This window comes from Boleophthalmus pectinirostris, unplaced genomic scaffold (assembly GCF_026225935.1).
Source record: "Boleophthalmus pectinirostris isolate CB_2022bp ecotype Guang Dong unplaced genomic scaffold, ASM2622593v1 HiC_scaffold_19, whole genome shotgun sequence".
Classification (NCBI taxonomy): domain Eukaryota; kingdom Metazoa; phylum Chordata; class Actinopteri; order Gobiiformes; family Gobiidae; genus Boleophthalmus; species Boleophthalmus pectinirostris.
The window spans coordinates 40381283-40453371 of record NW_026571140.1 but is presented as its reverse complement, the minus strand read 5'-3'; the positions used below and the strand labels follow the sequence as shown (position 1 = coordinate 40453371).

Here is a 72089-nt window from a genome sequence, read left to right as displayed (position 1 = left end):
AAAGGTTTTCATTCCGCACTCTTCTCTCTAATTTATGTATTTAATGTCTCTCTATCTTTTTATTTTTATTTTAATCTTTAATTTTATGATAATTATTTGTGTTTCAGTTTGTTTTTATTGTGATTTTAATGTTTTTCTTATTCTGTAAAACACTTTGAATTACTTTGTGTACGAATTGCGCTTTACAAATAAACTTGCCTTGTCTTGCTTATAAAAACACTTATTCTGACTGAGCGGGGTCGCCTCTCCACAGATCTGACCTCTAACTTGCTCTGGTTTGGTCTCCATCTGAAAATAGAAAGGTTTAATATCACACTGTGAATTTTTACAGACAAAGTGACAACATGTACATGAAAAAAAAAAAAAAAAACATTTACGGGGCCAGAAAAGTTACGCGATGCAGCTTTATATGTATGGACAGGGTGTTTGTTGTCTTTATGTCATTAAACCACTTGGGTCCACTCATATTTTCCACTCGAGGTGCAGCTGATCCCGCAGTATGTAAACAACCTTTCCCTTTGGGGCCAGAGGAGCTTTCGCGCTTTTGTTCTGTTGAGCCAGAACCAGAACCGTTTCTTTTCCTGTGGCACGTAGCGGGGAGGAGGAGCCGCTTCCTTCGGGCTGGACCTGCTCGTTTCCCGGCGCAGTGTCACCGTGAATCAGCCGTGTCAGAGCCGCCCTGTCACGCGAACCACGGTATAAAAGCACAAAGACGCACGGAGAGGCACGGAGCGGCGCGCACCATGGGTATGTACAGCTTTTACCCACGCACTTCTGCACTCGATGAACTTAGCACGGATTTGGCTTAGCATTTAGTCGTGTGCGTAACTGTGCGAAGTACTTATTGCACTTTGTACCTTTGCGTGAGAAGTGATCCGGTTTCATTTACGCGCAGAGCAGAACTGTACTTGTAGCTCGTAGAAGGTGGCCGGATGTCCCTAGTTACCCCCGGACCAGTGGCGGAGGGAGCAGTTTGGGGGCCCAAGGCGAACTTGAGTCTGGGGCCCACACTATAATGCATTTTTTATATCGACATGTATTTATTGTCTGTTTTTCCCCGTTCTTGAGACATGCACATCTGTATTTATTATTTATTTGAATTATGGTGGATTGAAAACTTGTCTTGTTAGTCAGGAAGCCGTCGACATAAGATTGATTTTGATACCGATTTAACCAGGGTATACGCGAATAACAAAATGTTTTAGTATGACTAGTATGATAGTAGAAGTAGTAGTAGTTTATTTGGTTATTTTGCAGCACTACAAAACAAAATAAAACAAAACATAGACTACAGTTTCATAGATCATGACTGAAAATATCAATTAAAAATTTACTTTTTACTGCAAGTTTATTGAAAATCTGATTTGAAAAAGCTAATATTTAATATATGTGTGTGGTTTTAAGGATCTTAGCGTGAATAAAAGGTCATTCTGACGTGTTAAACATGCATATATTTCAGTTATTCGGCCCTCGACCGGCCCTCTGCTTCATCTGTGTTTAGAGATGTGGCTCTTGATGATAAAAGTTTGGACAACCCAGTTTAGCTACAAAGCTGCACTATTATACGGTCTGTGTGTGTGCACAACCTGCACTTATAGTCTCTAAAATATTTAACATGAACCATCTCCAATGCAACAGAAACACAGAACAGACTCACCATCAGCAGAACATCCCTCTGTCGCAGAAAGAACACTTATCGTCCATTGAGTCGTGTCCTTTGGTCCATAGAAGCTGAACCGCATCAGCACACAAGGAGCGAGCTGTTTTTATCAGCGCTTTATAGTTTATGCAAATGAGTCATGTGGTTTTAAGTTTTGTTTCTGTAAAATGTAAACAAATGTGGCTAAAAGAAACGAAGCTAAAATGCTGCCAAATTGGAGAAGTACTAGTATTTTCTTTTTTTTAGACCAACTCACTCGCGGCCGGACTTGTCTTGTCTCGGTCTCTCTTATGAGCGTCACGTGACGACAGAACGAAACTAATCAAACGTCATTTAAAAGAAACTTTATAGACACTATTAGTTTTAAATTCTGACAGATTAAACTGAAAATACAACCACACATTCATTTGTGCTGAGCAAACAAATGTATGTATCAATAAACTATAATAATATATTAGGTCCTTATGCACTGCAGATTATTTTAATGACGGTAATGAAACTGATAGTGTTGCTACTTTTTGATGCCGTGGGATACTGTAATAATTTATTACCACCCAACCCTACTTCTAGATAACAAGAACTGACAGTAGTTTTATTTGTGCAATTACATTTTTGTTTACATAATTTTTCAATACAATTTAAATTATTTTATTGTCATTGTCATATAAAATAACAACAAAATTACATTCATATGATCATACAGACGAGTCTGATTCATCTGACTGTTTCACTTCGTGGAAACCTTCTGACCTTACAGCATTAGGATTCCTTCGCTCGACGGTAGGCGGGTACTTTTTTAATTTAACCGATCGCTTCTATTTGGTCATGACGTATGTAATGCGCCGCTAACGGGGCTAACTGGTATATTAAGCTTTTTCCAAATCCCGTAGGAAGAAGGACAATAATGTCTTTCCTCTTGATAAAATTCACCAAACATTCTTTTTGTTCTGGCTTTAAATCCTCGATCTCGGGAATCATTGACAACACAGAATGTATGACTCTTCGCTGATTGGCTGGTGCCCGAACTCGCACTTCCAGGGTTTTGAGAACTGTCTGGTGTATTCCGAGAGAGAAATTAAATTGAGCGGAGGCACTAGGTGAAACCAGCCTGACTACACACAGACTGCATAGTATTTTAAAAGTGAATATTAGTGTAGAGCACCGAACCATGTAAACATTACACCCACTATGTAAACATTAGAATACAGAACTAGTAACACCAGCGCCGCAGCAAAGGGCACGTCAACAAATCACAACAAAACAACTAAAAGAACTGGGACATCAAGGACAGATGTGTATTTAAATGTCCTGTTGCAGTCATTACAGTACAGTACATCCATTACATATGATTATTATTATTTTTCTCATGATTATTTTGTAAAAGTAAAATACTCTCATGTAATGTCATAATGCCTAAAGGTAGCGCCGCCTCTGCCAGGGACAGTCCCAGTTTTGAGTCCTGTGTCCCTTTCTCAGCAGATTTATCCAAAACTAGTGATTTGTCCCAGTTTTATACAAAATGTCCCTGTTTTGGAGAAGGATCCAGCTGCAGCCTCAGTGTTTCTGTCATGATACAAGAACACCCATTGTGCGTTCCTGGTAGCGGAGTTTCACAAGGGATACTGAATATAACATGATTTGCCCGGGAATTTGTTCATATGGCCGTGGAGCAGCTTTGACTGTCGATGTTGTGTAGCTTTGTCTTCAATTAATCAAAACAATACCTTGAGAAACAGACATTCTGACTGTGAGCGGGGTCACATCTCCACAGATCTGACCTGTAACTTGGTCTGGTTTGGTCTCCATGCAAAAAATAATGTTTAATACCATACTGTATCATAACATTCCAGACAAAACAATAGCATCTTTCCTGGAATGTACCACAGTAGGGCATTAAATTCGGGTAATTATTTAATTATAGGTGTGTTTTTATATAATGATGCATTCTACTGTAAGTGGGCACACCTCTCCACAGATATGACCTGGCTTGGCTTGGGGTTTGTCTCCATGGAGATGGATAAGTTTAACGTCATACTGTGAAAAATTCCAGTCAAAGTAACAACGTCTCCGTGGTGAACCTTTTAGTATTTGGTGAAACAATTATCTGCTGTATTTTTCGGACTAGAAGTCGCTCTGGAGTATAAGTCACGCCAGACAAAAAATGCATAATGAAGAAGAAAAAAACATATATAAGTTGCATTTTTGAGGGAAATTTATTTTATAAAATCAGAGACCAGGAACCGACATTTCCTGTTGAAAGTCAAGTTGTAGTAAAAACAATAGAAGAGAGAACAACAGACTGTTAACGTCACATATGAACAGATCTTCAGATAAACTATAACATAAACAACAGAACAGAACAAGTTTAACAAACTCTCCATCTCACTCCAAATCACTAAATCCATTCAATTCTTCATCCTCGGTGTCACTTCTGAGCAACTCCTCGACCTCCGGAGGTAAACAGAGCGACGCTTCCTCTTCTGTGTCGCTGTCGTCAGACTCAGCATCAGTTCCAGTTAGAATTATTCTGGGTCTTTCTGAATCCCGACAGGATGGTTTCGGTGTCACTGAAGTCCAGACTTTGTCCATCCATCCAGTGACTTCAGGAAAGTTTCATGGTTCATCCTCCCGGTGTCACAAGTTTCTCTCTCTCTCCAAACTTTCTTTCTGCTGCTCGATTATCATTTTCAGCTGTAGATTTCACGACTTGCAGCAGGACAGAGGCTCTTTCTGCAGGAGACATGTGCAGTAGAGTGAAGTGACAGTGGTGCAGGAGGAACAGGAGCAGCAGATACTGACACACAAGACTAGAACCTCTCCACGCTTTATGGTGAAAAAATTAATATATAAGTCACACCGGAGTATAAGTCGCGGGAAACACCCAAACCATGAAAAAAAATGCCACTTATAGTCCAAAAAATACGGTAATCCAGTAAAAGTAGCTTATTTGAGTAATTATCTGCGAGTAACATCAGATTTATTTGTGTTTTTGTTGTAAGTTCAAAACAGTAATGCTCATAATCTGGCAGCAAATTATCAAAGGACGTTCAAATCATTTCATATCGTAAAGCTTTTGTCCTTTGTCGACTTTGAAAGCAACTGTGTCTGAAAACTATTAAGAGAAGTACAGTTTCTTTGAGAAGTTACTCAGGTAAAAGTAACTCGGTACTACGCCTCAGGTCATAGATAAGTGTCTGTCTGTGTGTAAATTACACTTTGTGAGCTGCGGATCAGGTTACACGTTTCATTACACTTTCAGAAAGAACCGTCTTATGTAACGTCGCCCAGAGACGGCTTACAATCCAAATACTAAAGCTCCGACATGACACAAAATCGAGCTGTTACCTCCTCGAAAACATACCCAGACTTCTGTTTTGTTTCACTCACACGTGTTTTATTCGTCTGTCTGAATGCTCGGTTCCACCTTGTGATGTCATGTAGTGCTAGTTTCCAAGTGAGCAGCTCTTTTTTACGTTTAGTTCAGTAGAGATTTGCAACTCCGGGGCTGAAATTAGCCAAATGATTCTACTGAAAGTGTAAAATTAATTTAATTTTGATCACGATTTCAATTTGTGTGTCAAACGATCTTCAAACTCACAAAATCGAGTTGAAATTATTTAGCTTAACAATGTTTATTTTGGGTTATTTTTTATATAATTAGTGTTTATTTTGGATACATTTATGTTTTTCTTTGTCTTATTTCATGTTCAAAGTATATTTTTTATTCATTTTACGTTTTATACATCGGAAAGCTGCTCTAAGGTTCATATTTGTAGACTATATTTATTTTCAGTTTGAAAGTTCTGCATAAATTATCAATAACAAAGTGTTTTTTGAGAGAGAGAAATGCTGAATAAATGCGTTTGAATAATCATGATTTCAATATTGATCAAAATAATCGTGATATTGATTTTTCCGTAATCGAGCAGCTCTAATTGATGCATTTCTTGTATTACCACGTGACATCACAAAGTGGACCAGAGTGTTTTTCGTTTGAGAAGAACTCAGCCTAAGCCCCATTTACACATACACGGGTATTTTTAAACACGGAGACATTTCCCTTTGTTTGTTCCCGTCTTTTACGTGCAAACGGCAAATTTGGCTCTGAAAAGGAATCTTTCTAAAAACTCCCGCGAGAGTGAAGATTCTGGAAAACTACAGTTTCACATTTGCGTGTAAAGTGAAATAAACAGATTCTTAGGAGCTGACGACCAGTGTTTACCTTTTACTCTGATGATGATGGAGCATTCAGAGCAGCAGTCGCATTTCTTCAGCATTTGCACACACAGCTGATGTTTCGTAACCATGACCAGAGACGAACGAGCTCAGAGTTCAGCAATTTTGCCACTTCTCTAACAGATCTGTGGAGAGGCAAGCCCGCTCACTAATGCACATTTTTCAAGGTATCTGTGAGAAATACTTACAGCTGTAATGAAGTAAATGCTACAGGTTTCAGTTTAATCCAGAGGTGTTACGACGACGCTCGATGGAGGATTTATGTGGGTCGATGTAAACGAAAACTTTTTTGAAAACAATGCTGTGTGCACCGTGTTATTTTGGAAAACTCCATCCATTTTCTTCCACTTATCCGGAGCCGGGTCGCGGGGGCAGCAGTCTAAGCAGGGACTCCCAGACTTCCCTCACCCCAGACATGTCCTCCAGCTCCTCTGGGTGGACCCCAAGGTGTTCCCAGGCCAGCCCAGGGACATAGTCCCTCCAATGTGTCCTGGGTCTTCATCGGGGCCTCCTCCCAGTGGGACATGAACACCTCCTAAGGGAGACGTTCAGGAACAGATGCCCGAGCCTCAGCTGCTCCTCTCGACGTGGAGGAGCAGCGGCTCTACTCCGAGCTCCTCCCGTGTGACTGAGCTCCTCACCCTATCTCTAAGGGAGCACCCAGCCACCCTGCGGAGGAAACTCATTTCTCCGCTTGTATCTGCGATCTCGTCCTTTCGGTCATTACCCAGAGCTCATGACCGTAGATGAGGGGAGGAACAAAGGTTGAAATTCTAGATAGAAATTCTCCTCCACAAATAATGACATTCAGTCCAGAAAACAGCGCTGTTAATCCAGTTTGAGTCATTCTTTAAAAGTAAAAAGGCCAGAGTAGTTCCTCACGTGTGTCTGTTGCACGGATCGAGGTGAAGCTGCAGATTAACGACAGTGACTCTACTTCCTGTGAACTTTATCTCCAATCTTTTATACTTTAAAAATCATGTATCTGAAGTTTTGCACCACGTTTCACAAATAATAATAACACAGTTTTGTCTCTAGAGCTCTGATTTTTGAACACTTAAGAGTCTCAGAGCGAGTGGTTTTACTGTAGACAGGAAACAGCTGACACGGTCGCGCTCACAACTTTATATCCTGTGGTCCGCAGACAGATCCCGCTGCAGTGTTTGCGATCGGAGATTTTAAGTCTCGTGAGATTCTCCTCGTGTCTGTGGTGTGTGCTGTTTAAAAATCGTTTAAGACCGGAAAATCCTGTATTGTGTGGCGGCTTTTAAACATGTGTGACTGAAACAAAACACAACTCCAGGTCTGTTTGTGATGAGGAAATGACATTATAACATAGACCAGAAAATACTGTAATATGAGACTTTTAATCCAAATGTAAAGCTTAAACTAGTTTGAAGTTAATCCAATGAAATGAAACTAATACATCTGTTCAAATTAACAACAAAAAGAGTTTTTGTGTTTTAGTTGTGTCATTTATTTATTTTATTGTAGGCAGTTTCGTTGCAGTTTTGTTTATTGTTCTTCAAATGTAACTCTGAGATCTCTTCATGCACTTTGACTACTTGTTTTGATTCATTTTTATTTTATTTAAATTTATTTAGTGTTTCCGTGGTAACAGTAATGGTCCTGTTCCCTGTTTGTTGCAGGATGCATCAACAGCGTGAAACCTGTAGGTCAGTGCGAGAGTGTTTTGTTTGAGTGACAAGTTGGATCCTTTGATTTCTTTTTTTAGACCTGGTTAAGATCTTTTTTATTCCCTTTTTATTCCTGGTTTAGACTTGGTTTAGTCCTGGTTTGGTCCATTTTTATACCTGGTTTAGTCCTGGTTTTGTCCTTGTTTAGTCTTGGTTTAGTCCTGTTTTAGACTTGGTTTAGACCTGGTTTAGACCTGATTTAGGCCTTGTTTAGTCCTGTTTTTGACTTGGTTTAGATCTGATTTAGTCTTGGTTTAGTCCTGGTTTAGTCCTAGTTTAGACCAGGATTAGTCCTGGTTTAGACCTGTTTTAGACCCAGTTTATTCCTGGTTTAGTCCATTTTTATACCTGGTTTAGTCCTGTTGTAGACCTGGTTCAGACCTGGTTTAGACCTGATTCAGACCCATTTAAGACCCATTTTAAACCTGGTTTAGATCTGGTTTAGTCCTGTTTTAGACTTGGTTTAGTTCCTGGTTCAGCCCTGGTTCATTCCCTGATTTAGTCCTGTTTTAGACCTGGTTTAGACCTGGTTCAGTCCTGGTTCAGTCCTGGTTCAGTCCTGGTTTAGACCTGGTTTAGTCCTGGTTTAGACCTGGTTTAGTCCTGGTTTAGTCCTAGTTTAGACCTGATTTAGTCCTCAGTTAGTCCTGGTTTTCTGCTTGTTTTCTCCTGTTTTTTTAAGGTTTGGTTCGTGTGTTGATGCTTCGAATACTAAATCTTCGTTACCAAACCTGTTTTGTTTGGTTCAGCAGAGGAACAGATCTCATGGCCGTTTGATTTAACATCTCCAGATCTCGTCCCATCCCTTTTTTTTCTGTCGCTCAAAAACACAGTCGTCCTCTCCACAGATCTGACCTGTCGTAGCCTGTAGCTGTCTCCCTTGAGATCGATGGTTTAATCTCTGCTGTGGAACATTCTAGACAAAACAATAAAAAGCAAAAACAAACAAAAACAATGACATGCAGAAAAGTTGGATATAATTAGACGTTTAAAGCAGAACTATTCTTCACAATGGACGGGTCAATGAATAACTACCACACCTTTAATAATAATATATATTTTTTTATTTATTTAAGGTGTGACCAAGCATTCCAAGCTTTCCAAAAGTTGCAGCAGGAAATTGTGATCATTTGGGCTCATTCAGCAGGAAACAAAAGGGCAAAACCGAGAGAAAAAAGTCTGAAGTCAACTTTTTACTGGTAAAGGGTCCGTGGAGATGTTACTGCTTTGTCTAGAAAGTTCCATGGAATGACATTAAACACGACTGTCTAGCAGGGATGTAACAATAACCGAAATATCGTGATATCGTATCATCAAAGTTCTCACAATAATATCATGGACCATCACAATATATCGAATTACAAGTGTCTTTGCTTAAATGAAGAGTTATGGTGCAGCAACAGCTAAAAAAAAAAAGACAGAGGGAACTACATAGACCATGATGCTTTGCTCCATTTCAGTGCAGATGACAAGAGGAAATAACAGTTCTAACACTTTTAAGTCTTAGTTTTTTTGGGTTAAATCTTGTCAGTAGGGGTATAACGATATCCAAGTCTATACGATACGATACGTACATACGATATGATATGATATGACAGACGATACACATACGATATGATATTGTCATGGTATGAACCTCACGGTACGATATTTATTGCGATATCGATATGGTGGTTAGATTCTCGACGATTGTGATATTTTGTGGAGGTGTGCTACTTTTTCCTCTTAAAATGTCTTGACAAGACTTAATCTTAATCTTAAAGAAGTAAGATCATGCTCTGTGTCAGGAGAGTCAAACTCAAATTCACAGAGGCCGAAATTTAAAACTGGGACTAAGTCGTGGGCCAAACTAAATATTTATTGAAAAATTTCAACGACATCTGCATGTTTTTTTCTCTTCTTTCGAGATATGTAATTTTAAACTTTTTCTTATTAAAATAAATGTTTAATAATAGTTTTGCTTAAAGATTGAATCCAGAACAAGCAGAATATAAAATAATAACAAAATCGTAAATAAATAATGTCTCTATAATCTATCTGTAGCCGGTGGACAGTTCTAATACATATTTGAAATGATCTCGCTGTTATTTCTTTTTGTAGTCTGCACTGAAATGGAGCAAAGGATCATGGTCTATGTAGTTCCCTCTGTCTTTTTTTTTAGCAGTTGCTGCACCATAACTCTTCATTTAAGCAAAAAGACATTTGTAATTCGATATGTTGAGATGGTCCACAATATTATTCCTACTTGTCAAAGCATTTTAAGAGGAAAAAGTAGTATATTAACAGTTTTGTTTAGCCTCCACAAAATATCGCAGTAAATATCGTACCATGAGATGTATATCGTGAAAATATCGTACCGAGAGATTTGGATATTGTTACATCCATAATCGTGAGCCTCCCCAACATATCGCAATAAATATCGTACCGCGAGGTTCATACCGTGACGATATCGTATCATGAGACTTGGATTATACCACTACTATCTAGAACAGGGGTGTCAAACTCATTTTGGTTCAGGGGCCGTATCCAACCTACTTTGATCCCAAAGGGGCCGGATCAGAAAACTCATGTCATATAAACCCCAAAAATCAATAAGTTCAAATATTTGTGCAGAGAAACACAAATCTATTACAGAAATCTTTTTTAATTGATGAACTCTTTTCTTATTATAAGTTTATAAAATTATGAACAACCTGAAACTTTAAGAAAAATTCAATTTCAACACAAAGTTTTAACATGAACTTGTTTGCAAACAGGAATAAGTCAATTTTTCTTGTAAAATCCTGCACTCGGCTCCACTTTTCTCATGTTGGACATTTTTCTGATGAGGGTGTCACGGTCAACAGTCAAAACGATCGTCCTTTAAGAGCGTTTGGAAAGAGACAAGTCTTCATTTGTGCTGCTCTGGTGGGAGGGGCCACGTACAGAGACGCTGCTGCTGTGATAAACACCACAGAAAATTACCAAATATTTTAATAGAAATATAATTCAAATATTTTAGTAGAAAATCACCCAAGGGCCACATTAAAAGTCTTGGAGGGCCGGATCTGGCCCCCGGGCCTTATGTTTGACACCTGTGATCTAGAATTGATTCATTGTGGGTGTTTCTGTTGCTCTCTGTCGTTCTCTCCACAGATCTGACCTGTAGTAGCCTGTAGCTGTCTTGCCTTGAGATCGATGGTTTAATCTTGACTGTGGAAAATTCTAGACAAAACAACAAAAAGCTAAAACAATGACATGCGGCAAATTTCGACATAATTGAACCTTTAAAGCAGATCAGTTCTGCACAATGGGCTTTTCAGAGCAGAGGTCACTGTCACAGCCGGACAATAAAATGAAAAATTGACTGAGCACCGCACCTTTAATAAGGATCTGCACATATGTCATCTTTGTCATATCAAAACGGTTTTTATTTAAGGTATGACCAAGCAGAATTTTTCAAAAGTTGCAGCAGAAAACTTTGGTCATTTGGGCTCATTTAGTAAGAAACCCGAACCATTTGGCCCAGAGCCGTGGTACATTAGAGTGATTCATGTTTGGGTCTTTATAGTTCTTGCTGCTCTGTACTTACTTCAGTCTCCAGTTTTATTTTCTGAAGTGGAGATACATGTTGGATTCGGCAGCGTCGTGTCGTCATTTTTGTACAAATGAACCAAAACCTCCTCTGAATCCGTGTGTCATTCGTTCATTCGTTTTTCAAAATAAAACCAAAAATAAGAAAATGAAAAAGCAACAGTTTTCTTCATTATTTGTCTCCAAAACCAAAATGAAAAAACAGATAATTATTAGTTTTTTCAGTTTTCGATTTTGTGTTTAAATGAAAAATGGAAAAAACATTTAACAGACGTTTCCCGTTAACATGACGTAAACTGCGTTGCTGGACTGAACCAGGACTAAAACAGGACTAAACCATTTTCAGTCCTGGTCTGGTTCCAGTCTCAGTCCTGGTCTCAGTCCTGCTCTGGTCCTGGTCTGGTTCCAGTCTCAGTCCCGGTCTGGTCCCGGTCTCAGTTCTGGTCCTAGTCCCTGACTTAGTCCTGGTCTTGTTCCGGTCTAAGTCCCGGTCTCAGTCCTGGTCTCAGTCCCAGTCTCATTCCTGGTCCTGGTCCCTGTCGTAGTCCTGGTTTTATCCCGGTCTAAGTCCTGGTCTAAGTCCTGGTCTCAATCCCGGTCTCAGTCACGGTCTCAGTCCTGGTCTCAGTCCCAGTCTCATTCCTGGTCCTGGTCCCTGACTTAGTCCTGGACTTATCCCGGTCTAAGTCCTGATCTCAGTCCCGGTCTCAGTCCCCTGGTCGGTCTCAGTCTGGTCTCAGTCCTGGTCTAAGTCCGGGTCTCAGTCCCGTTCTGGTTCTGGTCTGGTCCCGGACCTGGTTCAGTCCTGGTTCAGTCCATTATCTGTTTTTTCTATTTTTCATTTAAACACAAAATCGAAAACTGAAAAAACAAACGAGTGATACACGGATTCCTCTGCTCTAGTGTCTAGTGTTTTATCCAACTGAAAGCAGAAAGAGCCTCCGTCCTGTGTTTGCGACGTCATCGTTTTCCAAAAGCTTCCAAAAGTTTCCAAACGTTGGCTTGTCCACACGACAACGCAACGACGGCATTCTCACATTTCTCCACTCTGGAACCGTTCTCACAAAACACCGTTTTCACCTGAAACACCGGCTCCGTGTGGACGAAAGGCCAAAACTAATACAAATTTCACCATTTCAACCAAAAAACGTTGCCGTGTGGACAGGCCCTCAGTGTTTTGGAGGATTTCAGTAGATTTCAGACTCTCTGGGGGCGGGGCTTGGTGTATCGATCAGGTTTGAGTGGATGTTCGGCTACTGAAGTTTTTTTTTTTTTAATATTGTGGTCTTACGGCCACACAAAAATGCCACAAAATATACAAGTGTACAAATGCCACATTTAAACCCCCTCCTCCCCATTCCCAAACCCCAATTCAACCTCCCCACACCCACCCCCCCCCTTAACAGACGCTGAAAAGAAAAAGGAAAAAATAAATAAATAATAATAATAATAATAATAATGATAATAATATTGACCAGAAAATAATAATAAAAATAAAATAACATAATTACATGAATATATACAAATGACATACATTTACATACATACACATAAACGCACACACTCAAACACTCACCCATAACAAATACATTCAAAAATATATAAATAAATTAAGAAAAAATAATAATAAATAATAATAATAATAATAATAATAATAATAAATGTATAAATTACATATTTAAATATATGTGTACAGGTGTCCATATTTTCCAGAACATATCTTGTTTGCCATTTCGTTCATAAGTCAGTTTTTCCAAGGGAATGGTTGATGATAACGGCTACTGAAGTTTGAGGCGTTTCTTCTCGTCATTTACACACTCACCTGCGTTTAACACATACGGCTCATTAAGACGAAATCTCACTCTCTAATGTTCGTTTAGCATCATTATGTAATTTATCACACGGCGAGAAACTGTTTTAGTGCCGACAAAAGCGCGAGTTAATGCTGTAACTTCATCTTCACCGCACAGAGAGCAGCACTTTCTGCACTCAGGCGGCGCGGGTCCAGATTCGATTCCAATTTTAGTGTCGATTATCGAGTTAGTGAATGAATAATGTTTGAAACTGTGAAGCGACTTTGAGTGCCTGGAAAAACTCTCTGGATATCAAAAGCAGGATGGATCTGTGGATCATTCGTTCATTCATTTTTCAAAATAAAACCAAAAATAAGAAAACGAAAAAACTTGCTTCATTATTTGTCTCCAAAAGCAAAATGAAAAAACAGATAATGATTTGTTTTTTCAGTTTTCGATTTTGTGTTTAAATGAAGAATGGAAAAAACACATTTAACAATTTTTGCGCCACATACGGACTGAATCACGACTGCTCCCAGGACTAAAACAGTTCTAAACCAAGTCTAAACCAGTCTCAGTCCTGGTCTGGTCCTGGTCTCAGTCCTAAAACTGGATTAAACCAGGACAAAACCAGAACTGAACCAGGACTAAACCAGGACTGAACCAGGAGTGTCGGGACAGGCCCAAAGGTGCACCCGCGTAGACTGTCGGGTGATCAGGAAACCGGATTCTGTTTTGGTCCTGGTTTAGTCCTGGTTTAGACCTGGTTTAGTCCTGTTTTGGTCCTGGTTTATTCCTGGTTTAGACTTGGTTTAGTTCTGTTTTACTCTTGGTTTAGTCCTGGTTTAGACCTGGTTTAGTCCTGTTTTAGTCTTGGTTTATTCCTGGTTTAGACCTGTTTTAGTCCTTGTTTAGACCTGGTTTAGTCCTGTTTTAGTCCTGGTTTAGACCTGGTTTAGTCCTGGTTTAGACCTGGTTTAGTCCTGTTTTAGACCTGGTTTAGTCCTGTTTTAGTCTTGGTTTAGTCCTGTTTTTAGACCTGGTTTAGTCCTGTTTTAGTCCTGGTTTAGTCATGTTTTTAGTCTTAGTTTAGTCCTGTTTTAGTCCTGGTTTAGACCTGGTTTAGTCCTGGTTTAGACCTGGTTTAGTCCTTGTTTAGACCTGGTTTAGTCCTGTTTTAGTCCTGGTTTAGACCTGGTTTAGTCCTGTTTTAGTCCTGGTTTAGTCCTGGTTTAGTCCTGTTTTAGTCCTGGTTTTAGTCCTGGTTTAGTCCTGTTTTAGTCCTGGTTTAGACCTGGTTTAGTCCTGTTTTAGTCCTGGTTTAGTCCTGTTTTAGTCCTGGTTTAGACCTGGTTTAGTCCTGGTTTAGTCCTGTTTTAGTCCTGTTTAGTCCTGTTTTAGACCTGGTTTAGTCCTGGTTTAGTCCTGGTTTAGTCCTGGTTTAGACCTGGTTTAGTCCTGTTTTAGTCCTGGTTTAGTCCGGCATCATTTAAGTAACGTAAACAGGAAACGGCCGTTATCCGTTTTTTCCATTTTTCATTTAAACACAAAATTGAAAACTGAAAAAACAAATCAATATCGTTTTGTTTTTTTGTTTTTTTCACAAATAATGAAGAAATTAGCAGTTTTTTTTTCTTTCATTTTCTTATTTTTGGTTTTATTTTCAAAAGCGAACGAACGAACGATCCACAGATTCAGATGTTTTCTCAGATTTGTCTGTTACGTTGAGGCTCATATTTTTCCGCACCATTACTTTCTAAAGTCTGTAACAATGAGCAGAGATTATGTAAAGGAGTAAAAAGCTCTTCATACCAGTCCAACATGTCGGACCAGTTTCCTCTGTTACTATACTCCATGGATATCATCACAAACGTATAATCCATAGTAAAGATCACAAATTAAAGCTTCATTGTGTAACTTTGCGAGTGCAGGGTGTGTCACTTTCTCGTTTGAACGCACATGTCGTTGAATGTTTCACAGTTTGACGTTAAACAGCTTCACCTTAACTTTATTCAATTACAGGTGGTTTTATTTGGCTTTCTGACTGTGAGCGGGGGTCGCCTCTCCACAGATCTGACCTGTAACTTGGTCTGGTTTGGTCTCCATGAAGATAGAAAGGCTTAATGCCACACTGTGAAACATTCCAGACAAAGCAATACCGCCAGAAAAGTTACACAATGCACCTTTAAAGAGGGGAGATTGTGTAAAATCGATTTCTTTTTAAGCTTTTTTTTAATCTGTACTTTCTACTCCATTAGATTTTTTAATAGGACTGAAAAGTAAAAGTACCCAGGTTTTCTGGGGTCCCTTTAATACAAGAGCCCCCCAGGAGGTCTATCAGGACCAAAAACAAAACTAAAACAAAACACTACTCACACCAGTCCATCTTTCCCACAATCAGGGAATAATTTAGCTCATAAAAAGAAAAATAGATCTTTATTTAATTGTACACCGTATCTATACACATCCAGATTTAGACTATGTTTACAACTGAAACGAATCATCGTATTGGAAATGTTTTGCGTCCAGACACGTCGTTTCTGTGTCCACATGTCTTCCCTACCCACGCAGCTTTGAACACATTTTTTTTACATTTTACAGAAACGAAACTTAAAACCGCATGGCTCATTTGCATAAACTAAGAGCTCAAAAGAACAGCTCGCTCCTTGTGCGCTGATGTGGTTCAGCTTCTGTCGGACTAAAGGACACGACTCAGTGGAATATGAGTGTTCTTTCTGTGACAGAGGGGTGTTCTGCTGATGGTGAGTCTGTTCTGTGTTTCTGTCGTGTTGGAGATGGTTCATGTGAAACTTTTCAGAGATTATACGTCTGCAGGTCGTATGTATAGACCGTACAGTAGTGCGGCTTCGTAGCTTAACATAGTCAGCCTAAACTGGGGTGTCAAAACCTTTTTCATCAAGGGCCACATATCTAAACACACAGTAGCTCAGTTGGTAGAGCATTCGCCCACTGATCTAAAGGTTGGTGGTTCGATTCCAGCTCTCACATAAACATCACAGGTTGAGCAGTCAGATCCCTGACCCACAGGTTGGCTGGTGTGATTCCAGTCCCACAGATGAATGCTGTCGTTGTGTCCTTGGGCAAGACACTTAACCCACCTTGCCCACAGTGTCTGCGTACACTGGTGTGTGAATGGGTGTGTGAATGGGTGAGTGGTTCTTGTTGTAAAGCACTTTGAGTGCCTTGAAGGTGGAAAAGCGCTATAGAAAAATGTGACCATTTACCATTTACCATGAAGCAGAGGCTGATCGAGGGCTGTAGTCTGGTGCTCAATACAGTGAATAACTGAAATATGTGCATGTTCAGAGATTATACGTCTGCAGGTCGTACGCACAGACACACGTTTATATGAATAGACATATATTCTTGCCTCTTAGTGTTTTGGCGGTGGATTACGTCAGTGTTTTCAGGCGTCCACACACGTGCATTGTCATCAGACTCTGTCGACTCAGATGAAGCTTCATGGGAACTGGCAGCACTAGATTGTTCCGTCTCTGGAGCCGTTTTCCATTGGATTAGTGTGGACGAACACTGCATCCACAACGAAAATGACTCAAATACGAACTAGTTTGGACGGGGCCTTAGACTCTGGTCGACCTCTTGGGTCTGATGGAGTCAGAGCAGTTCCTCCGCAGTGAGCAGCTCAAAGGCTCGAGGTGGAGGAGCGGACAGGAGCAGGAGTGTACGACAAGATCACACATATGCACGGACAAAAACGGATTTCTCAATATTTTTGACAGCCAAAGCTCACTGTGTTCTACACGGCCGTCAAACTGCACACAAACTCAAAATTGAATCATTCATTTCAAACAGGTTTTAGAGCTCTTCAAAGCACAGAAACTGCACGAAATCTGTTTTATGTTGCATTTCTTCTCTTGTGAAGCCCTTTCCAAACTGTTTATAAAAGGTGCTATATAAATAAAGGTAAAATATGACCAAAATTGTGGACTGATCCGATTATTTTGGTATATAGTAAATTATTTCAAAGTCTGTCTCGCCTCACCAATAAACTAAATGTGTTAAATTTAAGATAAAGATAAGTACAATTTAAAGGTTCCATTTTATAATATATTCTAGGGATGGGATGACAAGATCTAATTTAATCTAATCTAATTTCTACTTAATTAGGCAGGTTAATAAATAGGTTTTAAATATATATTCTAGTAACAACAAATAAACAGTAAGTAAAAACAGCTAGTATAAAAAAATAATAGAAGCAAAGAAAACAACAAAACAAAACTCATCATTTTATCAAAATCACGACTTTTGATGCTTCATTTGACCTCAAAATCAGCACGAAATACTTTAACTTTTTTAGAACAGGTACTTCAATACTTTAAGCAGCTATTTTATACTTTTGCTTTTATGATTCTGTGTGTCTGTTTGTGTTTTTTGCTTCTGTATTTGTACTTTTACATTAGTAACGTCCAAATGCATTAGTTTGATCAAATATTGTCGTGCGTTAGTCTCTGGGTGGTAATTTTACACTTTGTTTACGCTGGTGCTTTCGTCAGTGGAGTTTCAGATATCAGAGTTGTTTGTTTTGCTTTTTTTCTATCAAACTCGATCCTTTATTTGCATCTTTTTCACCGACAAAGTATTAAACGTTCTGAACAATAGTTAATTCTGTCTAGTCACATCCTTTATAACCTTTAACCTATAAAAGCTAACCACTCTGCCAGGAAGTCTAACCCACAACCTCGTCACTCAGCTGCACTGTGTAACTTTTCTGGGGAGATGTTGTGGCTTTGTCTAGAATGTTCCACCGTATGAACTTAAACACATTTATCGAGTAGAGACGTGACGATAATCTGTGGATCGTTCGTTCATTTGGTTTTCAAAATAAAACCAAAAGTAAGAAAGTGAAAAAAAAACAACAATTTTCTTCATTATTTGTCTCCAAAACCAAAATGAAAAAACAGATAATGATTTTTTTTTTTTTCAGTTTTCGATTTTGTGTTTAAATGAAAAATGGAAAAAACGGATAACGGACGTTTCTCGATTACATGACTTAAACTGTGATGCTGGACTGAACCAGGACTAAACCGTTTTCAGTCCTGGTCTGGTCCCAGTCTCAATCATGGTCTCAGTCCTGGTCTCAGTCCTGGTCTCAGTCCCGGTCTCTGGTCCCGGTCTCAGTCTTAGTCTCAGTCCCGGTCTCAATCACAGTCTGGTCCTGATCTGGTCCCGGTCTCAGTCCTGGTCTTAGTCCCCGTCTCAATCACGGTCTGGTCCTAGTCTGGTCCTGCTCTCAGTCTTTGTCTCAGTCCCAGTCTGGTCCCGCCCTCAGTCCTGGTCTCAGCCCTGGTCTCAGTCCCGGTCTGGTCCCAGTCTTAGTCCTGGTCTCAACCACGGTCTGGTCCTGGTCCCGGTCTGGTCCCAGTCTCAGTCCCGGCCTCAGTCCCTGTCTCAATCACAGTCTGGTCCTGATCAGGTTGCGACCTCAGTCTTGGTCTCAGCCTCAGTCTGGTCCCGGTCTCAGTCCCAGCCTCAGTCCTGGTCCTGTTCCCGGTCTCAGTCCTGGTCTCAGTCCTGGTCTCAGTCCTGGTCTGGTCCTGGTCTCAGTCTCAGAACATAATCATAATTATAATCATATATAACGGATGTAAACAAAAATGTAATTGTACCAGCAAAAAAAATAAAACTACTTTCAGCTCTGGTTTTCTAGTCGGCGACCGAACTAATAAGACAAGTTTTGAATCCAACTTAATTCAAACAGAGACGTGCATTTCTCAAGAACAATGGGGAAAAACAGACAAAAAGTATTAAAACAAACAAACAAAACAAAACAAAACAAAACTGTGCATTACAGTGAGGGCCCCAAACTCAGTTCACCTAGGGCCCCCAAATTGTTATCTCCGCCACTGCTTTCCATAATCGATTATCTTTAACTCCAGGTCTGTTTTTGAGGAGGTAACAACATCATGCGAAGCTCACACGAGTCAATTTTGAGTAATTTTGGACGTTTAAATTCAAGAGACAAGCACCACACTCACGTTTTGTCTTGTTATTTTTGCCTGTGTCTCAGCAGCTCATCTTAACTGTGTGTTTTTGTTGTTTTTTCTCTTTTTTCAGGTAAATCTGCACTGATCGTTTTCGCTCACCAGAGCCCGAAGTCGTTCAACGCGGCGGCGAAAGATGTGGCGGTGAAGGAGCTGAAGAAGCAGGGATTTAAAGTGATGGTGTCTGATCTTTACGCCATGGGCTTTAAAGCCACCGCCACCAGAGAAGACTTCACCGGTGAGGACTGTTCATCAAAGCTGCACTGTGTCACTTTTTGTTTGTTGGGTTCGTCATCTGCTTGTTTCTATGGCTACGTCATTGTTCCACAGTGTGACATTAAACAGCTCTACTTCAGATTTATTCAATTACAAGTGGTTTTAAAGCTCAAAAATACCAAGAAAAACAACATTCTGACTGTGAGTGGGGTCGCCTCTCCACAGATCTGACCTGTAACTTGGCCTGGTTTGGTCTCCATGAAGGTAGAAAGTTGTAATGTTCATATTGTGGAACATTCCAAAGCAATAATGTCTCCATTTGATGAACCCTCCAACAGAAAAGTTGCACAATGCGCCTTTAAATTTTTTTTTTTTTTATTTTCTGATCTGTTATAATGTAGTTTCCTCGTCACAAAGCAGAGGTGATTTGGACTCGAGTCAGTCTTGAGTCACTGGTTTTAGGACTTGAGACTTGACTTGATAAAATGGACTAAGACTTGAGACTCGACTTGGACTTGAAGGTCAATGACTTGAGAAGCACTTTTAAATCTGAATTCTTTCTATTCTGACTGTAATGATTCACACTAAGATCTTGTCAAGACATTTAAAAATTAAAAAACTGCATTTCTACAACTCTTGTATACTCTATAAATACTCATAAATAAATATACTGTGCCTTTTTTAAGTACAATTTAGTTTAAAAGTCATAAATTGCTGAGACCAAAGCGTTACTTGGTATTTTGATTTAAAGGCTTGAAATGACTTGAAGCTCAAAACAGACGACTTGGACTTGACTTATGGGCCAGTGACTCAATACTCAACTCGGACTTAGCTGTATATGACTAGGGACTTGACTCAGACTTGAGGTCAAAGACTTGAGACTTGGCACCACTCACTTGGTTCCATAGAGACTGATTTACTTTAATGCCATAATGTGAAACCTTCTAAATGAAGCTGTAACATTTTTTATCCATGTCCGTTTTGTAGGAGAGCTGAAGAACCCAGACCACTTCCGTTATGGAGAGGAGGCTTCAGCCGCCTTTAAAAATCAAACCCTCGCTGACGACATCAAGAAGGAGCAGCAGAAGGTTCAGGAAGCCGACCTCGTTATCTTCCAGGTCAGAGGTCAACACTGTCATAATTATCATAATGAGACTGGACTTGCCTCTCTACAGACCTGACACGTATTTGTCCTGGAGGAGGCCGACTGCTGCGTGTTTCCATGGAAATGTTCTTCTTGTCATAAAACTTTCTGTGGACGATGTTCCAAAGTTTGGGTTTAACTTTCTATTTCCATTGAATCAGGCAGGTGAAGTTCCACCTGCAGAAAGTTACACATTGTTGTTTTAACATTTTATGGAGAGTATGAGTTCAGTTGGGCACCTGTTTGTGGCTCTTTTGGAGCCGTGAGAAACTGCTCTCTTTGAAATACTCCACAGCAGGGCTCTCCAACCTTTTTCCTCCAGCGAGCTACTTTGATAAAACACATGTACAATGGTAATAGGCATTTAAATAATCAAATATGACTTTTTCAGCACAATACTTGTAATTCAGAAGTCCCTTGGCGAGCGACTTGGAAGGGGGTGGAGAGCTACCAGTAGCTCTCAGTAACTGTCCATTAAAGTGAATAAAACACTTGTAAAGTGTTTCATATATTTGTCTGTGTCCAGTTCCCCATGTACTGGTTCAGCTTTCCTGCCATCCTGAAGGGCTGGGTTGACCGAGTTCTCACCGCAGGCTTCGCCTATTCTCTGGAGAGGATGTACGACAACGGCATGTTTAAGGTTAGAAAAAGGATTTTTCAAAAATTTTAAGTTTTGGGTGGTGAAAAATTACGTGTGACGGTGTGAAAATTGAGGCCATTATAGAACAATTAAGTTATTATTTGAAACACAATAAAACTTTATTTTAATTTCAATCCGCTGTATATTTTCTTGCAGGATAAGAAGGCCTTGGTGTCGTTCACCACTGGAGCCATGGAGTCCATGTATAGTCCTGCAGGCCTCAACGGAGACATCAACGTGATTCTGTGGCCTCTGCAGGTCAGTCTCTGCTCCTCTGCTCCTCTGACCCTCTGACCCTCTCCTCTGCATCATCAAAAACACCTACATTATATAATCTTGGTGAATAGATATTTATAGATAATAGTGATTAGAAATACGCATGGGTATTTCCTCTTTTTTGTTATATTTTTGTTACGTTATTTACTGACATATCGCTGCTTCACCTGGCCAGTCTCTTCAGTACACATCCCATTTAAAACATGTCGAGTATTTCTGCATGTGTTTTTGATTGGGCAGTTTCCATATCTGGTCTTTATTTTTATTTTTATTTTGCATGATCCAGAACACACAATTCCCCAGTACATTACAAAGATGTGAGTCTAGTCAGTGGTGAATCTCCCCATTTTCAGATGATTGACAGATAGATTAGCCAATCAGGGACGTGCGTGATCCATCTGTACCAAAACAAATGTGGCTGCTCCTGAGGAAATAATAAAGGAAAAAGCTCAGAGGGGACTGAAATCATGGCGGATTTCAGTTTCGGTTTCTTCTGTTTCACATGTTTATTTCATGCATCACTGAAATAAACAAATCTGGTTGGAGGCGCGACGGAGCGAGTGGTGACCAGACTCTCATCACTCCATGTAAAAAATGCAGACGGATCATTCCAGGCCAATCTTATCTCACTGTACATCTTTTGTTTCTTTTTCTCTAGAGCGGCGTACTGCGTTTCTGCGGCTTCCAGGTCCTTCCTCCTCAGATCTTCTATAGTCCGGCCCACTGCCCCGACCCCGTGCGCGCCGCTCTGCTGGAGGGCTGGGGGCAGAGACTCTCAGGCATCATGTCTGAGGCTCCGCTGCAGTTCGCCTCCACCGGCCTGTTCGATCTGAGCTTCCAGGGCGGATTTAGTCTCCGTCCGGAAGTGAAGAAGCAGAGAGAGGCGCAGCCCCACGGCTTCAGCGTCGGGCACCACCTCGGAAAACCTCTGCCCCCCAACAACCAGGTTAAAGCTCCAACAGGGGGCGCAGGGGCCAACTAACAGCACTTCAACATGAATGAACCTGCATAATACTGCATTTGAACAAATCAGCTGTACTGTATTTGTGTTCATTACTAATGATTGTGTTTTAATATCACTGTTTTGCAAATAAAACAACAGTCTTACTAACCTTATACAAACATTAATGCTGTTTCTTATATTTGACATTATGACTTTTTTTTTTATTAAAGTGTTAAGCCGTGTTCAGACTGCACACGTCTGGCGCGAACGAGGCGACTGATTTACTTGTGAACCCTGTGCCCCGCCTGAACCCCGCATGTTGATGTGCAAATAAAGTTCTGAGGCGTGATTTGCGCTTTTTGAGTGTTTTGAGCAGCAAAAAATGAACGGCTCGTAGTTGTAAAACTGGCGTTAACTCGCAAATTCCCAAAAGGGAGGGGCTCGAAAAATTTGCCAAAATTGAACGTTTTGAACTTTCTGCGAATATTTGCATTATGTCAACCAATCAGGGGCTATGTTCTGATAGTGACGTATAATTCTGAGACAGACGTGAACTTTCATTCAACATGGAGGAGACACTCCCTGTTCCCGTGGAAAACGAGTCAATATTTTACAACAACAGCATGAGACAGAGACCGGAATAACCTCAACAGTGCAGAACTTACACCCTCTTCTTTATTCTGGTCCTGGTCTCAGTCCCGGTCTGGTCCTGGTCTCAGTCCCGGTCTGGTCCTGGTCTGGTCAGCCCGCTCGATGTAGTCCAAGTCTGCAATTTTTCCAAATGAAAACAGCAGATGCAGAGGACACCGTTACAGCCACAGTTGATCCTTCTGTAGCGAACACAGTAAATAAAGCGGATTTACTTGCGCAACCAAATTCCCAAACTCGACCTGGACGCATGAATGAAGCGAATCACTCAAAAAAGTCAAGCAGCAAACTAGAGGTGTTTGACGCGATTTGTTTGCACCAGACACTTGCTGTGTGAACATGGCTTTATAATGTTGTTCAACCACCACAAACAGACCTGGAGTTGTGTTTTGTTTCATTCACACATGTTCAGCACACAAACCTGCAGATTTAGACAACGTTTACACTAAAATGAATCACCATATCACCATATCCGAAACGATCTGCGTCCAGACACGTTGTTTCTGTGTCCTCAAGCCTTCCCTATCCACACAGCTTTGAGCATATTTGTTTATGTTTTACAGAAACTAAACTTAAAATCACATGGCTAATTTGCATAAACTGAGCACTTAAAAAAACAGCTCGCTCCTTGTGTCCTGATACAGTTCCGCTTCTGTCGGACTAAAGGACACGACTCAGTAGAATATGAGTGTTCTTTCTGTGACAGAGGAGGTTCTGCTGATGGTGAGTCTGTTCTGTGTTTCTGTCGTGTTGGAGATGGTTCATGTTAAACTTTTCAGGGATTATACATCTGCAGGTCGTACACACAGACACACGTTTATATGAATGGACAGATATTCTAGCCTCTTAGCGTTTTGGCGGTGAATTACTTTGAGGCGCACAGACTTACATCAGAGTATCAGTGTTTTCAGGTGTCCGCACAGTGTCGGATCAGATCTGTACTCAGATGAATTCATGGGAGCTGGAGGCACCAGATCGTTCTGTCTCTGGAGCCGTTTTCAATCAGATTAGTGTGGACGAACACTGCATCCACAACGAAAACAACCTGAATACACACTCGTGTGAATGTGGCCTTAGGCTGATTTTACATACAGTACAGTTCCTTTAAATGACACATTTTCATCCATGTTTCAGCTTCCAGTGCACAGAAATGCAAAACATGAGCTGCCAAAATATATCTTTAAGATATACAGAAAAGGTATACAGAAAAATGCACCTTCACTAGAATCATTTGGATGATTTCAGCTCTGGAATTGCAAATCTCCAGTGAAATAAAGATAAAAGGAGCTGTTAACTTGAAAACTACCACTACATGACATCACAAGGTGGAACAGAGCATTTTGATCTTTAGGGATGAACACAGATGAATAATAAAGTTTTACTCAACATGTGTGTATGAACTCCAGGTCTGTTTTTGAGGAGGTAACAACATTAAAACATGACTTAAAGCTCATAGAGACAATACATGCATCCTGAATTTCGAACTTCAGGGGAAGGGCCCTCAGAAACATTGAGCATCAAACCTCCATGTTTGTTTTCCCAGTGGGATGCTATTGTCAAAGTCGATCTTTTCAAGTCTTTTGAACCATATCACTTTTGTTTCTGGTTCTGATATTGTCATATTTTAATTTTGGGAATCGGACATAATAATTGTGTGGGTTGTTGGATCTTAACAGCATAAAACGGGCTTCGAAAGTTTGCAAACTCCATAACTGCAAAATGGAATCCAATCTGTGCGACTGCAAACCTCTGTTCAAACTGTTTCTCTTCCCAACGGAATTGAAAAATAGTGAAAGGTGAAGGTGATGGGCAGGATTGATCCACAGGAAGAACCAAAAAGGAAACGTTTGGCTGCCTAAGAAATCATCCTGAGTTTGCAGTGAACATTTCGTATGTGGAGCTCCAACAAAGCAAAATCCCGATCCAAAATGTTCGCTGCAAACTCGGGATGATTTCTTAGGCAGCCAAAGGTTTCCTTTTTGGTCCTTCCTGTGGATCAATCCTGCCCAATTGGTTTGGGAAGGGAAACAGTTTGAACGGAGTTTTGCAGTCACACAGATCTAATTTCCTTTTGCAGTTTTTGAAGCCCATTTCTCGAGCCGTTTTCCACTGTTAGGATCCAACAATCACACAATTACGATGTCCAAATCCCAAAACTAAAATATGACAATATCAGAACCAGAAACAAAAGTGATATGGTTCAAAAGACTTGAAAAGATCAACTTTGTCAACAGACGCATCCCACTGGGAAAACAAACATGGCGGTTTGATACTCAATTTTTTGGAGGATCCTTGCAGTGAAGTGTGAGGTGTTTTTACTTTACTATGCGATATGAATTAGAATATTTGTTTAAACTAAAGAGAGTGAAAAACAGACACTGAGACTTACAAACAGTAGCCTACCCTGTGAAGTTCGTAGATAGTATGTAGTCATATACCGAAATGATCAATTATTGTCACTATTATCACGTCTTACTGTATTTTTGTGTGTATTCTGGATCCTAAATCAAAGTTGTCTGACATATTAAATTACAGACCAACTATACATATTGACAAAAATAAATCTTTAAAACTTTTCTGGTGGAGTTGCCTGTTTCCATTCAGGGTTGCAAAATTTTCTAAATAAAAAGCTCGGACACTCACGTTTTTTGGTGGTTGGTAAAAGTAAAATTGTGAAACGAGAAATACTAATTCAGTGTTACCAAACCTGTTTTGTTTGGTTCAGCAGAGGGACAAATCTCACGGCGGTTTGACTTTGCATCATTTTTGCAGATCTCATCCCGTTCCTTTTTTCTTTCATATTCCATAATTTTGTTTGTTTTAAAGGCACTTTGCTCAGTTCAGTTCAGTTTATTTGCCATTTGCAGTTAAAAACACAGCGGAAAAAGGGATGAAAACATTAAAAACACAAACCACAGAATATGAACACAAGTTAAAGACACCATTTAATAAAAATAAACAAGGACAGCAATAAAAGTTTTAAATTATCTGTTTGTTTGGGGTAAAAGCTTTCAACGTTTTCCGGTGGAGGGTCCGTCACCTGCTTGTCTCCTGTTCTGAAAAGTTCCATAGTATAACATTAAACGCGACTATTAGGTGTTTCTGTTGCTCAAAAATACAATAATTCTCTCTGTGAATAGGGTCGCCTCTCCACAGATCTGACCTGTAGTAGCCTATAGATGTCTCCCTTGAGATAGATGGTTTAATCTCTGCTGTGGAACATTCTAGACAAAGCAATAAATAACAATGACATGCAGAAAAGTTGGACATAATTGGACCTTTAAAGCAGATCAGTTCTGCACAATGGACTTTTCAGAGCAGAGGTCAGTCGCAGGACAGTTAATGAATAATTGACTGAGCACCGCACCTTTAATAAAGATCGGCACAAGTTTTTTTTATTTAAGGTAGGACTAAGTAGAATTTTTATTTATTTTTTTATTTACACTAGAAAATTGTGGTCTTTTGCACTCATTCAGCAGGAAACCCAAGGGCCAATAGACGCATCACGAATTTTGGACTTCCAGTCATCGTGCAGTTCATACTGGGAAGGATTTTCTGAAAAAGTGAGCATCAAACCTCCATGTTTGTTTTCCCAGTGGGATGAGTGTATTGACAAAGTCGATCTTTTCAAGTCTTTGGAACCATACCACTTTTGTTTCTGGTTCTGATATTGTCATATTTTAGTTTTGGGATCTGGACATCGTAATTGTGTGGTTGTTGGATCCTAACAGCGGAAAACGGCTCGAGAAAGAAAGAAGTTTGTGAACTCCATAAATGCAAAAGTGAATCAGATGTGTGTGACTGCAAACCTCTGTTCAAACTGTTTCTCTTCCCAACAGAATTGAAAAATAGTAAAAGGTGAAGGCGATGGGCAGGATTGATCCACAGGAAGAACCAAAAAGGAAACCTTTGTCTGCCTAAGAAATCATCCTGAGTTTGCAGCAAACATTTTGTATGTGGAGGTCCATCAAAGCAAACTCCCGAAGCCTGTTTCTCGAGCCGTCCCAAAACTAAAATATGACAATATCAGAACCAGAAACAAAAGTGATATGGTTCAAAAGACTTGAAAAGATCGACTTTGACAATAGACACATCCCACTGGGAAAACAAACATGCCGGTTTGATGCTCACTTTTTCGGAAAATCCTTCCCAGTATGAATTGCGCGATGACCGGAAGTCCGAAATTTGTGATGCATGAGCCATAGTATATTAGAGTGATTCATATTTGAGTCTTTATAGTTCTTGCTGTTTTTGACGTCACTGCTCTAATCTACCTCTGTTTTCATCAGTTCTGCTCTGTACTTACTTCAGTCTCCAGTTTTATTTTCTTAGGCGGTGATACATGTTGGATTCAGCAGCGGTGTGTCGTCACTTATGCACAAATTAAAACAAAAAACTCCTCTGCTCTAGTGTGACCTGCAGCGATCCACAAGCGCTTTGTTTTTGTGACGTTTACGGTCAGTGTTGTTCCTGAATGCACTGAATAATAATTCATATTTTAGGTAAACGTGAAATGAACGCACTTTTTTCCTGCCTGATGAACGAACTGTGAATGCGTTCTTTCTGGTGTCTGTGAATGGAATGTGCTTCTATTTAACTTCGTTGAACAGTTGCCACATTTCTTTAGTGTTCCAGGCGAAAACCTGACTAAACACACTGTAAAGAGCCACAATATTTAGAGGAAAAATATTTAATCTGGCAACAACACGAGCCACCAAAACAAGACAAAACAAAAAAGAATATAGAAGGATTAGGATTATCAAAGTACGAGCCTCTGTTAGGGTGACCATATTTCCATTTGTGAAAACCCGGACACCTTTCCGGGGGTGGGAGGTCGTCCCTCGCTATATCACGGTTCACCTTTCGCGGTCTTTCTTTTTGAGTTTTTTTTTTTTTTTTTAAACACACAGGTGGGTCAGGACTAAACCAGGTCTAAACCAGGACTAATCTTGGATTTAAGAGAGAGAACGCTGAGCAGTTTGTCTGCAAAGCGCGATAGGGCAATTGCCCCGTTTACCTTCGTGAGGTGTGGAGCTCTCCGTCGGTCCTTTCTCCTGCGGTCACCTCCAAGCCCGTCCCGACAGTGAGTCCTGTTTTTAGTCCTGGTTCAGTCCTGGATTAGTCCTCCTCTTCAGTCCTGGAATCGGTCCTAGGTTAGTCCTGGTTAGTCCTGGTTTAGTCTTGGTTCAGTCAGTGGCGTAGGCAGCGCAAAGGTTTGATATAATCTTGGGTTAACGGGCAGGTGCGGTCCTGTCCTGCGCGGGTGCGGTGCTGTACTGCAGGTCTCCAAAAATGAACCCGTGCAGGACTCTGCGCTGTAGGGCTCTATTACAGAATAAATTAATCTTGGTTTCGTTACATAAAGAAGGAAGAAAATAACAAAAGGACGACAATAGCAACTAGAAAAGCACTCAGAGAGCGCAGACCTCCACCAAGGACTACCCCCATTTTTTATATAAATTGTGATAAAATCAGTCTTCTGGATCAGATCCGGATCAGCCTTTGGAATATGAAAGAGGATCCCTTTGTCCATCCCTGAGTCAAATTTCATGGGGTTTGGTCAATAATTAAACGAGATATTGAGATTTTGGCCCCATTTACCACAATGTTAACTAAAATTTCAAAGTGATCCAGAATGCAGGATTTCTTCTGGATCACCCCCAAAATGAAATCAGTTCTTCCTTTTCCCATTTCCAACAAATCCTGAAAATTTCATCAAAATCGGTCCATAACTTTTTGAGTTATGTTGCTAACAGACAAACAAACAAACAAAACAAACAACAAACGCCGGCAAAAACATAACCTCCTTGGCGGAGGTAATAATTGTAACATATAAAGTTGATACTTCGTGGATTTCACCTGTCGTGGGTTATTTTTAGAATGTAACCCCCACGATAAACGAGGGACACTGTCCTCTCACCTCACAACCTGTGCACATGGACTCACACTTGTCCCGACCAGGACAGAAAACTGAGAATTTCTTGTACAAGTCATTGTTAAATACACATTTGTGCTTCAGTATGTTGCAGACTGACCGACTGTTTGTGTCTCGCTCCTTCTGAGTCACAGATGCTACGAGAACTGCTCAGTTTAATGCCCCCAATGAACGGTAATGAAAACCCGGACATTTCCATCACTTAAAAAAAAAAAAAGGATTGCCCAGGACAAAATACGGACATGTTCGGGGAAAAACGGACGTTTGGTCACCCTAGCCTCTGTCCTGTCTGTATCATGTCAGTGTCATGGAGGATTTCAGCAGATTTCAGACTCTCTCGGGGCAGGGCTAGTTGTATCGATCAGGTATGAGTGGATGTATGTACGAGTTTAGAACATACGCATCATTAAGACGCATCCCACTCATTATAAGTTCATTTAGCATCAGAATTTATTTTATCACACGGCGATAAACTGTTTTAGTGCTGATAACAGCGCAAGCTAAATCTGTAACTTAATCTTAACCGCACCAACAGCAGCACTTTCTCCATTTAGGCCACACATCTGCTGTGATGATAAACTAATTATCCATTTATACTGTTGGATTGAAAGCTGCAGCTGCTCCTTGTGTGGACTGAACAAACAGAAACACTGGGGCAATGTCGTTTCCTAAACGCTCATGTGAACCCTGGTTGGAAAAGAACTGAAAAAAAAACAAAAAAACACACCATGTCCTTGTGTGTGTGGTGGGGGCCGATGTTTTATTTAGTTTAGTTTAATTGTTCATTTATCAGGGACTATGCGCATAAAAACACTGAGCTACACAAAGAGGTCATATGTTTGTGCAGGTTAGAGCAAAACTGCTCATTTCCACCTTAGTCCCTGGACAGGTTGGGTCATAAACGGCGCACGTGCCAATAAAATACAGTAGAATGTATACTGATGCAATCATTCATCCAGTCAATCAAGTAAAACTAGTCTCATTCACTCTCAGTCACCACATCTACCACACTGTTTACATATTTACTGTTCATCTTGTTGCATTCATACAGGACAAATTAATGTGGACAGGTTTGTTTGCTTAAAAGTAATTGTTTGTTCCGGGCGTGCAAACATTTCATAATTCGTACATATATATATTTTCATGTGGGAGGCTGTTCCAGAGGTTTAAGGCTTTGGGGGAGAATGACGATTGAAGAAAAGAGGTTCTGCATGTTGGAACACGACGCTCTCCTCTGGCTCTGGACCGTGCGGCTCGGCAGGTCGTCTCTGAAGTGAGCGCCACAAACTTTCCAAGTGAGTGAGCAGCTGAGTTATGAATGATTTTACATAATGTTAACATGTGATTAAATTTAAGCAAGTTATCAAAATTTAACAATTTATATTTGGCAAGTATTGAGCAGCGGTGGTGCAGGCGAGACTTTTTATCATGGATTTTTAGTGCTCGATTATACAGTGTTTTTAAAGGCTTTAGAGATGTTTTACACTCCTGAGACCAGCACGTAATACAGTATCGGACTTCCAGTCATCTCACAATTCATACTGGGATGGATCCTCCGAAAAAGTGAGCATCAAACCGCCATGTTTGTTTTCCCAGTGGGATGCGTCTATTTTCAAAGCCGAGCTTTTCAAGTCTTTTGAACCATATCACTTTTGTTTCTGGTTCTGATATTGTCATATTTTAGTTTTGGGATTCGGACGTTGTAATTGTGTGGTTGTTGGATCCTAAATGAGGAAAACGGCTCGAGAAATGGGCTTCGGAAGTTTTCGAACATAACTACAAAAGTGAATCAGATGTGTGTGACTGCAAACCTCCATTCAAACTGTTTCCCTTCCCAACGGAATTGAAAAATAGTGAAAGGCGAAGGCGATGGACAGGATTGATCCACAGGAAGGACGAAAAACAAATCCTTTGGCTGCCTAAATCATCCAGAGTTTGCAGTGAATATTTGTATGTGGAGCTCCATCAAAGCAAAATCACGATTATGAATTTAAAAAGTCAACGCCAAAGTGAAAGGCACCAACTGTTCACCAAGAAACACCTTCCACTGCAAAGAGACCAAGACGTGATGTTGCTGTAAAACCACAAGAACAAGAAAGTGCAGCTCAGTCTGTTTGTCTTCTGCTCCTCTCACTTAACAAACGGGATTTTCAGCATGAAATGTCAGTTAATAAATTTCCCCCAAAAACTGCGACTTATAATTTCTTCTTCATTATGCATTTCTTGGCTGGTGCGACTTATACTCCGGAGCGACTTATAGTCCAAAAAATACAGTACTCTTCCCTGATCTATGTGAGCCCTGATACTTTCCAGAAGGTAACAGAAAGCTAAGTCTGTTGAGTATTTTTGTCTAAATCCAAATCACATTGGGTGTAAAAGAGAGTTTGAATCAAAGTGTGAGGTAAGTCGCTCTGTCACAACCTTCTCAAACACCTTTGAGGCAACTGTTAGGAGGTTTATAGAGCGATAATTGCCAACATCTTTCCTGTCACTCAGTTTAAAAATAGGGGTGACTGGCGCAGATTGGGCAGCCAGGTTTCCATCAGTCTGTCCTAGGGCAGCTGTAGCGGCAGTAGTAACGTACAACCAGTGAAGTGAATGTAGTGCTGTCACGAAACTAAAAATTCAAACTTGTTTTCAATACTAAGATTTCACTACCACAATGCTAATAAAAAACACACTTTATTTAGACAACAGAATTTGATTTTTATTGTTAAATCATAGTAATTTCTTTATTATTCCCATGTGGTCTTATATGGGGCTGGGTATCATTATGAAGTCTCCGATACGATACATACCTCGATCAGTACGATATATTTCAAATCAATTCGATACAGTTCAATAAAAAATAAAACCTAACTCATGGCTGTCTTTGTTAAACCACTTGTTGTGCAAAGTTAGTATGAAACACAAACTTTTTAATCATCAAAATAGAAAATATATCAAATGTGTCGCCTAAAAAAATTTTCCTTCCTCTGAACAAGCAAAAAAATGTAGCGCTGTAACAAAATAATTTAATAAAATATACCAAAACAACACGCTTGACTATGTATCGATACAGCAGTTCACAATACTGATACTGTATCATCACATTAAACAATACGATATGTTAAAATATATATTTTTGCACACCTGTAGTCTCATATCTGTGTAATCCCTGGAGCTTTTTTCAAGACAGCTAGAGCGGTGCCAGTTCCTGCACCAGTTACACTACGAACCAAAGCGCTCACCGGTGAACGAGTCGTGCTCATACCAGAAAACACGATGAAGCCACACCCGGAGTTACTGAGTGCGACAGAATGGAAAATAATAAAATACGAGGTCACTGAGTGCGCCACAGTGATCTGTCAGTCAACCATCTTCCAGAGAAAACAGGTCGGGGAGATTGATGCTTTAATCAGCGAACTTTAACTTTTCAAAGTAAAGTTTTTGATCCTCAACTTTCAGTGACTTAGAGTAAGATGATGAAGTCACGTCAAATCCGTGTCATTCGTTTATTCGTTTTTCAATATAAAACCAGAAATAAGAAAGCAAAAAAACTAAAATTTTCTTCATTATTTGTCTCTAAAACCAAAATGGAAAAACTGATAATGATTTGTTTTTTCAGTTTTCAATTTTGTGTTTAAATGAATAACCAGGACTGAACCAGGACTAAAACAGGTTCAGGACCAGACTGGAACTGAGACCAGGACTTAGACCGAGACCAGACCGGGACCAGGACCAAGACTGAGACCGGGAACAGGACCAGGACTGAGACCAGGTCTAAGACCGTGATTGAGACCGGGACTGAGACTGGGACTAGATCGGGACCAGACTGGGACTGACACCGGGACTAGACCAGGACTGAAAACAGTTCAGTCCTGGTTTATTCAGTTTAAGTCACAAACGGGACATGTCTGTTCTCAGTTTTTTCATTTTGGTTTTGGAGACAAATAGAACAGTTGTTTTTTCGTTTTCTTATTTTTGGTTTTATATTGAAGCACGAATGAATGAATGACACACGGATTATATCAAAACTATAAAATGAAAAATCAGCTTCAAAATAACACAAGTTATATGACAAACCATTTTAACATTTGAACACTAAACTGGATATACATACATATATATATATATATATATATATATATATATATATATATATATATATATATATATATATATATATATATCCACACTCCACAAGGATCTACAGTACAGACATTGGGATGTCATTCGGGCTTGAGAAATGTAGCAGGATGGTGACAAAGAGAGGGAAGGTAGTCCACACAGAGGGGGTGTCACTCCCAGAGGGAACAATAGCAGACGTTGAGGACAGTTACAAGTACCTTGGTATCCCACAAGCAAATGGCTCCTCGAAGAGGCAACAAGGAAAGCGGCTACGGCCAAATACCTGCAAAGAGTGAGGCAAGTCCTTAGAAGCAGCTCAATGGCAAGAACAAGGTGCAGGCAATCAACAGCTACGCCCTGCCAGTGATCAGATACCCTGCAGGAATTGTAAGCTGGCCAAAGGAGGAGATACAGACCACAGATGTTAAGACACGAAAGCTCCTGACCATGCATGGAGGGTTCCATCCCAAATCCAGCACCCTGAGACTGTACGCAGGCCAGAAGGAAGGAGGCCGAGGACTAGTGAGTGTGGGAACCACTGTCCAGGATGAAACATCCAAGCTCCTTGAGTACATCAAGGACAAGGCCCCGGCAGATGAGGTGCTCAGAGAATGTCTCAGACAGTGGGGTCCAGAGGAAGAGGTGCTGGAGGGACCATCATGGCAGGACAAACCCCTACATGGGGCGAAACCACCGGAACATAACTGAAGTGGCTGATATCAAGAAATCCTACCAATGTCTTGAGAGGGCTGGTCTGAAGGACACACAGAGGCACTGATCCTGGCTGCTCAGGAGCAGGCCCTGGGCACTCGAGCAATAGAGGCCCAGATCTACCACACCAGACAAGACCCACGGTGTAGACTGTGCAAAGAGGCTCCTGAGACAGTCCAGCACATAACTGCAGGTGTAAGATGCTGGCAGGGAAAGCAAACATGGAGCGACATAACCAAGTGGCGGGCATAGTGTACAGAAACATCTGTGCAGAGTACGGGCTGGAAACCCCAGGATCAAGGTGGGAAACACCTCCAAAGGTTGTGGAGAATGACTGAGCCAAGATCCTGTGGGACTTTCAGATACAGACGGACAGGATGGTGATGATGATGATGATTTGTTAAGATAATTTAAGGGTCCTGTTGGTGCATCACTCGTGGTCATACTGGTCTCATATTTACTTTGTTTTATGGTGTTTGTTTTATGTGCTGCTTTGTGTTGTGTCGTCCTGTTTTTTTGATAAAACATGTGACCCCCTGTCCCAAGACAAATTTCTCCCATGGGAGACAATAAAGGATTATCTTATCTTATCTTAACTTATCTTACCTTATCTTATGAACCAACTAAACATAGTGGTGGTGGATAAGAAACAGAGCAGAGCCGTGGTGGGTGGACATCACAATACCAAGCGATGGTGATATCAGGAAAAAGGAACACGAGAAACTAGAGAAATACCAGGGGCTCAAGGAAGGAGCTGGAGAGAGCCTGGAAAGTAAAGGCATCAGTGGTGCCTGTGGGTGACTGGAGCACTCGGGGCTGTAACCCCCAAACTGGAAGAGACACAACAGATACCGGGAAAAACAACGGACATCTCAGTCCAGAAAAGTGCAGTACTGGAACAGCAAAGATACTGCGCAGAACTGTCAAGCTCCCAGATCCTCTGGTGGACGACCCGAGCTGAATGAGGGTGAGAGACCAACCACTGTGGAAGGTGAGAAACACATTTATATATATATATGTATATATATAAAAAAAAAATGTGTTTCTCACCTTCCACAGTGGTTGGTCTCTCACCTTCATTCAGCTCGGGTCGTCTACCAGAGGCCTGGGAGCTTGAGAGTTCTGCGCAGTATCTTTGCTGTTCCAGTACTGCACTTTTCTGGACTGAGATGTCCATTGTTTTTCCCGGTATCTGTTGAAGCCACTCTCCTAGTTTGGGGGTTACAGCCCGAGTGTCCGATCACCACAGGCACCACTGATGCCTTTATTTTCCAGGCTCTCTCCAGCTCTTCCTTGAGCCCCTGGTATTTCTCTAGCTTCTCGTGTTCCTTTTTCCTGATATTAGCATATATAAATAAATAAATAAATATATATATATATATATATATTTATTTATTTATATATATATATATATATATATATATATATATATATATATATATATATATATATTATATATATTTTTTTTTTTTTTATAAATTGTGTGAAGGCCCGGTGTCAGGACACTGTTGATGTCAATTGATTTGTGCTAATAAAAGTTTTTTTAAAATGTATTAAAACAAAATTAATTTTTTAAAAAATTAATTAAAAAAAAACGCTTTGTCATGGTTAGGCTATTATCATCGGCGCCGCTCCGCTCCGCTCTAGCTCCTCGCGCTCTGATTGGTCAAAGCGGTCACGTGGTACATGAGACGGCGCTCCGTGCGTGCCCTCTCGTGCAGTCGCGCGGGTTCACACGGGGACACCTATAAGTGGTCGCGCGCTCAAAACATTTGCAAAGTGAATTTCTGCTGAGTCATGGCGGAGGGAGTGGATTTACCGCCGAATATAAACACGAACATAAGGAAACGGACGTCACAGTGAAGAAATACCGACACCCGCGAGAGTTTGTGCTCGTTTAAGTCGTTATTTATCTGCTGTGGAGACGGAGACAGCGATGCCCAGTCAAAAGATGTAACTTCACCAGCTCGGATACAGCAAATATTCAATCTCCTCCTCTGACCGCTGCATCTTCTTCTCACTTGATTTCTCCTCCATTTTCCACCACACTTTGTTTATTACTTTGTTTATTTTAGCACGTGTGACCAGGATGAATCTGCTCGCCTCTGCTGTTTTACGTGGGTCTCGTCGGGAGCCAAGTTTTCGGTTCCTGAACGCGCTGATATCCGGAGTGAACGTGTCAGGAGCGGGACTCAGCACCAGCTCGGTTCTCAATGGTCCAGGTAGGTTCCATAGTTGGTCCATGAGTTTATACAAGTCTGTGTGCTCTTATATTTGCTCTAAATCAGATCAAGATCTTTTCTAAACACTCCAGGAAAGGTTCACTTCTGTCCTGTGAATGTGACTTTTCTAGTATCGATACCAGTTTTAGTATAAACAGAGTTGGGGAGTAACAGATTACATGTACCGGAGTTACGTTATCAGAGTAACTGTATTTAGTTACAGTTACTGTTTCAGTGAGTGGTAATTGGATTACAGTTACTTTGTTTGAAATAAATGGATTACACGGCGGGATTTTTTCTGTTTCCACATTTCGGGCTATATCCTTTTTTTTTTTTTTTCTCGATAATTCCACTCATTGCCGGACACTAAACTAGGTCCAAACCAGGTCTAAAACCAGGTCTAAACCAGATCTAAATCAGGTCTAAATCAGGTCTAAACCCAGTCTAAAACCAGGTCTAAAACCAGGTCTAAAACCAGGTCTAAACCAGGTCTAAAACCAGGTCTAAAACCAGGTCCAAAACAGGTCTAAAACAGGTCTAAAACAGGATTTAACAGGACTAAATCCTGCTGTGTGGACCGTGTTTCCTCGTCTTCTATCAATAATATTTTTAATTTGGTTCAGTAAAGTCTGGTCTTTTTATTTTCTTTTAGCAAATAAAAGTTCTTATGTTACGATTTCCTCGTCTTTGCTTCTCTACAGCAAATCAAGTAATCCAAAGTATTCAGATTACATTACTCACTTTAAGTAATTTAATGAATTCTGTTACAAACTACATTTTGGTGTATGTAATCTGTAATCTGTAGGGGATTACATTTTAAAAGTAAACTTCCCAACACTGAGTATAAATTAGTATCTGAGTTAGTGAAGGAATAATGCATGAAACTGTGAAGCGACTCTGAGTGCCTGGAAAAAAAAAAAAAAAAAAACTTTGTGTATATAAGACTCATGATGAGGCAGATGCAGTCTGTGTGTGCACCATTGTTTTCAAAAGTCCATAACTCGTCTAAGCAGGGCTGGGTATCGTATCAGAAGTTGCCGATACGATACATATCTTGATACATAAGCCACGATACAGTGAGCTTTCGATTCAATACGATATATATTTCAATTCGGTTCGATACTGTTCAGTAAAAATAAAGGCTAAATCATGGCTGTGACACTAAAAGTCTTTGTTTGTGCAAAGTGAATATGAAACACAAATATTTTAATCATCAAAACAGTGAAAATGTCAAATGTGTCGCATAAACAAGTTTCCTTCCACTAAATAAACAACAAAACTGTAGCTGTAACAAAATAATTTAGTAAAATATTCCAAAAAATACTCAATAACGATACGATATTTCGATATATTTGTACACCCCTTCCTCTAAGATACATATTTGTAAATTAAAGTAAATAAATAAATTAGAAATAACTTTATAATATAATATTTTTTGAGAGAGAGAGAAATGCTGAATAAATGCATCGTGTAACAAAAAATTGCAAATCATGACTTGGACTCGAGTCAGACTCGAGTTACTATTTTTAGGACTTGAGACTTGACGTGATGGACTAAGATTTGGACTTGAAGGTCAGTGACTTGAAGGACACTTTTAAATCTGAATTCTTTCTATTCTGAGTGTAATGATTCACACTAAGATCTTGTCAAAACATTTAAAAAGGAAAAAAAAATGCATTTCTACAACTTTTATATATATAAATATATATATCTATAAATACTCATGAATAAATATACTATGATTTTTTTTAAGTACAGTTTAGTTTAAAATTCATATAAATTGCAAAAATCTAAGCTACATTTGGTATGTTGGTTTAAAGACTTGAAATGTCTTGAAGCTCAAAACAGAGGACTTGGACTTGACTTGGACTTATGGGCCAGTGACTCGAGACTCGACTTGGACTTGCCTGTATTTGACTTGGGACTTGACTCGAACTTGAGGTCAGAGACTTGAGACTTGCAAAACGACAACTTGGTCCCACCTCTGAATCGTGATAATGATTTTTTTTTCCATAATCGAGCAGCTTTAACTCCAGGTCTTTTTTTGAGGAGTCAGTTTTGTGTAAATTTGGACGTTTAAATTCAGGAGAAAAGCTCCATACTCACATTTTCTCTTCTTATTGTCTGTGTCTCGGGAAATTGAACCCACATCCTCGTCATAACTGTATGTTTTTGTTTTCGTTTTTTTTGTTTTTTCAGGTAAATCTGCGCTGATCGTGTTAGCTCACCAGAACCCGAAGTCGTTCAACGCGGCGGCGAAAGATGTGGCGGTGAAGGAGCTGAAGAAGCAGGAGTTTAAAGTGACGGTGTCTGATCTTTACGCCATGGGCTTTAAAGCCACCGCCACCAGAGAAGACTTCACCGGTGAGGACTGTTCATCAAAGCTGCACTGTGTCACTTTTCAGGTAGAGGGTCGATGGAGATCTTACTTCTTTGCTCGGAATGTTCCACAATGTGCCAGAAAACTTATCTATCTCATATTAAGTCAATTACAGTTATTTTTATTGCTTAAAAATACCTTGAAAATATCCATTCTCATTGTCAGCGCAGTCTCCTCTCCACAGATCTGACGTAGATACGATATATTTCAAATCAATTCGATACAGTTCAATAAAAAAATGAAGTCTAAATCAGGGCTTTGTTAAACCACTTCTTGTGCAAAGTTCATATGAAAAACACAAACATTTTAATCATCGAAACTGAAAATGTCAAATGTGACGCATAAACGAGTTTCCTTCCTCTAAACAAGCAACGAAACTGTAGCTGTAACAAAATAATTTAGTAAAATACACCAAAAAAATCCTCTTGGCGATATATCGATACAGCAGCCCACGATATCGATACTGTATCATCCCATTAAACGACACGATATATCGATATTTTGATATTTTTGCACACTCCTAGAGGGAACTACATAGACCATGATCCTTTGCTCCATTTCAGTGCAAACTACAAGAAGAAATAACAGTTCTAACACTTTTAAGTCTTAGTTATTTGGATTAAGTCTTGTCAAGGTATTTTAAGATGAAAAAGTAGCAGATTAACAGTTTTGTCTGTTGTTCGCCTCCACAAAATATCGCAATAAATATCGTACCGTGACATGGAAATTGTGAAAATACTGTACAGATTTTAAGATTTGTACAGATTTTGAGAGAGATTTGGATATTGTTACATCCCTAATCATGAGCTTTCCCACAATATTGCAATAAATATCGTACCGTGAGGTTCATACCGTGACGATGTCGTATCGAGAGACTTTGATATAATTACACATCTACTTATAATTTATGACATTTGTAAATTATTATCTCATATTTGGACATTTGAAATGGTAATAATCATCTACATTGAAAAGAAAAGAAAAAGAAACTCCTGCGGTATAAAATATTATTTAAAAAATGTGAACTGACGTCACCGTAAACATGAGAAGGAGAAATATGCTTAAAAGCGCTGAAAAGGTAATTTTACAGACGCGCTTTGCTTTAAGACCTTTTTAAGTAAGTAAAACAGAAAAATAACTTGAGTACTTCATGCGACGTACTCTTCTGTGAACCTGTTGCCCTGACCTACAAAACAAGTTGATACCATGAACTTTCGTCAGCGCTGCACCACAGACCACAGCTTCCTCATCACAAACGTACATTTAAGTTTTGTTTCGTTCACTCATGTTTAACACACAAACTCTGCAGATTCAGGCTGAATCATCAGGTTTGTGAAGTTTAAGTCCACCACTTTTGGACAGAACTACTTCTCTGTTAAAGCAGCAAAGGCCTGGAAACCTGCACATCTGTCTGTGTGAGGAAGTTTAAGCACTGAGGGACATTTTAAACTCAATAGAGATGTAACGATATCCAAATCTCACGGTACAATATTATCACGATTTCCATCTCACGACACGATATTTTGAAGAGGCTGTTATAATTGTAGATGGGACACTTTTTTGCTTTTAAAATACCTTGAAAAGATTTTGGTGTGAATTATTTCCATCATAATCCCAAGAATTCAAGTAAAAAACATATTTCTTCATGTTGTCTGCGCTGAAATGAATCATGGGAGATGTAGTTCCCAATGTTTTTAAGCTGTTGCTACTGTAAAACAATGCATTTAAACAAAGGAACTTGTGATTCGATATATTGTGACAGAGACTTTTGACGATACGATATCACAATATTTCGGTTATTGTTACATCCCTAAAATTCAATATTAAAAAGTGGCTTAAAGTGAGTCAGAGCTGTAGCCTTTAGTGATCGTTTGTCTGTAGAAATAATATATCTAAATATTATAATGCAAATAACATGTAAATATTTGTAAGTTTCCATTGGAGCGATGGTGAACTGCTCCCCCTGCTGGTGACATTTGGTTGTTGTTTGTGTTTTTTAGCTGTTTTTTAAATGACTGTACTGTAGGTTAGGCAGCACTCACAGTCATCACATGCATATCTACAGAAACTAGAAGGTCTAAGCTTTAAAACGATGCATCAGACAAGCACGTGGGTTCTAAGGTTTTTTTGTAATAAGCTATGACATTTGGGTATGTATCACTATCGTGCACACGCCAAAATGAGGTGGGTGGGAACAGGTTAATGTTACATGGGACATTTTAAGAAGTACCTACACACTGGTACCTGCTGTCTCTTCGGTTTTGTCCGTGAAAATACAGATGAAAATGAACTTGTGGCTAAATCTGGCCTGTGCATTACTTTTACTGTGCAATGTCCCTGTCAGATAAATATCAGAGTAGCTGCGAGGTCTTAAAACTCTTAAAAAGGTCTTAAATTTCATGTTCCTAAATTAAGGCCTTAAAAAGTCTTAAATTTTGTTGTCCAAGTCTTATTTTTTTCGCAAAGGCCTTAAATTTCATTAGCCTGTTTTTTTTTTTTTTGGTGAACTCAACCAGGCTGCAGTGCGACGTTAAACAGGGGGGAAAAAAAAACGTGAAATCATGTAACGTGAATGAACGTCTAATTTGGAGTCTGTGCAAACAATATTTTGGTTTCCGACGGCAATGAGTAAAAAACCAGTAGAGTGGAGGAAGAGGCTGGATGGATCAATGGGGAAGTGTCGGTTTAATCCACGGTGGCTCTTAGATTCTAGATCAGGGGTGTCCAAACTTTTTTCATCAAGAGCCACATGTCAAAACACTGATGAAGCAGAGAGCTGATCGAGGGCCATCGACTGGTGATCAGTGCAGTGAATAATTGAAATATGTGCATTTTTAACATGTTAGAATGAACCATCAGGCCTCTGTTCAAGCCTACACTCTCAAAGGTACACAGTAAACATTAGATATTGGCTTTATCGAGGTAGATTTTCACATAACTTGTAGTAAAAAGTCGGGATGGGCATTCGATGAAATTTTCTTAATCGTTCGTCGGAAGAATTAACAATCGATTATCGATTAATCATTAATGTTTTTATATTAAAATGATCATCATTATTATTACTATCTGCACTACTAATCTGCATAAATAAATTCAACTTTACGACATATAAACCGTAACGACTCTAGAGCCACATCAGCCCGTTTGACATTATAATGTGTTTAATTCAGTTTTGTTCAAATCTCACAGAAACAAAACTTAAAACAGCATCGCTAATTTGCATAAACTAAGCGAAGATAAAACTACAGCTCTTGTGTCGCTGATGTGGTTCAATTTCTGTTCGGATTAAAAGACATGACTCAGGTGAATACAGGTTAGTGTGACCAGATTTGCGTTTGTCAAAACCAGGACAGCGTACGGGGGGAGGGGGGCGGGGCCTCGTCATCAACATTGCGCGACTCTCACCTGGAAAAACTTTTTCCCACTGGACACAGAAACATATGTTTCTGCTTTGTGCACATGGACTCACACTTGTCCTGAACGCAACGGAAAGTGTGGAATTTCTTGTACAAATCATCGTTAAATACACATTTGTGCTTCGGTTCGTTACAGACTGACCCACTGTTTCTGTTTGTGTCTCGCTCCTTCTGATGCAGAGACACATGTACACACCTGTTTGGTGACGCTACACACAGCAACCTACATTCGGTTTGTCGATTAAAATGAACGTAATTGATTAAATTCTTAATGATCAATTATCGATTAATCGATTAATCATGCCCATCCCTAGTAAAAAGTACTTAAGGTAATTTGGTCAATTCACCTGGAAGCCTCAGGGCCAAGAATAACTGATATGAGGGCCGCGTTTGGCCCCCGGGCCATAGTTTGGACATGCCTGTTCTAGATGTAGTAGTTGGTTTGATCTAGTGTTTTTCATCCGCAAAATGGGTGCAATGTTGGTCTTAATTTTCATTTAAATGGTCTTAAAAAAAATTTGAGGTAGTCAAACCTGGGGATACCCTGAACAAATACATAAATACATAAACTGAAAACACTCTATTCCACCTCGTGAAGTCATGAGGTAATACAGGAAGTGCTCCACTGTGTTTTTAAACTACACACACCTTCACTTGAATCATTTGGATCATTTCAGCTCTGGAATCGCCAATCTCTACTGAACTAAAAGTAAAAGGTGAACTTGAAAACTACAGCTACGTGACATCACAAGGTGGAACAGAGCTTTGGAGATGTAGACAGACTAATAATAGAGAGTTACTCAAACATGTGTGAATGAAACAAAACACACCTCCAGGTCTGTTTCTGAGGAGGGAACAGTAGGACCTGTAATTGTTTTTCCCTGTGGCAGTTCCCTCTCCTGCCAGTAGATGGAGCCATACACCAAGTAGTGGTAACGGCTGAAACATGACGCCTGGTTCTAAGCAAAGTCATTATTTTTTAAATCTAAAACACGAAATACTTATCCATTTTGCGTGGATTCTTGCTGTGAGCGGAGCTGCCTCTTCACAGATCTATTATTGGCATGTTGGCCCCACCCACTTGGTTCCATAGAGACTGATTTACTTTAATACAATACTGTGAAATATTCTAGATGAAGCTATAACATCTCCACGGAGACAAATAAGTCACTTAAACCAGTAAGATTATGGTGAAACTAAACTTTTAAAAACACACGTTACATCCAGACTACTTACTTTTCCTTGAGTAGTAGTTTACCCAAATACTTTTTAATCCTACTCCGTGTAATTTCTTCGACCATATTTTGTACTTCTATTTCAAGTAATATTATTCTGAGTTGCTACTCTTACGACCACAGACTGTATATAGAAATAACTCTGTCTGGATCTTCTCCTGCACCTGTGGTTGACGTCGTGTCCGTTTTGTAGGAGAGCTGAAGAACCCAGACCACTTCCGTTATGGAGAGGAGGCGGGGGCGGCCTATAGAAACCAAACCCTCGCTGACGACATCAAGAAGGAGCAGCAGAAGGTTCAGGAAGCCGACCTCGTTATCTTCCAGGTCAGAGGTCAACACTGTCATAATTATCATAATGAGACTGGACTTGCCTCTCTACAGACCTGACACGTATTTGTCCTGGAGGAGGCCGACTGCTGCGTGTTTCCATGGAAATGTCATAAATGTCATAAAACTTTCTGTGGACGATGTTCCAATGTTTGGGTTTAACTTTCTATTTCCATTGAATCAGGCAGGTGAAGTTCCACCTGCAGAAAGTTACACATTGTTGTTTTAACATTTTATGGAGAGTATGAGTTTGTGATGCCTCCTGGGCTCTTTCTGGAGCATTGAGAAATTGCTCTCTCTTTGAAATACTCGACAGACTCTGTTGGCTCTGAATGAAAACAGGAGTCACCTCAAAGGCCTGAACAGAACTGTGGATTTAACAAAAAGAAAATCTGAAATTCGAGCTGTGAAAGAGTCGATAAGAGACAATCCAATTAATCAACACTCACAGAAAACAAGCAAATGGAAAACTGTCCATTAAAGTGAAAAAAAAAAACCTTGTTCAGACTGTAAAGCGTTCCATACTCTGCCATTATAAATATATTTGTCTGTGTCCAGTTCCCGATGTACTGGTTCAGCCTTCCTGCCATCCTGAAGGGCTGGGTTCGATCGAGTTCTCACCGGAGGATTCGCTTATTCTCAGGAGAGGATGTACGACACCGGCGTCTTTAAGGTGACTGAAAGGATTTTTCAAAAATGTTTTACTTGTGGGTGTTGAAAAAAACAGATGTGTGACGGTGTGAAAATCTAGGCCATTTTATAATGATTAAATTGTTATTTGAAACATAATAATACTAAAGTTTTATTTTAATTTCAATCCTCTGTATATTTTCCTTGCAGGATAAAAAGGCCATGCTGTCGTTCACCACTGGAGCAACAGAGAGCATGTTTCGTCCTGAAGGCCTCAACGGAGACATCAACGTGACTCTGTGGCCTGTGCAGGTCAGTCTCTGCTCCTCTGACCCTCTGACCCTCTGACCCTCTGATCCTCTGACCCTCTGACCTTCTCCTCTGCATCACCAAAAACAGTTTCTTTATCTGTACTTTATTTTAACTTTGCATGATCCAGAATACACACTTCTCCAATACTTTACAATGATCTAGTCACTGGTGAATCTCCTCATTTTCAGATGATTTACAGATAAATTCAGGGACATGTGTGGTCCATCCTCAAAATAAATGTGGCTTTTGAGGATTTAATAAAGGACAAAAGCTCACAGGGAACTGAAAAACGCGTGATGGAGCGACTCAGACCAGACTGTTTTCACTCTGTGTAAAAAATGCAGACGAATCATTCCAGGCCAATCTTATCTCACTGTACATCTTTTGTTTCTTTTTCTCTAGAACGGCGTACTGCGTTTCTGCGGCTTCCAGGTCCTTCCCCCTCAGATCTTCTTTGGTCCCGGCCACTGCCCCGACCCCGTGCGCGCCGCTCTGCTGGAGGCCTGGGGGCAGAGACTCTCAGGGATCATGTCTGAGGCTCCGCTGCAGTTCGCCTCCACCGGCCTGTTCGATCTGAGCTTCCAGGGCGGATTTAGTCTCCGTCCGGAAGTGATGAAGGAGAGAGAGTCGCAGCCCCACGGCTTCAGCGTCGGGCACCACCTCGGAAAACCTCTGCCCCCCAACAACCAGGTTAAAGCTCCAACAGGGGGCGCTGCAGGGACCACTGACAGCACTTAGAATGAACCTGCATAATACTGTATTTATACAAATCAGCTGTACTGTATTTGTGTTCATACTAACGATTGTGTTTTAATATCACTGTTTTGCAAATAAAGCAGCAGTTTTACTCACCTTACACAAAAGTTAATGCTGTTTTTCTGTTTTTCATTATGACTTTTTTTAATTTAAAGTGTTATAATGTAGTTTTATCGTCACAAACAGACCTGGTGTTCTGTTTTGTTTCATTCACACATGTTTAACACACAAATCCTGCAGATTTAGACACAAGAAACAAGCAGATAACAGTCCCCCAACCAAAAACGTTCCTTTAAATTAACCATTTTCATCCATATTTCAGCTTCCAGTGCACAGAAATACAAAACGTGAGCTGCCGAAGTGTATTTACAGCAGGATTTATGAGCAGAAAATACAGCTTCACTAGAATCATTTGGATAATTTCAGATCTGGAACTGCAAATCTCTACTGAACTAAAGATAAAAGGAGCTGTTAACTTCAAAACTACCACTACATGACATCACAAATTAGAACAGAGCATTTTGAGTTATGGAGATGTAGACACACTAATAATAAAGTGCAATGTGTGAATGAAACAAATCACAACTCCAGGTCTGTTTTTGAGGAGGTAACAACATTATAACATTACTTAAATTTCACAAGAGCCAGTTTGGAGTTTTGCAGTTGAAAATTTCAAAATAAAAAAACTGGGACATCCCCGTTTTTTTGGTGGTTGGTCACAGTAAAATTGTGAAACGAGTGCGTAATTAAGGAAAATTGTTATGCAAAGACCATTCATGACTTCGTGTCCCTGTTTACCCGGGACAGTCCCAGTTTTGAGCCCTGTGTCTCCTGTCCCAGCAGATTTATCCAAACCAGTGATTGGTCCAAGTTTTATACAAGAAATGTCCCTGATGTCACTATTTTTGACCAATTTCATCCTCGCCAACAATACAGCGAGGAATAAATGCTCATTTGTTTGGGTAAAATACAGAAAAGCTGCTTGAAAATTACAAAAACAGAAAGAAAATGTGATTATACTGACTCACATTAGTGCCGAGTTCTTAACAAATTTCCTTAATTACGCTCTAGTTTCACAGTTTTATTATCAGCAGCAGTGTTGGGGAGTAACAGATTACATGTACCGGAGTTACGTAATCAGAGTACAAATCATGAGTAACTGTATTCAGTTAGTTACTGTTTCAGTGAGTGGTAAATAGATTACAGTTACTTTGTTGAAATAAATGGATTACAGGCGGTATTTTCCTGTTTTCACATTTTTGGCTAAACCAGGACTAAACCAGGATTAAACCAGGATCTAAACCAGGAACTAAACCAGGACTAAACCAGGACTAAACCAGGAACTAAACCAGGACTAAACCAGGACTAAACAATATGACACCTAACAGTAGGTGGACATAACTGAAGGCAGCAGTGATCTCATATAAAAATAATTTCTCCATCAATAATATTTTTCAATACGGATAAGCACCTATCTACCTAACCCTAAGACTGGGCTTTTTATTTTATTTTAGCAGACAAAACATCTTATGTTAAAGTATTCTAGACTGTGCTTCTCTACAGCAAACAATTACCTGTTCATGGAAACTTGATAATCTGAAGAGAACAAAAAACAATTTTCAGGATGTGGTTGGTACATTCATGTAGTTTTAAAAAGCAAGACAATATCAAATAATCCAAAGTATTCAGATTACGTTACTCACTTTAAGTACTTTAATGGATTACGTTACAAACTACATTTTGGGGTATGTAATCTGTAATCTGTAGGGAGATACATTTAAAAAATAACTGATTACCAACCACAACAAACAAGTGACGTCCCAGTTTTTTATTTTGAAAATCTGGTCACCCTACTCATAACTAACATGTGAGCCAGTATAGTCACATTTTCTTTCTGTTTTGGTCATTTTTAAGCAGCTTTTCTGTATTTACAGGGATCAGATTGGTCAAAAATAGTGACACCTGGGACATTTTCTTGTATAAACCGGGACAAATCACCGGTTTTGTGGTTTTGGATAAATCTGCTGGGACAGGTGACACAGGCCTCAAAACTGGGACTGTCCCGGGTACATAGTGACATCTGGTAACCCTAGTTTCCATAGTCACTAGAATCTTCCACTTTATGGCATTACAGCGCCTAAAAGCGGGACACGTGGTTTCTGCTTCCGCTAAAAACGCTCCCAGAGAATAAAACACTTTAGGTCACTTAAAATAGCACATATTGTTCCCACATTCATATTACACTGACACCATTTCACACGGTCTACATGTAACGGGGCCTCCGCACTGTTTATGTTTATGTAAAACTTGGCGCAGTCGCAATAGGGGTGCCAAAAATATTTAAATCGATAAATTTCGCAATAAAAGTTTATAAAATTACACCAAAACGAAATTAATCACATTAGGAAACACGTACTGGTTAATTTTGTGGAAAATAAATGAGCAATTACAACATATTTGACGATTTGCGATTTTTTTTTTCGGAGTGGTACGGTCCGAAAGTGACGTAATGTCGGAGGCAGTGCTCAGCTGTTTGTTGTTTTTGAGCTGCTCCTGTTGGCATCGTCCCTCGTCTCTCTGTCTCTCTCTCTTTAAAAGCAGAAATAACCACATTACGACAAAATAACGCCGTGAAACTACAACTTTATCACTTTTACGAAGCGCTTGGTCGCGTTTAAAGTCATCTCCACCGAGCGACAAAAGCGCAGGAAACATGAAATGGATGTTCAAAGAGGATCACTCCTTAGGTAAGACGATGGGGAGGGCGAAATGTACCAAAATACGACATTAAAATTTAACATCAACGCTTGCAAATAGGTTATAGAATCCTTAAAACTGTCTCATAATGTCTAAACGCGGTGCTAGATTGCGTTATTTTTGCATATTGCGATGTAATTCCAACGCCATGGCCTGTCCTTCAGAGCTTTTGTTTGTGCATATCGTATCTCGCTGTATCGAAGGGACATTAAATAATCAAATAATATAACGCGTGCCAGCTCGTGCATGCAAAACCGAGCTTTATCATAACATTTAACGCGGAATTTTCACGCTATTTCGGCTTAATTCGTTGCATTTGTCTCGCTGATCGTCACCGCTCGGGGCTAAAGAAGTGGTCGATATTGGTGTTTGCAGAAAAGCGGGTTTAAGCTTCGACCCTGGGGGATTGCGAACAGTAATTACAATGTTATTAAAGTGGTATTACGCAAAAAAAAACGTGGTCATGTCGGTGTAATTATGCAATGTTTCGATCTGGGTCAAAAAAAATAAAGGCCTAGGCGTCACCATAAAGTTGTTTTGGTGCGGGCCCGGAAGCAGCCTCCACCTAAAATGTGACAAACACAATAACAGCATTTTAATACTAATAAACACACACAGATGGACTATTTCTTATTAAAAAGCTACGTAGCAATGAAGTAAATATAAAAAAAAATGCTAATGTACCTTATCCTTTTTGCTTGAAAGTGGAAACTGCATTTATCAACACAATAGGATAAGATACTACGACTGATACTGCTACTTTTGCTTCTACTACTGTTATGAAATAGTGTTTTTGTAATCCAATAATCACATAACATTGGCTTTTTTAAGATAAGTTAAAGACCAACTTAATAATATAAGACATTTTTACTATATTGTTAAGTTTTATGACATTAATAACTGCATTTGTGTACAAGTAAAACTGTAAAATGGACAATTTCTTAGTTAAAAAGCTACTTAACCATGGACTAAATGTTAAAAAAAGATGTTAATGTTTGGTCTTTGCTGTATTTGCCTCTTGCTACTCTTATGAAATAGTGTTTTTGTAATCCAATAACCATATAACATTGGCTTTTTTAAGATAAGTTAAAGACCGACTTAATAATATGACACATTTTTACTATATTGTTTAGTTTTTTGACATTAATAACTGCATTTCTGTACAAGTAATACTCTAAAATTGACAATTTCTTAGTTAAAAAAGCTACTTAATAATGGACTAAATGTTTGGTCTTTGCTGTATTTTGCTAGAAACTCTCTGTATTTGTCCTATACAATAGAATAAAATAGGCTACTACCACTATTACTGCTACTTTTACTACTTTCGTGTGATGAATTTGTGTTTTTGTAATCCAATCCTGCTGTAACATGGACTATTTTACGATAAATTAAAGATCAACTTAATAATATAAGACATTTTTACTTCATTGTTTAGCTTTATAACATTAATAACTGCATTTTAATACAAATAAACACACAGAGATGGACTATTTCTTAACAAAAAGTTACTTAACAATGGACTAAATGTAAAAAAAAGATGTTAATGTTTGGTCTTTGCTGTATTTGCCCCTTATTACTGTTATGAAATAGTGTTTTTGTAATCCAATAACCATATAACATTGGCTTTTTTAAGATAAGTTAAAGACCAACATAATAATATGACACATTTTTACTATATTGTTTAGTTTTTTGACATTAATAACTGCATTTGTGTACCAATAATACTCTAAAATTGACAATTTCTTAGTAAAAAGCTACTTAACAATGGACTAAATGTTCAAAAAAGAAGCTAATGTTTGGTCTTTGCTGTATTTTGATAGAAACTCTCTGCATTTGTCCATACAATAGAATAAAATAGGCTACTACCACTGTTACTGTTACTGCTACTTTTACTACTTCGTGTTATGAATTTGTGTTTTTGTAATCCAATCCTGCTGTAACATGGACTATTTTACGATAAATTAAAGATCAACTTAATAATATAAGACATTTTTACTTCATTGTTTAGCTTTATAACATTAATAACTACATTTTAATACAAATAAACACACAGAGATGGACTATTTCTTAACAAAAAGTTACTTAACAATGGACTAAATGTAAAAAAAAGATGTTAATGTTTGGTCTTTGCTGTATTTGCCCCTTACTACTCTTATGAAATAGTGTTTTTGTAATCCAATAATCCTGTAACATTGGCTTTTTTAAGATAAGTTAAAGACCAACATAATAATATGACACATTTTTACTATATTGTTTAGTTTTTTGACATTAATAACTGCATTTGTGTACCAATAATACTCTAAAATGGACAATTTCTTAGTTAAAAAGCTACTTAACAATGAACTAAATGTTTGGTCTTTGCTGTATTTTGCTAGAAACTCTCTGTATTTTGTCCATACAATAGAATAAAATGGCTACTACCACTATTACTGCTACTTTTACTACAACTAATATTATGAAATAGTGTTTTTGTAATCCAATAATCCTGTAACATTGGCTTTTTAAGATAAATTAAAGACCAACTTAATAATATGACACATTTTTACTTTATTGTTTAGTTTTATGACGTTAATAATGGGATTTGTGTACCAGTAATACTCTAAATTGACAATTTCTTAGTTAAAAAGCTACTTAACAATGGACTAAATGTTCAAAAAATATGTTAATGTTTTGTCTTTGCTGTATTGTTCTAGAAACTCTCTTTATTTGCCCATACAATAGAATAACTACTGCTACTTTTTGTGTTATGAAATTGTGTTTTTGTAATCCAATACTGCTATAACATGGACTATTTTAAGATAAATTAAAGACCAACTTAAGAATATAAGACATTTTTACCTCATTGTTTAGCTTTATAACGTTAATAACTGCATTTTAATACTAATAAACACACAGAAATGGAGTATTTCTCAGTAAAAAGCTTTAACAATGGACTAAATTGTTCGAAAAAAAGAAGTTAATGTTTGGACTTTGCTGTATTTTGCTAGAATTCTCTTTATTTACCAATACAATAGAATAAAATAGGCTACTACTACTATTACTGCTACTTTTACTCTTACTACTGTCATGAAATTGTCTTTTTGTGATCCAATAATCCTGTAACATTGGCTTTTTAAGATAAATTAAAGACCAACTTAATAATATGACACATTTTTACTTTATTGTTTAGTTTTATGACGTTAATAATGGGATTTGTGTACCAGTAATACTCTAAATTGACAATTTCTTAGTTAAAAAGCTACTTAACAATGGACTAAATAGAATAAATATTAAAAAAAAGAGGAAGATGCTAATGTAACCTATCATTTTTGCTATATTTTGATGGAAAATGGAAACTTTATTTACCAATACAACAGAATAAAATAGGCTACTACCACTGTTACTGCTACTTTTACTATTACTATTGTTATGAAATTGGGTTTTTGTAATCCAATCCTGCTGTAACATGGACTATTTTAAGACAAGATATTATAAGGCATGACTTTATTGTTTATCTTTATAACATCAATAACTGTAATGCTGCACTTTAATACTAATAAACACACAGAAATGGAGTATTTCTCAGTAAAAAGCTTTAACAATGGACTAAATGTTCAAAAAAAAGAAGTTAATGTTTGGACTTTGCTGTATTTTGCTAGAATTCTCTTTATTTACCAATACAATAGAATAAAATAGGCTACTACTACTATTACTGCTACTTTTACCACTACTACTGTCATGAAATTGTCTTTTTGTGATCCAATAATCCCTGTAACATTGGCTTTTTAGAGGTAAATTAAAGACCAACTTAAGAATATAAGACATTTTTACCTCATTGTTTAGCTTTATAACATTAATAACTGCATTTTAATACAAATAAACACACAGAGATGGACTATTTCTTAACAAAAAAAGCTACTTAACTAGTGAATAAATGTTTAAAAAAGATGCTGATATTTGCTTTTGAATATATTTTCCTAGAAACTCTCTGTATTTACACAATAGAACAGGCTACAACTACTACAGCTACTTTTACTATTACTACTGTTATTAAATTGTCTTTTTGTAAATAATGCTGTAACTTGGATTATTTTAAGATAAGTCAAAGACCGGCTAAATAATATAAGAGGTTTGTACTTTATTGTTTCGCTTTATAACATTAATAAAAGCATTTTAATACAAATAAACACACAGAGATTGACAATTTCTTAACAAAAAGTTACTTGGCATTGGACTAAATGTTCATAAAAGATGCTGATGTTTGCTTTAGGTTATATTTTGCTAGAAACTTTCACATACAATAGAACAGGCTACAACTACTACTACTACTACTGCTACTTTTACTATTACTACTGTTATGAAATTGTCTTTTTGTAATCCAATCCTGCTGTAAAATGGACTATTTTAAGATAAATTAAAGACCAACTAAATAATGTAAGATGTTTGTACTTTATTGTTTAGCTTTATAACATTAATAACAGCTTTTTAATACTAATAAACACACAGAGATGGACTATTTCTTCACAAAAAGTTACTTAACAATGGACTAAATGTTCAAAAAATATCCTAATATTTGCTTTAGGTTATATTTTGCTAGAAACTCTCTGCATTTACACATACAATAGAACAGGCTACAACTACTACTGCTACTTTTACTATTACTACTGGTATAAAATTGTCTTTTTGTAATCCAATCCTGCTGTAACATGGACTATTTTAAGATAAATTAAAGACCAGCTAAATAATATAAGATGTTGTTAGTAATTGTTTAGCTTTATAACACTGATAGCAGCATTTGTAAACAAGTAATACTCCAAAATTGATCATTTCTTAGCAAAAAGCTGCTTAGCAATGGATTAAATATTAAAAAAAAGATGGTGATATTTGCTTTTTGCTATATTTTGCTGTAAACTCTGCATTTACACATCCACCATGCTACTTTTACTGTTACTACTGTTACGAAATCATCTTGTATGTAATCCAATCCTGCTATAACATGGACTATTTTAAGATAAATTAAACACTGGCTATATAATATAAGATGTTTTTACTTTACTGTTTAGCTTCATAACTACAATAACTACTGCTACTACTACTGTTTATCGAGGTATTTTTGAGCTGTAAATTCTCTTGTAATTGAATAAATGCAAGTGAGATTAGTTTAATGCCATACTTTGGAACATTTCAGACAAAGCAATGCCAACTCCACGAGGCAAACAAATGACGAGTCTCAAGAAAAGTTACATAATGCCACTTTAGAGCCATAAAAGAAATATAAGACCATTTTATCTGATGAATAACTGAACTTACTATAGAATTATCAACGTAAATATGATCTTTTTAATGTTTTTAGTGATAGTACACAGCAAAAAGTGGAGGGTTAATATTTCAGAGTTGTTTTTAACTGTTTGAAAGTTAAATGGGGGTTTGAGTTGGGGTTATTTTTGATATGGTTAAAGTTAATTCAACTTCCCTTAAGCCGGTCGTACACTGCGCGATTTTTGACCCTTTTTGAGCCGATTTTTCACTCGTGCGACTGTTTTGGGGGATCGGGCCGAGTTTTGGCTTCATCGTGTGTCGTGCTTCGTGTCGTAAACATGGGGTAAAGAAAACCGATTAACACCTCACGACCAGCTCTCGTAGGTCGCAAGAAAATCAAACTTGTTTTAAATCCAGTCGTCTCTCGTGAGGGTTTCGCTCTGTTGAAGTCGTTTCACAAGCCAATTTGCCAGAATCTGTCAGACTGAGCATGTGCGGACACAGAAGAGGAAGCAGGATATGAGGCTGTGGAGGACGATGGCGCCGGCGAGTGTTTTGGACACAGGACATGGAGGCGCAGCTGATCCAGCAACACAGAACACAAGTTTGGTGAAAAACTTGATGCTACTTACCTCCAGTTCCCTCTGAAGAACTGACAACCCGCACTGCCCACGTCTGCCCACGTCTATGCAGACATTTCTTTGACCAGATACGTCGCCTCTTCTTTTTGGACTCATCTTCGCAGAGAATGGCACAAATTACCAAGTCTGTTTTTTGCCTGGATCAGCATTGTGTCTCCGCACGTCTGTGGTTTTCTAATTCCGTGGTTTTCTACTTCTGGAACAACAACTCCGGTCGTTATGTGAACGTACATTGTGCACAGGCAGGTCACATCCGAGCATCGGTTCATACAGTGTAAGAACATGATTCATGAGCTGTGAACCTTTAAACCCTGTGATTTGTTCGTACAGTTTAAGCTGAGTGACACGACCGAAAATATCGCACAGTGTATTAGTGCATTAGTGTTAATTTGGCACGTCCCACCCACCACCTCAAAATCCCGCAAGAGAAGACCAGTTTGAATCAGTTTTGTACATAATTTCATCTTAAATTACCAAAAATAATGTGTAAAATTAAAACATCTCTGTCGTTTAGGTAAATCAAAATAACTCTACAAAGTGTTATCCGTTTACTCTCAAAACATTAATATAACTCTTGATTTTGGGGTTAAACAGGAACTTTGGTCCAGTGTTACTTAATTAACTTTTCCAAAAATGTAAAATTAACTCTAGAACAGATTGGACTCATATAAACTCTGAGAAAATGTTAAAATTCATTCTGTGAGAGTCCATTTTAACACTCCACTTTTACACTTTTTGCTGTTTTCGCCGCGTTATTGGTTGAAAGTAGACTTGCGTTGTAATCGTATTAAAGCAGTGTGCTGTAAATACTTTTAATTAATGATTTAAATAACAACAATTAATCCTCTTTTCACTTTTTCTGGTCTAGACGTGGATTTGAGTTCATGTAGATTTGTCTGTAAACAAGCCGCTCTTTGTCACGCAGTTTAACTCCTTTGTTGACATGGGCGGGGCTCTGCCGGGGTGTGAAGCTCTCAGGCAAAAAAAACAAAACAAAAACAGCCCTCGGAAACACCCGAAACACAAAGCAGCCGCTCGTTTGCTTCAAAGGCACAAGGGAAACTGGATTCAACCATTATTTACAGTTTGAGATTAAAATAGTGGGCGAGGAAATAGGTCAGATTTATATAAAAACACTCCCTGCTCATCTAGGTTAATGTTCTTTTTAAGGTGCATTACGTAACTTTTCTGGAAGAACGTCTCCATGGATATATAACCCAGAATGTTCCGCAGTATAGCATTAAACTTACTTATCATGTACTATTTAAATTCATGTGTTTTTATAGCTCAAAAATAACTTTAGAACGTGCACTTTTACTGTGAGCGGGGTCGCCTCTACACAGATCTGACCAGTAACTTGGCCTGGTTTGTGTTACCTGCTTGTTTCCATGGAGATAGTTTAATGTCACACCGTGGAACATTCTAGGCAGAGCGATAATATCTAAAAAAAATGTTAACTTAGTGCACTTTTAAGTCATTTGTAGTGATGTGAATGATCAAACTTTTCACTGCAAAAAGTGTTAAAATTGAATCTCACAGAATTTGAATTTTAACATTTTCTCAGAGTTTATATGAGTCCAATCTGTTCTAGAGTTAATTTAACAATTTTGGAAATGTAAATTAAGTAACACTGGACCAAAGTTCCTGTTTAATCCCGAAATCAAGAGTTAAATTAACGTTTTTAGAGTAAACGGATAACACTTTGTAGAGTTATCCTGATTTAACTAAACAACACACAGAGTTGTTTTATTTTTACACTTTATTTTAGTTAATTTAAGATGAAATTCTGACCAAAACTGGTTCACACTGGTCTTCTCTCGCAGGAGTTTGAAGTGGTGGGAGGGAGGAGACAAATTAACACCAAGGGAAGTTGAATTAACTTAAACCATATCAACTCTGACAAATAACTCCAACTCCAACACACATTTAACTTTCAAATAGTTAAAATAACACTTTGTTTTGTGTTAAAAACAACTCTGAAATATTTTACCCTGAAATTTTAACCTTCCAATTTTTGCTGTGGTTTTAATAATAATAATAATAATAATAATAATAATAATAATAATAATAATAATAATAATAATAATAATATAATAATAATAATAATAATAATATTATTATTATTATTATTATTATTATTATTATTATTATTATTATTATTATTAAAGTATTATTATTATTCTCAAAAAAGTATTAAAATTTGGTATTTTTATTAAGATTTATTATAATAAATCTTAATAAAAAGACCAAATTTTAATACTTTTTTGAGAGAGAAAAGACGTGAGAGAAGAATAGAGGTAATGACAGAACAGAGAGAGATGGATGGAGAAATGAAAGAGTCGGGGAAAAGAGAGAAAAGAGAAGAAGAGAAAGACAAACAGAAAGACAAAAGAGAGAGAGAGAGAGAAAGGGAGAGTGGTGTGAAAAAGACATAAAAGAGAGATGGAGTAAAGAGAGAAAAGATATAAGAGAGAGAGAGAGTGGGGAGACAGAAAGATGGAAAAGAGCAGAAAAGACAAAAGAGAGAATAGAAAGAGAGAGGGGGAGCAGAAAGGCAGAAAAGACACATAAGAGTAGTGAGAAAAAGAGACAGAGTGGGGGAGACAGAAAGATGGAAAAGGTCAGAAAAGACAAAAGAGAGAGAAGAAAGAGAGGGAGGCAGAAAGACATAAAAAGAGAAGAGAGAAAGAGTGGGGGGAGATCGCAAGACAAAAGAGAGAGGGAGGGGGATAAAGAAGACATAAAAAGAGAGGGAGAGAGAGTGGGTAAAGAGAGAAAAGACATAAAAGAGAGCAGGGGAGAGAGGAAGATGGAAAAGGCATAAAAAAGAGAGAGAGAGAGGAGCAGAAAGAGAAAAGATATAAAAAGAGAGGAGAGGAGGAGAGAAAGAGTGGTGGAGACAAAGATGGAAAAGCTATAAAAAGAAGAAGGGGGGCAAAAAGACAAAAGGGAGAGAGAGAGAGAAAGAGAGAGATGGGAGCAGAAAGACAGAATAGACGTAAAAAGAGAGACAGAGTAGGGGGGAGAGACAGAAAAACAAAAGAGAAAGAGAGAGAGGGGAAAGAAAAAAGACATAAAAGAGATGGGGGGGGGCAAAAGAAAAGACATAAAAAGAAAAGAGATGAAGAGAGACAGAGGGTGGGGAGAGAGAAAGACAAAAGAGAGAGAAAGAGAGAGGGGAGCAGAAAGACAGAGAGAAAGGGAGAGAGTTTCTTCCTCCTTCTCTTTCCTTTTTCTCTTCTCTCCCTCTCTGTCTCTCTCCTCACCTTCTTTCTATCTTCCTCTCTCCTCTCTGCGTCTCTCTTTTCTTTCTCTCTTCTCTTTCTCTTCTCTGCCTGGAGGGAGGATAAAGAAGAAGGCCGTAAAAGAGAGAGCGTGATGGAGGGAAAGAGGCAGAGAGGAAGAGAGAGGGAGGTAAAAGGAAAAAAGGCGAGGCATGAAAGAGGGCAGGAGATGGAGAGACGGTGATGGAGGGATGGAGGGATGGATCGATGTAAAGTGTCCTGGAGCTGAAGCGAACGCGCCGGAGTCGATGCAGCGACGAGACACGAGACACAAAACACACAAAACACACAAAAACACACAATCACTAAAATAATACAAATATTCTACCGTTTTTTAAAAGTTTTATTATAATTCTTGTTCAATTTCGGGTTCGTAAATGTGACGATGTTGTGATATTTTCAGATGGAGGCAGGAGACAGTTTTTGTTTGTTTTTTTCCGTATTGATCGTTCAGCACTTTTCATGAATTATGCAAAAGGTAAACGCACAAATGTCGGACGTGATTATTTCGATTAGAGACTAAACGCACGAGCGCTCGGAGCGAATCGACGACACAAATCTGTATTTAACCGACTTTATCGGAGCTGCTCTTCGTCTGTTTTAAATGTGTTTTTATTCGTTTAGACAAACAGACGATTGATTAAACTGTCAGGTCAAGACATGTCTCCACTCTGTCTCTCTCTCCTTTCTCTCCTCTCTTCTGTCTCCACTCTGTCTCTCTCTCCTTTCTCTCCTCTCTTCTGTCTCCACTCTGTCTCTCTCTCCTTTCTCTCCTCTCTGTCTCTCTCTCCTCTCTTCTGTCTCCTCTCTCTCCTCTCTTCTGTCTCCACTCTGTCTCTCTCTCCTTCTCTCTCCTTTCTCTCCTCTCTTCTGTCTCCACTCTGTCTCTCTCTCTCTCTCTCTCTCTCTCTCTCTCTGTCTCTCTCTCTCCTTTCTCTCCTCTCTTCTGTCTCCTCTCTGTCTCTCTCTCCTTTCTCTCCTCTCTTCTGTCTCCTCTCTGTCTCTCTCTCCTTTCTCTCCTCTCTTCTGTCTCCTCTCTGTCTCTCTCTCCTTTCTCTCCTCTCTCTGTCTCTCTTCTGTCTCTCTCTCCTTTCTCTCCTCTCTTCTGTCTCCACTCTGTCTCTCTCTCCTTTCTCTCCTCTCTTCTGTCTCCACTCTGTCTCTCTCTCCTTTCTCTCCTCTCTTCTGTCTCCACTCTGTCTCTCTCTCCTTTCTCTCCTCTCTTCTGTCTCTCTGTCTCTTCTCTCTTTCTCTCTCTCTCTCTCTGTCTCCACTCTGTCTCTCTCTCCCTTCTCTCTCTCTCTTCTGTCTCTCTCTCCTTTCTCTCCTCTCTTCTGTCTCCACTCTGTCTCTCTCTCCTTTCTCTCCTCTCTTCTGTCTCTCTCTCTCTCTCTCTTCTCTCCTCTCTTCTGTCTCTCTCTCTCTCTCTCTCTTCTGTCTCTCTCCTCTCTTCTGTCTCTCTTTTTCTCTTTTCTCTCTCCTCTCTTTCTCTCCTCTCTTCTGTCTCTCTCTCCTTTCTCTCCCCTCTTCTGTCTCCTCTCTGTCTCTCTCTCCTTTCTCTCCTCTCTTCTGTCTCTCCTGTCTCTCTCTCCTTTCTCTCCTCTCTTCTCTCTCTCTCTCCTCTCTTCTGTCTCTCTCTCTCTCTTTTCTCTCCTCTCTTCTGTCTCTCTCTCCTTTCTCTCCTCTCTTCTGTCTCCACTCTGTCTCTCTCTCCTTTCTCTCCTCTCTTCTGTCTCTCTCTCCTTTCTCTCCTCTCTTCTGTCTCCACTCTGTCTCTCTCTCCTTTCTCTCCTCTCTCTGTCTCTCTCTCCTTTCTCTCCTCTCTTCTGTCTCTCTCTCCTTTCTCTCCTCTCTTCTCCTCTCTCTCTCTTTCTTCCCTCTTCTGTCTCCACTCTGTCTCTCTCTCCTTTCTCTCCTCTCTTCTGTCTCTCTCTGTCTCTCTCTCCTTTCTCTCCTCTCTTCTGTCTCCTCTCTTCTCTCTCTCCTCTCTTCTGTCTCCACTCTGTCTCTCTCTCCTTTCTCTCCTCTCTTCTGTCTCCTCTGTCTCTCTCTCCTTTCTCTCCTCTCTTCTGTCTCCTCTCTGTCTCTCTCTCTTTCCTTAGTCTCTTCTCTTTATCTGTCTCTCTCCTCCTCTTCTTTTTTTCTCCGTCTTCTGTCTCTTCTCTGCCCCTCTTTCTCTTCTTTCTTCCCGTCTCTCTCATTTTCCTCTGCCTCTTCTCTCTCCCTCATTTCTCTCTCTCGTTCTCTCTCCTTTCCCTCTCTTTTCTTTCGCTCTCCCTTGTCCCTCTTTTCTCTCTCTCTCTTTCTCTCTCCTGTCTGCCTTTCTCCTCTCTCTCTCCCCTCTCTCGTTCTCTTCTTCCCTCTCTCTCTCTTTCTTCCGTGTCTTCTCTCCCTCTTTTCTCTCCCTCTCCTCCTCTCTCCTGTCTCCCTTTCTTTCTCTCTCTCTCCCTCTCTCTTTCTCTCTCTCTCCCACCTCTTCCCCCTTCTCTCTCTCTCTTCTTTCGCGCTCTCTCCTCCCTCTTTTCTCTCTTGCCTCTCTCTCTTTTCTTTCTCCCTGTCTGTGTCTTCCTCTTTCTTTCTCTCTCTCCTCCCTCTTTTCTCTCTCTTTCGTCTGTCTCCTGTCTCCCTTTCTTCTTCTCTCTCTTTTTCTCTCTCCTCCCCTCCTTTCTGTAGCTCTCTTTTCTCTGCCTCTTTCTCTCTCTCTTCCCTCTGCCTTTTCTCTTCCTCTATTTCTTTCTCTCTCCCTCTCTCCTTCTCTCTCCTCCCTTCTCTCTTTCATCTGTCACTGTCTTCTCCCTCTTTTCTCTCTCTTTCATGTGACCCCTCTCTCCCTCTTTTTCTCTCTCTCTTTCGCTCCCCCGTCTCCTCTCTGTTGCTCCCTCTTCTCCCTCTTTTCTCTTGCTCTCCTTTCTCTCTCCCTCTCTCCTGTCTCTTCCTCTCTTTCTTTCTGCTCTCTCTTCTCTCTCTCTTCTTTCTCCCTCTAACTTTCTTTTCCCCCTGTCTCCTCTCTGTTTCTCTCTTTTCTCTCCCTCATCTTTCGCTTTCTACTTCTCTTTCCTGTCTCCTCCCTGCCTCCCTCTCTATCTTCTTTCTCTCTCTCTCTCTCTTTCCTCTGTCTCTTCTCTTCCTCACTTTCTCTCTGTGTCTCTCCACCCTTCCTTTCTATGTCCCTCTCTCTCCTCCCCCTTTCTCTCTCCACTCTTTTGCTCTCTCTCTTTTCTGTCTGTTGTTTTCTCTCCGTCTCTCTCTTCTTTCCTTTGTCTCTTCTCTTTCTTTCTCTCTCCTCCCCTCCTTTCTGTCCCCCTTTCTCTTTCCCCTCTGTCTCTCTCTTTTCTCTCTCTTTTTCTCTCTCCCACTTTCTCCCGTCTCCCTCATCATATCTTTCTCTCTCTCTCTCTCCCTCTCTCCTCTCCTTCTCCTCTCTCTCTGTTCCTCTCTTTTCTCTCCCTCATCTCTCTCTTTCTACTTCTCTTTCCTGTCTCTTCCTTGCCTCTTTCTCTGTCTCCTTTCTCCCTCTCTCTCTTTCCTTTGTCTCTTCTCTCTTCTCTCTTCTCTCTCTCTTCCTCTGAGCAGGAGTCTGATGTTAAACTCAGTGTGTTTGTTCTGTTTTGTGTTTGTGTTTGTGCAGAACATCGGTGCATAGAATCGGCCAAGATCCGGAACAAATACCCCGACCGAGTCCCAGTGAGTATCACAACAACATCTGGATTTACCATTAAAACAAACAAAAAACTCACACAAACATCTGGAATTACCATTATGATCAAACTCATCAGGACTTATGTTTTCACTAGAGATGTAACAATAACTGAAATATTGACAAAGTTCTCACAGTAACATCGTGGACCATCACAATATTACGAATTACAAGTCTCTGCTTAAATTAAGAGTTTTGGTGCAGCAACAGCTAAAAAAAGACAGAGAGAACTACATAGACCATGATCCTTTGCTCCATTTCAGTGCAGACGACAAGAAGAAATAACAGTTCTAGCACTTTTGAGTCTTAGTTCTTTGGATTAAGGCTGTTTTCACACCGACAGTATTTGGTGCACCAAACGGTCCATTCAAACCAAAAGTGGTTAGTTTGGTTCGTTTGCGTTGGTGTGAAAGCGTCAATCGGACTCGAACCCGAACCAAATCAAGCGGACCGAGACCTCAAAAAAGAGGTGGTCTCGGTTCGCTTGAATCCACCAAATGACCAACTTTGGTGCGGTTCCTCTGGTGTGAACGCGAACCCGGGTCCAAACCATAGACAGTATGGACAAACGGACTATTCGAAATGCATCATGGGAGGGACACGCGTCTCCTCTGCCTGAAGTGACGCTGTACGACTCCAGCGCAGTAACAGATTGTTGTCCAGACGCAGACGCGATTCATTTTCGAATTATTTTACCAACAATGGCCAATACAGAGAATGTAACACACGAAGATCAGAGCAAGTATCAGTGTGCGAACGTGTGGCTCCAGAGTGAGTCAAAATTGGGGGTGCGTCCCCCTGTTCGGGACCTACACGCACAGAGACGACCCGGTGTTCCCCCGTGATCACACAGCAACCAACATTTGTTATTTTAGGCTTTAATTAACCAAATAATTTCATGGCAATAGGCAATCGCCCATTCAATTGATACAACTTAAAAAAGTCCCTGTTTTTAGCCTAGTAGTGTGAGAAATACAGTTGGACTAGATCCAAACCAGAGTCCTGAACCAGCGGGGGCAGCTCCGGTTCAGGCCGGGCTCAGAGGAGCTGGAGCGGGGAGCCTCGACCTGAGGAAGCACTTTCCCCGGGAAGAACCAAATGCGCGGAGGACGGACGCTCAGAACAACATATAACAAACCAAACTGGACTCACGCTTCTGTCCGGATGCTGCACCACCTCGGAACCAGCCGCGGTTCTTGAGCGCGGAGAACCGGAGCAGCGCCCGGACCTGTAGTCCACAGCACATTCTTGCTTTTCCCGCACGGAAACAGCGCGCAGACGACGGAACGTACCCGCTCGGACTCAGTCCATCAAGCACTGGTCTTTCTCGCCACCGTTTGGAATCAGCACATGGAGGATGAAGCCTCCGGACCATCTGACCAACGAAGCTTGTAACAGACCAAGGACCAGACCCCAGCCCCGTCCTGAGGAGCTGTTGGCTGCTGCTGTTACCCGAACTCTGGGCTGTTGCAGTGAGTTTGTACAAAGTTCTACATGTTGCTGTTGTATGAGTTCATGGTGATAATTTGAGATGAGGACGGCCCGTGGTTTTAACAGGAACATCGGTGTTGATAACTGGAGTATCGCTGTTTTACCGGGGAAACAGAGACACGTGAATCAAACCAGTTTTGGTTCGTTTGCCGGTGTGAACGCGGACACACTGGAGTGTATCTGCTACATAATAACAATTTTATTGCCTGGTGCGAACCAAATAATCGAACTAGCGGTGTGAAAACGACCTAAGTCTTGTCAAGGCATTTTAAGAGGAAAAAGTAGAATATTAACACTTCTGTTAAGCCTCAACAAAATAAATATCACAATAAATATACTGTGAGATGTATATTATGAAAATATCTTATCGAGAGATTTGGATATTGGTACATCTCTATTCGTGAGCTTTGCCACGATATCACAATAAATATCGTATCGTGAGGTTCATACCGTGACGATATCGTATCATGAGACTTGGATATTGTTACACCTGTAGTATTTACTATTAAGTATAATAAAACTCATCATGACTCATGTATTTACTATTATAATAAAACTCATCATGACTCATGTAAAACTCATCATGACTCATGTGTTATATAACTATAATAAAACTCATCTTGACTTATTTATTTATTTTCTATTATGATAAAACTCATTGTGACTTTTGTATGTATTTATAATTACAATAAAACTCATATTGACTTATTTATTTATTTATTATTATAATAAAACTCATCATGACTTTTGTATTTATTTACTATTATGATAAAACTCATCTTGACTCATGTACATTCTGTGTTGTAGCACAGAATGTCGGTCTTCGTCTACATCAGACACGTCAAACTCAGGCCCAGGGGACAAATTTGGCCCGCAATATAATTATATTTGGCCCTCAAGATGATATCATATCTGTGTTAGAGCTGCCCGCCGGCTACAGATAGACTATTACAGAGACATTATTTATTTAAAATGTTGTTATTATTTTATATTTTGCTTGTTCTGGATTTAATGTTTAAGCAAAACTATTATTCAAACATTTATTTTAATAAGAAAAGGTTTAACATTACATATTTTAAAAGAAGAGAAAACATGCAGATGTTGTTGAAATTTTTCAATTAAATATTTAGTTTGACTTAGTCCCAGTTTTTAATTTTGGCCTGTGTGAGTCTGAGTTTGACTCTCCTGCTCTACATTCATCTCGACGCTTTGTTTACTTTTGTGCTGTACGACAAAAGGGACACAGACCGACGCGACGAGTTTGACGTCATGACTACACAGCTCTTGTGTTTATTTGTCAGGTGATACTGAGTTAGATTTTGTTCTTTTTTAAATTCTGATCCCTTTATATTTGTCAGGTTTTCGTGGAGAAGTTTTTGAGCTGTCTTTAATCCTGTTTTCTTGTATATTTGTCAGGTGATCGAGGAGAAGATTCTCTGCTCTTTTTGACTTATTTTCTTTTATATTTCTCAGGTTTCGTGGAGGTTTCAAGCTCGATTTAACCTTATTTTCCTTGTATATTTAACAGGTGATATTGAGTTAGGTTTTGCACCTTTTTAAACTCTCGTTCCTGTATATTTTTCAGGTGTTCGTGAAGATGGTTTTGTGCTCTTTTAACTTGCTTTCTTGTGTATTTCTCAGGTGATCAAGGAGAAGATTTTGGAGCACTTTTTAATCTTGTTTTCTTGCATATTTTTCAGGTTTTCGTGGAGAAGGTTTTGTCCCTTTTAAACTTGTTTCCTTGTGTATTTCTTAGGTTATTGTGAGTTAGATTTTGAGCTTCTTTAACTTGTTTTCTTGTATATTTGTCAGATGATACTGAAGAAGGTTTTGAGCTCATTTTAACCTTATTTCCTTGTATATTTCTCAGGTTTTCGTGGAGGTTTTGAACTCTTTTTAACTTCATTTTCTTGTATATTTCTCAGGTGATAGTGAGTTAGGTTTTGTTCCTTTTTAAACTCTTCGTCCCTGTATATTTGTCAGGTTTCGTGGAGGTTTTTGAGTTCGTTTCAGTCTTATTTCCTCGTGTATTTGTCAGGTGATCGTGGAGAAGGTGTGTGGCTCTCAGATCGTTGACATCGACAAGAGGAAGTACCTGGTCCCGTCTGACATCACTGTGGCTCAGTTCATGTGGATCATCAGGAAGAGGATCCAGCTCCCGTCGGAAAAGGCCATCTTCCTGTTCGTGGACAAGACAGTGCCCCAGTCCAGGTAATACCACCAAAAAACACACACACACACACGATTTTAAAGAAGACCTAGAGTGCTTGTGTGTGCTCTAAAGTTATAATTTATGATGCTTGTGGATTATTTTGTTATAATTTGGACATTTTAAATCACAATATTCATCTAAAACCACTTGAGATCACTGAGAATTTGCCCGATTTTGGCTGCGATTTGCTTCTCGCCGAGTTTGAGGAGGCGTGACCCGACTCTGTGTCTTCGTGTGCGATTTTGAAGCCGCTGCTCCTCGTGTTTGTGTGTCAGAACATAATGTCAAACATTAAAGGTTGTATGGAGGATTTTTGTTTTGTTTTTTTTGTTTCAAGTTGTCAATGATAGCATTATACAGATGCAGTAGCCTTGTAATTATGATGACCAAAAAAAAGAGAATAAAAATTCATCAACTCTGGACGTGGTGGGGCTAAACATTTGCCAATAGATAACGACACTGCCTCGTTATCTGTTAGCTGACAGGCTGTCAATCAATCTCCCTACGTTTCTAGCGTAACTGACTTGCCTGCGCCGCCGGTACGTGGTTTACGTACGACTGTCACGCAGTCCACAGACGCAAGATGCACAGACGCTGTTTACTCCACCAACGCAACAGTTCTTAGAGGCTTTTTTTGACCTATATCTTCCTCACAGTTCGCACAAAGTTTGTTGCAATGGCGACAAGAATCCAGGAGCAGTTCGCCGCAAAAGAAAGTCCGTTTTTGAGGTCGCTGAAAGAAGAAGACAAGAGGAAAAGCAGCGAAGCTAAACTAAGGTGATTCTTGAAGATTCATTCCAGCGATGGCGCGACTGAAGCAGACGAAGGGTCTAAAGACTGACACACTGGTCCACAAATTACTCCTGGACAGGAAACTTCTGCTTATTATGAAAAACGTACTTTATTTCCAAGAGCTAGACAAACGTTTTTCAGGACACGAAAGCGATATCCTATGTCTGAAAACGTCATTTTCAAGACAAAAGAAAGAGTCCACTTGCTGCTGCGTGTTGTAGCTAGTTCATTCGCATGGAATCTCCGCGCAACCTTCTCTGCACCCCTTTCCTGCTCCTCTCCCCGCTGCCCGATCCACTCTTCTCCCTGCTCCTCACTTCTCCGGGCACGGAATCTCTGCGCACCGCTCCCCTCTCTCCTCTCCTCTCTCCTCTCCTCTCTCCCTGCTCCGCTCTTCTCCCTGCTCCTCACTTCTCGTCCGCGAACGAAATGTCCGCACACCCGCTCCCCCCGCTCCTCACTTCTCCGTCTTGCCTAACCAACACTGTAGTTAGTTGTTTACAAGTCATGTGCAGCACCGGCTGTAAACAAACCTGTTTCTGGCGTAAAGAGGAGGTGGGAGAAGGCGTTTCTACGTAGGAGCTGTAGGGGAGGGGGGGGGGTTTCACGCATGCGCAACATTTGAAAACGGACAAACAGTCGCTGGATTTCTCGTTCCTTGGAAAATCCTCTATACAACCTTTAACAACGCTACGATAACAGACGATAAAACAGAACGTCGGGGCAGAGGAGTGACGGACACAGAGACGCAAGTGGGGCTGTCGCAATAACCGCAAAAATGAATCAGAAGTGACCAACGCGAGTCCTGCATGGGTCCATTTTTGGAGACCAGCACCCGCCCGGACCCATTAATGTTCCCCTCCCGTGCCCGAGATAAATCACACACAAATTAAAAGCTTTCTAACCGAAGCATCCGTCAGAATACGAATTGAAAAGTTACGACTTGAAGAATTACAATCGCGAAATGAAATGAAACGGTTTCGCTTTCTTCAGAACGAACACGAACTCACAGACGCGACTCGACTGTCGAAAATATATCATCACTTCACAGGATTTATTTACCGAGCGGAAGAAACACTGATCGAGATGCCGGACTTTTGCGCCGAACCAGGACTGAACCAGGACTGAACCAGGACTAAACCAGGACTAAACCAGGACTGAACCAGGACTAAACCAGGACTAAACCAGGACTAAACCAGGACTAAACCAGGACTGAACCAGGACTAAACCAGGACTAAACCAGGACTGAACCAGGACTAAACCAGGACTGAACCAGGACTAAACCAGGACTGAACCAGGACTAAACCAGGACTAAACCAGGACTAAACCAGGACTAAACCAGGACTGAACCAGGACTAAACCAGGACTAAACCAGGACTGAACCAGGACTAAGGACTAAACCAGGACTAAACCAGGACTAAACCAGGACTGAACCAGGAACCAGGACTAAACCAGGACTAAACCAGGACTGAACCAGGACTCCAGGACTAACCAGGACTAAACCAGGACTAGGACAACCAGGACTAAACCAGGACTGACCCAGGACTAAACCAGGACTAAACCAGGACCTAACCAGGACTTAAACCAGGACTAAACCAGGACTAAACCAGGACTCAGGAAACCAGGACTAAACCAGGACTGAACCAGGACTAAACCAGGACTAAACCCAGGACTGAACCCAGGACTAAACCAGGACTTGATTAAACCAGGACTAAACCAGGACTAAACCAGGACTAAACCAGGATTTAAACCAGGACTAAAAACTAAACCAGGAACTAAACCAGGATTAAACCAGGACTAAACCAGGACCAGGACTAAACCAGGATTAAACCAGGACTAAACCAGGACTAAACCAGGATTGACCCAGGACAAAGTCAGGAAATAGCGAAAATAATGAAGAGCAATTTATGTTTTTTTCTTCTTCATTTCGCACTTTTTGGCTGGTGCGACTTATACTCCAGAGCGATTTATAGTCCAAAAAATACTGTACTCAAATCAGTGTAACATTGTTAATTCAAGTCATTTTCACTATTTGCGGTGGAAAATGACAAGTTTGACAGCGACAATTACAGAACGTTTTTTCAATAGAAAGTGAACTGGAGCCAGAAGCGCGTCCGTGCTCACTTCCTGTTTGGAACATGGCGGCCTGCAGGTTTATATTTACAGTCTGAGGTTAAAACTAAAATTCTGAGATTGAGACGTCTTTACTCGCAGCTTCGGCTCAGCGTTCTCCCCCCGAATGTTTTTCCGTTTTTTTTCCCGTCCGTTTCCAGGCACAGATCGCTCCCGTGTGTTTACGTAACAGATATTTGGTTTAGTTATTGACAGAGCTCCGCCTCCACTCATTCACCAAAAGGACACGAGGTCAAGTAAACACCACGAAATGAGAAATCTGAGTAAACACGACGTCTTCAAACATTTTACAAAATATTTATCTTGGACCGACCTGGAAAAACACACGACAAACGAGTATTCACATGAGAAGAAATGACCTGAGTATTTTTTTGATAGTAGCTGGTCTTTATATCGACGTGTTTTTTAGTGTCAAGTAAATAAATAATTTACCAGAGAACTTTATGTACAATGAGAAACATCGTGGACAGAAATAAATATTATAACAGGTTCAATAATCTTCTGTGGCCTATTAAGTCAATAAGTCCAGATAAATACAGTAGTCCTGGTTTAGTCCTGGTTTAGTCCTGGTTTAGACCTGGTTCAGCTCTGGTTTAGTCCTGGTTTAGTCCTGGTTTAGTCCTGGTTTAGACCTGGTTTAGTCCTCGTTTTTAGTCCTGGTTTAGACCTGGTTTAGTCCTGGTTTAGTCCTGGTTTAGTCCTGGTTTAGACCTGGTTTAGTCCTGGTTTAGTCCTGGTTTAGTCCTGGTTTAGTCCTGGTTTAGACCTGGTTTAGTCCTGGTTTAGTCCTGGTTTAGTCCTGGTTTAGTCCTGGTTTAGACTGGTTTAGTCCTGGTTTAGACCTGGTTTAGTCTGGTTTAGACCTGTCCTGTTTAGTGGTTAGTCCTGGTTTAGTCCTGGTTTAGTCCTGTTTAGTCCTGTTTTAGTCCTGGTTTAGACCTGGTTTAGTCCTGGTTTAGTCCTGGTTTAGTCCTGGTTTTAGTCCTGGTTTAGACCTGGTTTAGTCCTGGTTTAGTCCTGGTTTAGTCCTGTTTAGTCCTGTTTAGTCCTGGTTTAGACCTGGTTTAGTCCTGGTTTAGTCCTGGTTTTTGTTTAGTCCTTTAGTCCTGGTTTAGTCCTGTTTTAGTCCTGTCTGTTTAGTCTGGTTTAACCTGGTTTAATCCTGGTTTAGTCCTGGTTTAGTCCTGCTTTAGTCCTGGTTTAGTCCTGGTTTAATCCTGGTTTAGACCTGGTTTAGTCCTGGTTTAGTCCTGCTTTAGTCCTGGTTTTGACCTAGTTTAGTCCTGGTGTAGTCCTGGTTTAGACCTGGTTTAATTCCTGGTTTAGTCCTGGTTTAGTCAGACATCGACCGGCATCGCAGTCACAGAAGTCACGTAAACGGGAAACGGTCGTTATCCGTTTTTTCCATTCTTCATTTAAACACAAAATTGAAAAACTGAAAAAACGAATCGTTATCCGTTTTTTCATTTTGGTTTTGGAGACAAATAGCGAAGAAAACTGTTGTTTTTTCGTTTTCTTATTTTTGGTTTTATATTGAAAAATGAACGAACGAATGATACACGGATTGTCTTCACTTCCTGCCCTCCACCTGAAATTCGCGCATCATTGTGACTGAAACCCTCCTCTTGTCTCTGTCAGAGTTTCATCTTGTGTCGTGTCATGGCAGTTTAGTTTCGAGTTTTGGATTTTTTTGGATTTGTTATTAAATACTTTAAAGCAGTTTTGCGTTTTGGGTCGTCCTTCTGTTTCCACATGACAGTTTAATAGAGTTTGGTGTTAGAAGCACTTTTTACTTAAGGCCAGTTAATAAGCAGCGATAACGTGTCCTACCACAATTATGCAGACGACACTCAGATCTACGTCTCTCTGGCAGCAGGAGACGATGGACCAGTGGACTCACTTTGTCACTGCGTCCAACAGATCAGTGTGTGGATGCAAAACAACTTTCTCCAGCTAAACTCTGACAAGACTGAAGTCATAGTGTTTGGTCCACAGAAACAAAGGGACAGTGTCAGCATCACCTCCAGTCTCTCTCTCTAAAACCTTCAAATCAGGCAAGAAATCTCGGGGTAATAATGGACTCAGACTTGAACTTTAACAGCCACATCAAATCAATAACATCTGCAGCCTTTTACCATCTAAAAAACATAGCAAAAATCAAAGGTTTACTGTCTAAATCAGACTTGGAGAAACGTATCCATGTGTTTGTCTCCAGTAGGTTTGATACTGTAATGGTCAGGACTGGGTATCGTTAAGAAGTTGTCGATACGATACATACCTTGATACACAGGCCATAATACAATACGCTTTTCGATACAGTGCACTTTTGATTCAATACGATTCAATACAATTACAATTACAATACGATATATTTCAAATCGATTCGATACGGTTCAATGAAAAACAAAGGCTAAATCATGGCTGTGAAACTAAAAGTCCAATAAGTCAACTGAATTAGTGCAAAGTTAATAGGAAAAACACCCATTTTACTCAAAACAGCGAAAATCTCAACACAGTCGTAGCTCTTAAACAAAATAATTTAGTAAAATATACCTAAAATACTCTCAGCAATATCTCGATACAGCGGTCCACGATATCGATACTGTATCATCAAAGTAAGCGATACGATATATCGATATTTCTATATTTTTCCACACCCCTAGTAATGTTCTGCTCACTGGTTTCTCCAAACGAGAGCTGTGAGACAGAACATACATCCAGAACATACAGAACATCCAGAACATCCAGAACATCCAGAACATCCAGAACATCCAGAACACACAACATCCAGAACATACAGAACATACAGAACAGAACATACAGAACATCCAGAACATCCAGAACATCCAGAACATACAGAACATCCAGAACATACAGAACATACAGAACATACAGAACATACAGAACATCCAGAACATCCAGAACATCCAGAACATCCAGAACATCCAGAACATCCAGAACATCCAGAACATCCAGAACATCCACAACATCCAGAACATCCAGAACATCCAGAACATACAGAACATACAGAACATCCAGAACATCCAGAACATCCAGAACATCCAGAACATCCAGAACATCCAGAACATACAGAACATCCAGAACATCCAGAACATCCAGAACATCCAGAACATCCAGAACATCCAGAACATCCAGAACATCCACAACATCCAGAACATCCAGAACATCCAGAACATCCAGAACATCCAGAACGCTGCAGCTCGGGTCCTGACTCGAACTAGGAAGTACGAGCACATAAGTCCTGGTCTCAGGTCTCTGCTCTGGCTCCTGTGGCTCAGACACTTTAAAGCAGCTCTGCTTGTACAAGTGTCTCCATGACCGAGCACCAAAGTCCATCTGTGACATGTTAGTGTCATATGAACATCTCACACTCTGAGGAGCTCAGGGACCAACTCCTGCTGGTGCCCAGAGTCACGACTAAACAAGGGGAGTCAGAGTTTCAGGTTCATGCAGCTAAAACCTGGAACAGTCTGAACATGTGAGACAGACTCTTCTGTGACGCTGTTTAAATCCAGACTCAAAACATTTCTGTTTAACTGTGCAAATAACTGAAAGGTTTTCATTCCGCACTCTTCTCTCCAATTTATGTCTCTCTTTTTTAATTTTAATCTTCATGATTATTTATGTTTTGATTTGTTTTTATTATGATTTTAATGTATTTCTTATTCTGTAAAGCACTTTGAATTACTTTGTGTACGAATTGTGCTGTACAAATAAACTTGCCTTGCCTTACTTCAGCCTAAACCCTTTCGGTCATGATCCATGGGTTTGTAGTTTATGTTTTGTTTTGTTTTGTAGTGCTGCAAAATGACTGAGTAAAAAACTAAAACTGTTTGTCTTCCTCTTGTGCGTCCGCAGTATCACGATGGGGCAGCTCTACGAGAAGGAGAAGGACGAGGACGGATTTTTATACGTGGCGTACAGCGGAGAAAACACTTTTGGATTTTAAACGACGACGACGACGACGACAACAACAAGACGCCATTTTGTTTCTCCTCCCTCTTCCCCTCCACTTCTCCCTCCATCCCTCCCTCCATCCCACAAAGCCCCAACCAAAACCAGGCCTGGATGGTTCCCCCCGAAGGCTTAAGACTGAGCGCGACTGCCCTGTTTGCACCGTTGTAGTTGTCTATAGTCAGTTTGATTGCGTTTGTGAGTTTTTGTGAAAATATATACAGCGTTTTAGAAAGATTTGTTTTTCACAGTTTTGATTTTTCGCTTCAGTTGTGGTTTGAAAACGATATTTAAAGGGTTTTAATTTAAATACTTGAAGGTTGAGGTAGCTGGATGACCTAACCAATAAAAATGAACATTACACTGCCTGTGGAGTTCTGTTTTCTGTCTCGTTTAAGTCTCTCTTTAGGACCTGGTTTAGACCTGGTTTAGTTCTGGTTTAGACCTGGTTTAGACCTGGTTTAGTCCTGGTTTAGTCCTGGTTTACCTGGTTTAGACCTGGTTTAGACCTGGTTTAGTCCTGGTTTAGTCCTGGTTTAGACCTGGTTTAGTCTTGGTTTAGTCCTGGATAAGTATTGTTTTAGAAATCTTTACAACCTCATTTAGACCTGGTTTAGTTCTGGTTTAGTCCTGAGTTAGTATTGCTATTTTGGATATGTTTTAGGTTCTTATTTATACCTATTTTTAGACCTTATTTAGACCTGGTTTAGATCTGGTTTAGACCTGGATTTAGACCTGGTTTAGACCTGGATTAGACCTGGTTTAGACCTGGATTGGACCTGGTTTAGACCTGGTTTAGACCTGCATCTTCCTTAGACCAAATCACTTTAGTCTTGGTCTGGATTTCTCATAGTCCTCTCTTAGACCTGGTTTAGTCCTGGTTTAGTCCTGGTTTAGACCTGGATTTAGATCTGGTTTAGTCCTGGTTTAGACCTGGATTTAGATCTGGTTTAGTCCTGGTTTAGACCTGGTTTAGACCTGGATTG

At 39.7% G+C, this 72089-nt stretch overlaps 3 protein-coding genes across 3 annotated transcripts; all 3 read left to right on the top strand.

The window, feature by feature from the left end:
• The first annotated feature begins 603 nt into the window (after positions 1 to 603).
• On the top strand, positions 604 to 22380 carry LOC129407171 (NAD(P)H dehydrogenase [quinone] 1-like). The gene is made up of 6 exons (XM_020938687.2): positions 604 to 747; positions 19056 to 19220; positions 20186 to 20316; positions 20869 to 20982; positions 21139 to 21240; positions 21917 to 22380. The coding sequence occupies exons 1-6, from the start codon at positions 744 to 746 to the stop codon at positions 22238 to 22240; spliced, it is 840 nt and encodes a 279-aa protein (XP_020794346.2). The 5' UTR covers positions 604 to 743; the 3' UTR covers positions 22241 to 22380.
• A 12949-nt stretch (positions 22381 to 35329) lies between these two features.
• LOC110172753 (NAD(P)H dehydrogenase [quinone] 1-like) lies at positions 35330 to 44990 on the top strand. The gene is given in 7 exon segments (XM_020938686.2): positions 35330 to 35827; positions 38027 to 38191; positions 43052 to 43182; positions 43744 to 43791; positions 43793 to 43858; positions 44026 to 44127; positions 44530 to 44990. Coding segments are annotated over 7 exon segments (981 nt in total). The 5' UTR covers positions 35330 to 35694; the 3' UTR covers positions 44866 to 44990.
• A 1252-nt stretch (positions 44991 to 46242) lies between these two features.
• On the top strand, positions 46243 to 71471 carry gabarapl2 (GABA(A) receptor-associated protein like 2). The gene is given in 5 exon segments (XM_055154668.1): positions 46243 to 47630; positions 60432 to 60487; positions 64030 to 64202; positions 71008 to 71051; positions 71054 to 71471. Coding segments are annotated over 5 exon segments (528 nt in total). The 5' UTR covers positions 46243 to 47596; the 3' UTR covers positions 71275 to 71471.
• Positions 71472 to 72089: the final 618 nt, after the last annotated feature.

What these genes read in the sequence shown, in the direction of transcription:
- LOC129407171 (XM_020938687.2), top strand. An exon ending in CCGACCTCGTTATCTTCCAG is followed by an intron (nt 20,317 to 20,868) that starts GTCAGAGGTCAA and finishes GTCTGTGTCCAG; the next exon opens with TTCCCCATGTACTGGTTCAG. An exon ending in ACGACAACGGCATGTTTAAG is followed by an intron (nt 20,983 to 21,138) that starts GTTAGAAAAAGG and finishes ATTTTCTTGCAG; the next exon opens with GATAAGAAGGCCTTGGTGTC.